The sequence below is a fragment of the Oncorhynchus mykiss genome, chromosome 14 (assembly GCF_057628025.1).
Source record: "Oncorhynchus mykiss isolate SJ-2025 chromosome 14, ASM5762802v1, whole genome shotgun sequence".
Classification (NCBI taxonomy): Eukaryota; Metazoa; Chordata; class Actinopteri; order Salmoniformes; family Salmonidae; genus Oncorhynchus; species Oncorhynchus mykiss.
This window is the reverse complement of record NC_143035.1, coordinates 36940701-37012789: the sequence shown is the minus strand read 5'-3', so window position 1 is coordinate 37012789 and position 72089 is coordinate 36940701.

The following is a 72089-nucleotide window of genomic DNA, read 5'->3' as shown; positions in this document are numbered from 1 at the left end:
CAACACTATATATAAACTAGTTAGTTGTGGTCACATCAACACTATATATTAACTAGTTCCCTGGTCACATCAACACTGTATATAAACTAGTAGTCACATCAACACTACATATTAACTAGTTCACTGGTTACATCAACACTATATATTAACTAGTTCACTGGTCACATCAACACTATATATTAACTAGTTCACTGGTCACATCAACACTATATACTAACTAGTTCACTGGTCACATCAACACTATATATTAACTAGTTAGTTGTAGTCACATCAACAATATATATTAACTAGTTCACTGGTCACATCAACACTATATATTAACTAGTTCACTGGTCACATCAACACTATATATTAACTAGTTCACTGGTCACATCAACACTATATATTAACTAGTTCACTGGTTACATCAACACTATATATTAACTAGTTCCCTGGTTACATCAACACTATATATTAACTAGTTCACTGGTTACATCAACACTATATATTAACTAGTTCCCTGGTTACATAAACACTATATATTAACTAGTTCACTGGTCACATCAACACTATATATTAACTAGTTCCCTGGTTACATCAACACTATATATTAACTAGTTCACTGGTTACATCAACACTATATATTAACTAGTTCCCTGGTTACATCAACACTATATATTAACTAGTTAGTTGTAGTCACATCAACACTATATATTAACTAGTTCACTGGTTACATCAACACTATATATTAACTAGTTAGTTGTAGTCACATCAACACTATATATTAACTAGTTCACTGGTCACATCAACACTATATATTAACTAGTTCACTGGTCACATCAACACTATATATTAACTAGTTCACTGGTTACATCAACACTATATATTAACTAGTTCCCTGGTTACATAAACACTATATATTAACTAGTTCACTGGTCACATCAACACTATATATTAACTAGTTCCCTGGTTACATCAACACTATATATTAACTAGTTCCCTGGTTACATCAACACTATATATTAACTAGTTAGTTGTAGTCACATCAACACTATATATTAACTAGTTCACTCGTCACATCAACACTATATATAAACTAGTTAGTTGTGGTCACATCAACACTATATATTACCTAGTTCCCTGGTCACATCAACACTGTATATAAACTAGTTCACTGGTCACATCGACACTATATATTAACTAGTTCACTGGTTACATCAACACTATATATTAACTAGTTCACTGGTTACATCAACACTATATATTAACTAGTTCACTGGTCACATCAACACTATATACTAACTAGTTCACTGGTCACATCAACACTATATATTAACTAGTTAGTTGTAGTCACATCAACAGTATATATTAACTAGTTCACTGGTCACATCAACACTATATATTAACTAGTTCACTGGTTACATCAACACTATATATTAACTAGTTCACTGGTCACATCAACACTATATATTAACTAGTTCACTGGTTACATCAACACTATATATTAACTAGTTCACTGGTCACATCAACACTATATATTAACTAGTTCACTGGTCACATCAACACTATATATTAACTAGTTCACTGGTTACATCAACACTATATATTAACTAGTTCACTGGTCACATCAACACTATATATTAACTAGTTAGTTGTAGTCACATCAACACTATATATTAACTAGTTCACTGGTTACATCAACACTATATATTAACTAGTTCACTGGTTACATCAACACTATATATTAACTAGTTCACTGGTCACATCAACACTATATACTAACTAGTTCACTGGTCACATCAACACTATATATTAACTAGTTTGCTGGTCATATCAACACTATATATTAACTAGTTAGTTGTAGTCACATCAACACTATATATTAACTAGTTCACTGGTCACATCAACACTATATATTAACTAGTTCACTGGTCTATCAACACTATATATTAACTAGTTCACTGGTTACATCAACACTATATATTAACTAGTTCCCTGGTTACATAAACACTATATATTAACTAGTTCACTGGTCACATCAACACTATATATTAACTAGTTCCCTGGTTACATCAACACTATATATTAACTAGTTCCCTGGTTACATCAACACTATATATTAACTAGTTCACTGGTTACATCAACAATATATATTAACTAGTTAGTTGTAGTCACATCAACACTATATATTAACTAGTTCACTGGTTACATCAACACTATATATCAACTAGTTAGTTGTAGTCACATCAACACTATATATTAACTAGTTCACTGGTTACATCAACACTATATATTAACTAGTTCACTGGTTACATCAACACTATATATTAACTAGTTCAATGGTCACATCAACACTATATATTAACTAGTTCACTGGTCACATCAACACTATATATTAACTAGTTAGTTGTAGTCACATCAACACTATATATTAACTAGTTCACTGGTTACATCAACACTATATATTAACTAGTTCACTGGTTACATCAACACTATATATTAACTAGTTCACTGGTTACATCAACACTATATATTAACTAGTTCACTGGTCACATCAACACTATATATTAACTAGTTCCCTGGTTACATCAACACTATATATTAACTAGTTCACTGGTCACATCAACACTATATTATAACTAGTTAGTTGTAGTCACATCAACACTATATATTAACTAGTTCACTGGTTACATCAACACTATATATTAACTAGTTCACTGGTTACATCAACACTATATATTAACTAGTTCAATGGTCACATCAACACTATATACTAACTAGTTCACTGGTCACATCAACACTATATATTAACTAGTTCACTGGTCACATCAACACTATATATTAACTTGTTAGTTGTAGTCACATCAACACTATATATTAACTAGTTCACTGGTCACATCAACACTATATATTAACTAGTTCACTGGTCACATCAACACTATATATTAACTAGTTCACTGGTTACATCAACACTATATATTAACTAGTTCCCTGGTTACATAAACACTATACATTAACTAGTTCACTGGTCACATCAACACTATATATTAACTAGTTCCCTGGTTACATCAACACTATATATTAACTAGTTAGTTGTAGTCACATCAACACTATATATTAACTAGTTCACTCGTCACATCAACACTATATATAAACTAGTTAGTTGTGGTCACATCAACCCTATATATTAACTAGTTCCCTGGTTACGTAAACACTATATATAAACTAGTAGTCACATCAACACTATATATTAACTAGTTCACTGGTTACATCAACACTATATATTAACTAGTTCACTGGTCACATCAACACTATATATTAACTAGTTCCCTGGTTACATCAACACTATATATTAACTAGTTAGTTGCAGTCACATCAACACTATATATTAACTAGTTCCCTGGTTACATCAACACTATATATTAACTAGTTCACTGGTTACATCAACACTATATATTAACTAGTTCACTGGTTACATCAACAATATATATTAACTAGTTCACTGGTTACATCAACACTATATATTAACTAGTTAGTTATAGTCACATCAACACTATATATAAACTAGTTCACTGGTCACATCAACACTATATATTAACTAGTTCCCTGGTGACATCAACACTATATATTAACTAGTTAGTTGTAGTCACATCAACACTATATATTAACTAGTTCACTCGTCACATCAACACTATATATAAACTAGTTAGTTGTGGTCACATCAACACTATATATTAACTAGTTCCCTGGTCACATCAACACTGTATATAAACTAGTAGTCACATCAACACTACATATTAACTAGTTCACTGGTTACATCAACACTATATATTAACTAGTTCACTGGTCACATCGACACTATATATTAACTAGTTCACTGGTCACATCAACACTATATACTAACTAGTTCACTGGTCACATCAACACTATATATTAACTAGTTAGTTGTAGTCACATCAACAATATATATTAACTAGTTCACTGGTCACATCAACACTATATATTAACTAGTTCACTGGTCACATCAACACTATATATTAACTAGTTCACTGGTCACATCAACACTATATATTAACTAGTTCACTGGTTACATCAACACTATATATTAACTAGTTCCCTGGTTACATCAACACTATATATTAACTAGTTCACTGGTTACATCAACACTATATATTAACTAGTTCCCTGGTTACATAAACACTATATATTAACTAGTTCACTGGTCACATCAACACTATATATTAACTAGTTCCCTGGTTACATCAATACTATATATTAACTAGTTCACTGGTTACATCAACACTATATATTAACTAGTTCCCTGGTTACATCAACACTATATATTAACTAGTTAGTTGTAGTCACATCAACACTATATATTAACTAGTTCACTGGTTACATCAACACTATATATTAACTAGTTCACTGGTTACATCAACACTATATATTAACTAGTTCACTGGTCACATCAACACTATATACTAACTAGTTCACTGGTCACATCAACACTATATATTAACTAGTTAGTTGTAGTCACATCAACACTATATATTAACTAGTTCACTGGTCACATCAACACTATATATTAACTAGTTCACTGGTCACATCAACACTATATATTAACTAGTTCACTGGTTACATCAACACTATATATTAACTAGTTCCCTGGTTACATAAACACTATATATTAACTAGTTCACTGGTCAAATCAACACTATATATTAACTAGTTCCCTGGTTACATCAACACTATATATTAACTAGTTCCCTGGTTACATTAACACTATATATTAATTAGTTAGTTGTAGTCACATCAACACTATATATTAACTAGTTCACTCGTCACATCAACACTATATATAAACTAGTTAGTTGTGGTCACATCAACACTATATATAAACTAGTTCCCTGGTCACATCAACACTGTATATAAACTAGTTCACTGGTCACATCGACACTATATATTAACTAGTTCACTGGTTACATCAACACTATATATTAACTAGTTCACTGGTCACATCAACACTATATACTAACTAGTTCACTGGTCACATCAACACTATATATTAACTAGTTAGTTGTAGTCACATCAACACTATATATTAACTAGTTCACTGGTCACATCAACACTATATATTAACTAGTTCACTGGTCACATCAACACTATATATTAACTAGTTCACTGGTTACATCAACACTATATATTAACTAGTTCCCTGGTTACATAAACACTATATATTAACTAGTTCACTGGTCACATCAACACTATATATTCACTAGTTCCCTGGTTACATCAACACTATATATTAACTAGTTCCCTGGTTACATCAACACTATATATTAACTAGTTAGTTGTAGTCACATCAACACTATATATTAACTAGTTCACTCGTCACATCAACACTATATATAAACTAGTTAGTTGTGGTCACATCAACACTATATATTAACTAGTTCCCTGGTCACATCAACACTGTATATAAACTAGTTCACTGGTCACATCGACACTATATATTAACTAGTTCACTGGTTACATCAACACTATATATTAACTAGTTCACTGGTTACATCAACACTATATATTAACTAGTTCACTGGTCACATCAACACTATATACTAACTAGTTCACTGGTCACATCAACACTATATATTAACTAGTTAGTTGTAGTCACATCAACACTATATATTAACTAGTTCACTGGTCACATCAACACTATATATTAACTAGTTCACTGGTTACATCAACACTATATATTAACTAGTTCACTGGTCACATCAACACTATATATTAACTAGTTCACTGGTTACATCAACACTATATATTAACTAGTTCACTGGTCACATCAACACTATATATTAACTAGTTCACTGGTCACATCAACACTATATATTAACTAGTTAGTTGTAGTCACATCAACACTATATATTAACTAGTTCACTGGTCACATCAACACTATATATTAACTAGTTCACTGGTCACATCAGCACTATATATTAACTAGTTCACTGGTCACATCGACACTATATATTAACTAGTTCACTGGTTACATCAACACTATATATTAACTAGTTCACTGGTTACATCAACACTATATATTAACTAGTTCACTGGTCACATCAACACTATATACTAACTAGTTCACTGGTCACATCAACACTATATATTAACTAGTTAGTTGTAGTCACATCAACACTATGTATTAACTAATTCACTGGTCACATCAACACTATATATTAACTAGTTCACTGGTTACATCAACACTATATATTAACTAGTTCACTGGTCACATCAACACTATATATTAACTAGTTCACTGGTTACATCAACACTATATATGAACTAGTTCACTGGTCACATCAACACTATATATTAACTAGTTAGTTGTAGTCACATCAACACTATATATTAACTAGTTCACTGGTTACATCAACACTATATATCAACTAGTTCCCTGGTTACATCAACACTATATATTAACTAGTTAGTTGTATTCACATCAACACTATATATAAACTAGTTAGTTGTGGTCACATCAACACTATATATTAACTAGTTCCCTGGTTACGTCAACACTATATATAAACTAGTAGTCACATCAACACTATATATTAACTAGTTCACTGGTTACATCAACACTATATATTAACTAGTTCACTGGTTACATCAACACTATATATTAACTAGTTCACTGGTTACATCAACAATATATATTAACTAGTTAGTTGTAGTCACATCAACACTATATATTAACTAGTTCACTGGTCACATCAACACTATATATTAACTAGTTAGTTGTAGTCACATCAACACTATATATTAACTAGTTCACTGGTCACATCAACACTATATATTAACTAGTTCACTGGTCACATAAACACTATATATTAACTAGTTAGTTGTAGTCACATCAACACTATATATTAACTAGTTCACTGGTCACATCAACACTATATACTAACTAGTTCACTGGTCACATCGACACTATATATTAACTAGTTCACTGGTTACATCAACACTATATATTAACTCGTTCACTGGTTACATCAACACTATATATTAACTAGTTCCCTGGTTACATCAACACTATATATTAACTAGTTAGTCGTAGTCACATCAACACTATATATAAACTAGTTAGTTGTGGTCACATCAACACTATATATTAACTAGTTCCCTGGTTACGTCAACACTATATATAAACTAGTAGTCACATCAACACTATATATTAACTAGTTCACTGGTTACATCAACACTATATATTAACTAGTTCACTGGTTACATCAACACTATATATTAACTAGTTCACTGGTTACATCAACAATATATATTAACTAGTTAGTTGTAGTCACATCAACACTATATATTAACTAGTTAGTTGTAGTCACATTAACACTATATATTAACTAGTTCCCTGGTCACATCAACACTATATATTAACTAGTTAGTTGTAGTCACATCAACACTATATATTAACTAGTTCACTGGTTACATCAACACTATATATTAACTAGTTCACTGGTTACATCAACACTATATATTAACTAGTTCACTGGTTACATCAACACTATATATTAACTAGTTCACTGGTTACATCAACAATATATATTAACTAGTTCACTGGTCACATCAACACTATATATTAACTAGTTAGTTGTAGTCACATCAACACTATATATTAACTAGTTCACTGGTCACATCAACACTATATATTAATTAGTTAGTTGTAGTCACATCAACACTATATATTAACTAGTTCACTGGTCACATCAACACTATATATTAACTAGTTAGTTGTAGTCACATCAACACTATATATTAACTAGTTCACTGGTCACATCAACACTATATATTAACTAGTTAGTTGTAGTCACATCAACACTATATATTAACTAGTTCACTGGTCACATCAACACTATATACTAACTAGTTCACTGGTCACATCAACACTATATATTAACTAGTTAGTTGTAGTCACATCAACACTATATATTAACTAGTTCACTGGTCACATCAACACTATATATTAACTAGTTCACTGGTTACATCAACACTATATATCAACTAGTTCCCTGGTTACATCAACACTATATATTAACTAGTTAGTTGTATTCACATCAACACTATATATAAACTAGTTAGTTGTGGTCACATCAACACTATATATTAACTAGTTCCCTGGTTACGTCAACACTATATATAAACTAGTAGTCACATCAGCACTATATATTAACTAGTTCACTGGTTACATCAACACTATATATTAACTAGTTCACTGGTTACATCAACACTATATATTAACTAGTTCACTGGTTACATCAACAATATATATTAACTAGTTAGTTGTAGTCACATCAACACTATATATTAACTAGTTCACTGGTCACATCAACACTATATATTAACTAGTTAGTTGTAGTCACATCAACACTATATATTAACTAGTTCACTGGTCACATCAACACTATATATTAACTAGTTCACTGGTCACATCAACACTATATATTAACTAGTTAGTTGTAGTCACATCAACACTATATATTAACTAGTTCACTGGTCACATCAACACTATATACTAACTAGTTCACTGGTTACATCAACACTATATATTAACTCGTTCACTGGTTACATCAACACTATATATTAACTAGTTCACTGGTCACATCAACACTATATACTAACTAGTTCACTGGTCACATCAACACTATATATCACCTAGTTCCCTGGTTACATCAACACTATATATTAACTAGTTAGTTGTAGTCACATCAACACTATATATTAACTAGTTCACTGGTCACATCAACACTATATATTAACTAGTTAGTTGTAGTCACATCAACACTATATATTAACTAGTTCACTGGTCACATCAACACTATATATTAACTAGTTCACTGGTCACATCAACACTATATATTAACTAGTTCACTGGTTACATCAACACTATATATTAACTAGTTCCCTGGTTACATAAACACTATATATTAACTAGTTCACTGGTCACATCAACACTATATATTCACTAGTTCCCTGGTTACATCAACACTATATATTAACTAGTTCCCTGGTTACATCAACACTATATATTAACTAGTTAGTTGTAGTCACATCAACACTATATATTAACTAGTTCACTCGTCACATCAACACTATATATAAACTAGTTAGTTGTGGTCACATCAACACTATATATTAACTAGTTCCCTGGTCACATCAACACTGTATATAAACTAGTTCACTGGTCACATCGACACTATATATTAACTAGTTCACTGGTTACATCAACACTATATATTAACTAGTTCACTGGTTACATCAACACTATATATTAACTAGTTCACTGGTCACATCAACACTATATACTAACTAGTTCACTGGTCACATCAACACTATATATTAACTAGTTAGTTGTAGTCACATCAACACTATATATTAACTAGTTCACTGGTCACATCAACACTATATATTAACTAGTTCACTGGTTACATCAACACTATATATTAACTAGTTCACTGGTCACATCAACACTATATATTAACTAGTTCACTGGTTACATCAACACTATATATTAACTAGTTCACTGGTCACATCAACACTATATATTAACTAGTTCACTGGTCACATCAACACTATATATTAACTAGTTAGTTGTAGTCACATCAACACTATATATTAACTAGTTCACTGGTTACATCAACACTATATATTAACTCGTTCACTGGTTACATCAACACTATATATTAACTAGTTCCCTGGTTACATCAACACTATATATTAACTAGTTAGTCGTAGTCACATCAACACTATATATAAACTAGTTAGTTGTGGTCACATCAACACTATATATTAACTAGTTCCCTGGTTACGTCAACACTATATATAAACTAGTAGTCACATCAACACTATATATTAACTAGTTCACTGGTTACATCAACACTATATATTAACTAGTTCACTGGTTACATCAACACTATATATTAACTAGTTCACTGGTTACATCAACAATATATATTAACTAGTTAGTTGTAGTCACATCAACACTATATATTAACTAGTTAGTTGTAGTCACATTAACACTATATATTAACTAGTTCCCTGGTCACATCAACACTATATATTAACTAGTTAGTTGTAGTCACATCAACACTATATATTAACTAGTTCACTGGTTACATCAACACTATATATTAACTAGTTCACTGGTTACATCAACACTATATATTAACTAGTTCACTGGTTACATCAACACTATATATTAACTAGTTCACTGGTTACATCAACAATATATATTAACTAGTTCACTGGTCACATCAACACTATATATTAACTAGTTAGTTGTAGTCACATCAACACTATATATTAACTAGTTCACTGGTCACATCAACACTATATATTAATTAGTTAGTTGTAGTCACATCAACACTATATATTAACTAGTTCACTGGTCACATCAACACTATATATTAACTAGTTAGTTGTAGTCACATCAACACTATATATTAACTAGTTCACTGGTCACATCAACACTATATATTAACTAGTTAGTTGTAGTCACATCAACACTATATATTAACTAGTTCACTGGTCACATCAACACTATATACTAACTAGTTCACTGGTCACATCAACACTATATATTAACTAGTTAGTTGTAGTCACATCAACACTATATATTAACTAGTTCACTGGTCACATCAACACTATATATTAACTAGTTCACTGGTTACATCAACACTATATATCAACTAGTTCCCTGGTTACATCAACACTATATATTAACTAGTTAGTTGTATTCACATCAACACTATATATAAACTAGTTAGTTGTGGTCACATCAACACTATATATTAACTAGTTCCCTGGTTACGTCAACACTATATATAAACTAGTAGTCACATCAGCACTATATATTAACTAGTTCACTGGTTACATCAACACTATATATTAACTAGTTCACTGGTTACATCAACACTATATATTAACTAGTTCACTGGTTACATCAACAATATATATTAACTAGTTAGTTGTAGTCACATCAACACTATATATTAACTAGTTCACTGGTCACATCAACACTATATATTAACTAGTTAGTTGTAGTCACATCAACACTATATATTAACTAGTTCACTGGTCACATCAACACTATATATTAACTAGTTCACTGGTCACATCAACACTATATATTAACTAGTTAGTTGTAGTCACATCAACACTATATATTAACTAGTTCACTGGTCACATCAACACTATATACTAACTAGTTCACTGGTTACATCAACACTATATATTAACTCGTTCACTGGTTACATCAACACTATATATTAACTAGTTCACTGGTCACATCAACACTATATACTAACTAGTTCACTGGTCACATCAACACTATATATCACCTAGTTCCCTGGTTACATCAACACTATATATTAACTAGTTAGTTGTAGTCACATCAACACTATATATTAACTAGTTCACTGGTCACATCAACACTATATATTAACTAGTTAGTTGTAGTCACATCAACACTATATATTAACTAGTTCACTGGTCACATCAACACTATATATTAACTAGTTCACTGGTCACATCAACACTATATATTAACTAGTTCACTGGTTACATCAACACTATATATTAACTAGTTCCCTGGTTACATAAACACTATATATTAACTAGTTCACTGGTCACATCAACACTATATATTCACTAGTTCCCTGGTTACATCAACACTATATATTAACTAGTTCCCTGGTTACATCAACACTATATATTAACTAGTTAGTTGTAGTCACATCAACACTATATATTAACTAGTTCACTCGTCACATCAACACTATATATAAACTAGTTAGTTGTGGTCACATCAACACTATATATTAACTAGTTCCCTGGTCACATCAACACTGTATATAAACTAGTTCACTGGTCACATCGACACTATATATTAACTAGTTCACTGGTTACATCAACACTATATATTAACTAGTTCACTGGTTACATCAACACTATATATTAACTAGTTCACTGGTCACATCAACACTATATACTAACTAGTTCACTGGTCACATCAACACTATATATTAACTAGTTAGTTGTAGTCACATCAACACTATATATTAACTAGTTCACTGGTCACATCAACACTATATATTAACTAGTTCACTGGTTACATCAACACTATATATTAACTAGTTCACTGGTCACATCAACACTATATATTAACTAGTTCACTGGTTACATCAACACTATATATTAACTAGTTCACTGGTCACATCAACACTATATATTAACTAGTTCACTGGTCACATCAACACTATATATTAACTAGTTAGTTGTAGTCACATCAACACTATATATTAACTAGTTCACTGGTCACATCAACACTATATATTAACTAGTTCACTGGTCACATCAGCACTATATATTAACTAGTTCACTGGTCACATCGACACTATATATTAACTAGTTCACTGGTCACATCAGCACTATATATTAACTAGTTCACTGGTCACATCAGCACTATATATTAACTAGTTCACTGGTCACATCAGCACTATATATTAACTAGTTCACTGGTTACATCAACACTATATATTAACTAGTTCACTGGTTACATCAACACTATATATTAACTAGTTCACTGGTCACATCAACACTATATACTAACTAGTTCACTGGTCACATCAACACTATATATTAACTAGTTAGTTGTAGTCACATCAACACTATGTATTAACTAATTCACTGGTCACATCAACACTATATATTAACTAGTTCACTGGTTACATCAACACTATATATTAACTAGTTCACTGGTTACATCAACACTATATATTAACTAGTTCACTGGTTACATCAACACTATATATTAACTAGTTCACTGGTTACATCAACAATATATATTAACTAGTTAGTTGTAGTCACATCAACACTATATATTAACTAGTTCACTGGTCACATCAACACTATAAATTAACTAGTTAGTTGTAGTCACATCAACACTATATATTAACTAGTTCACTGGTCACATCAACACTATATATTAACTAGTTCACTGGTCACATCAACACTATATATTAACTAGTTAGTTGTAGTCACATCAACACTATATATTAACTAGTTCACTGGTCACATCAACACTATATACTAACTAGTTCACTGGTTACATCAACACTATATATTAACTCGTTCACTGGTTACATCAACACTATATATTAACTAGTTCACTGGTCACATCAACACTATATACTAACTAGTTCACTGGTCACATCAACACTATATATCACCTAGTTCCCTGGTTACATCAACACTATATATTAACTAGTTAGTTGTAGTCACATCAACACTATATATTAACTAGTTCACTGGTCACATCAACACTATATATTAACTAGTTAGTTGTAGTCACATCAACACTATATATTAACTAGTTCACTGGTCACATCAACACTATATATTAACTAGTTCACTGGTCACATCAACACTATATATTAACTAGTTCACTGGTTACATCAACACTATATATTAACTAGTTCCCTGGTTACATAAACACTATATATTAACTAGTTCACTGGTCACATCAACACTATATATTCACTAGTTCCCTGGTTACATCAACACTATATATTAACTAGTTCCCTGGTTACATCAACACTATATATTAACTAGTTAGTTGTAGTCACATCAACACTATATATTAACTAGTTCACTCGTCACATCAACACTATATATAAACTAGTTAGTTGTGGTCACATCAACACTATATATTAACTAGTTCCCTGGTCACATCAACACTGTATATAAACTAGTTCACTGGTCACATCGACACTATATATTAACTAGTTCACTGGTTACATCAACACTATATATTAACTAGTTCACTGGTTACATCAACACTATATATTAACTAGTTCACTGGTCACATCAACACTATATACTAACTAGTTCACTGGTCACATCAACACTATATATTAACTAGTTAGTTGTAGTCACATCAACACTATATATTAACTAGTTCACTGGTCACATCAACACTATATATTAACTAGTTCACTGGTTACATCAACACTATATATTAACTAGTTCACTGGTCACATCAACACTATATATTAACTAGTTCACTGGTTACATCAACACTATATATTAACTAGTTCACTGGTCACATCAACACTATATATTAACTAGTTCACTGGTCACATCAACACTATATATTAACTAGTTAGTTGTAGTCACATCAACACTATATATTAACTAGTTCACTGGTCACATCAACACTATATATTAACTAGTTCACTGGTCACATCAGCACTATATATTAACTAGTTCACTGGTCACATCGACACTATATATTAACTAGTTCACTGGTTACATCAACACTATATATTAACTAGTTCACTGGTTACATCAACACTATATATTAACTAGTTCACTGGTCACATCAACACTATATACTAACTAGTTCACTGGTCACATCAACACTATATATTAACTAGTTAGTTGTAGTCACATCAACACTATGTATTAACTAATTCACTGGTCACATCAACACTATATATTAACTAGTTCACTGGTTACATCAACACTATATATTAACTAGTTCACTGGTTACATCAACACTATATATTAACTAGTTCACTGGTTACATCAACACTATATATTAACTAGTTCACTGGTTACATCAACAATATATATTAACTAGTTAGTTGTAGTCACATCAACACTATATATTAACTAGTTCACTGGTCACATCAACACTATATATTAACTAGTTAGTTGTAGTCACATCAACACTATATATTAACTAGTTCACTGGTCACATCAACACTATATATTAACTAGTTCACTGGTCACATCAACACTATATATTAACTAGTTAGTTGTAGTCACATCAACACTATATATTAACTAGTTCACTGGTCACATCAACACTATATACTAACTAGTTCACTGGTTACATCAACACTATATATTAACTCGTTCACTGGTTACATCAACACTATATATTAACTAGTTCACTGGTCACATCAACACTATATACTAACTAGTTCACTGGTCACATCAACACTATATATCACCTAGTTCCCTGGTTACATCAACACTATATATTAACTAGTTAGTTGTAGTCACATCAACACTATATATTAACTAGTTCACTGGTCACATCAACACTATATATTAACTAGTTAGTTGTAGTCACATCAACACTATATATTAACTAGTTCACTGGTCACATCAACACTATATATTAACTAGTTCACTGGTCACATCAACACTATATATTAACTAGTTCACTGGTTACATCAACACTATATATTAACTAGTTCCCTGGTTACATAAACACTATATATTAACTAGTTCACTGGTCACATCAACACTATATATTCACTAGTTCCCTGGTTACATCAACACTATATATTAACTAGTTCCCTGGTTACATCAACACTATATATTAACTAGTTAGTTGTAGTCACATCAACACTATATATTAACTAGTTCACTCGTCACATCAACACTATATATAAACTAGTTAGTTGTGGTCACATCAACACTATATATTAACTAGTTCCCTGGTCACATCAACACTGTATATAAACTAGTTCACTGGTCACATCGACACTATATATTAACTAGTTCACTGGTTACATCAACACTATATATTAACTAGTTCACTGGTTACATCAACACTATATATTAACTAGTTCACTGGTCACATCAACACTATATACTAACTAGTTCACTGGTCACATCAACACTATATATTAACTAGTTAGTTGTAGTCACATCAACACTATATATTAACTAGTTCACTGGTCACATCAACACTATATATTAACTAGTTCACTGGTTACATCAACACTATATATTAACTAGTTCACTGGTCACATCAACACTATATATTAACTAGTTCACTGGTTACATCAACACTATATATTAACTAGTTCACTGGTCACATCAACACTATATATTAACTAGTTCACTGGTCACATCAACACTATATATTAACTAGTTAGTTGTAGTCACATCAACACTATATATTAACTAGTTCACTGGTCACATCAACACTATATATTAACTAGTTCACTGGTCACATCAGCACTATATATTAACTAGTTCACTGGTCACATCGACACTATATATTAACTAGTTCACTGGTTACATCAACACTATATATTAACTAGTTCACTGGTTACATCAACACTATATATTAACTAGTTCACTGGTCACATCAACACTATATATTAACTAGTTAGTTGTAGTCACATCAACACTATATATTAACTAGTTAGTTGTAGTCACATCAACACTATATATTAACTAGTTAGTTGTAGTCACATCAACACTATGTATTAACTAATTCACTGGTCACATCAACACTATATATTAACTAGTTCACTGGTTACATCAACACTATATATTAACTAGTTCACTGGTCACATCAACACTATATATTAACTAGTTCACTGGTTACATCAACACTATATATGAACTAGTTCACTGGTCACATCAACACTATATATTAACTAGTTAGTTGTAGTCACATCAACACTATATATTAACTAGTTCACTGGTTACATCAACACTATATATCAACTAGTTCCCTGGTTACATCAACACTATATATTAACTAGTTAGTTGTATTCACATCAACACTATATATAAACTAGTTAGTTGTGGTCACATCAACACTATATATTAACTAGTTCCCTGGTTACGTCAACACTATATATAAACTAGTAGTCACATCAACACTATATATTAACTAGTTCACTGGTTACATCAACACTATATATTAACTAGTTCACTGGTTACATCAACACTATATATTAACTAGTTCACTGGTTACATCAACAATATATATTAACTAGTTAGTTGTAGTCACATCAACACTATATATTAACTAGTTCACTGGTCACATCAACACTATATATTAACTAGTTAGTTGTAGTCACATCAACACTATATATTAACTAGTTCACTGGTCACATCAACACTATATATTAACTAGTTCACTGGTCACATAAACACTATATATTAACTAGTTAGTTGTAGTCACATCAACACTATATATTAACTAGTTCACTGGTCACATCAACACTATATACTAACTAGTTCACTGGTCACATCGACACTATATATTAACTAGTTCACTGGTTACATCAACACTATATATTAACTCGTTCACTGGTTACATCAACACTATATATTAACTAGTTCCCTGGTTACATCAACACTATATATTAACTAGTTAGTCGTAGTCACATCAACACTATATATAAACTAGTTAGTTGTGGTCACATCAACACTATATATTAACTAGTTCCCTGGTTACGTCAACACTATATATAAACTAGTAGTCACATCAACACTATATATTAACTAGTTCACTGGTTACATCAACACTATATATTAACTAGTTCACTGGTTACATCAACACTATATATTAACTAGTTCACTGGTTACATCAACAATATATATTAACTAGTTAGTTGTAGTCACATCAACACTATATATTAACTAGTTAGTTGTAGTCACATTAACACTATATATTAACTAGTTCCCTGGTCACATCAACACTATATATTAACTAGTTAGTTGTAGTCACATCAACACTATATATTAACTAGTTCACTGGTTACATCAACACTATATATTAACTAGTTCACTGGTTACATCAACACTATATATTAACTAGTTCACTGGTTACATCAACACTATATATTAACTAGTTCACTGGTTACATCAACAATATATATTAACTAGTTCACTGGTCACATCAACACTATATATTAACTAGTTAGTTGTAGTCACATCAACACTATATATTAACTAGTTCACTGGTCACATCAACACTATATATTAATTAGTTAGTTGTAGTCACATCAACACTATATATTAACTAGTTCACTGGTCACATCAACACTATATATTAACTAGTTAGTTGTAGTCACATCAACACTATATATTAACTAGTTCACTGGTCACATCAACACTATATATTAACTAGTTAGTTGTAGTCACATCAACACTATATATTAACTAGTTCACTGGTCACATCAACACTATATACTAACTAGTTCACTGGTCACATCAACACTATATATTAACTAGTTAGTTGTAGTCACATCAACACTATATATTAACTAGTTCACTGGTCACATCAACACTATATATTAACTAGTTCACTGGTTACATCAACACTATATATCAACTAGTTCCCTGGTTACATCAACACTATATATTAACTAGTTAGTTGTATTCACATCAACACTATATATAAACTAGTTAGTTGTGGTCACATCAACACTATATATTAACTAGTTCCCTGGTTACGTCAACACTATATATAAACTAGTAGTCACATCAACACTATATATTAACTAGTTCACTGGTTACATCAACACTATATATTAACTAGTTCACTGGTTACATCAACACTATATATTAACTAGTTCACTGGTTACATCAACAATATATATTAACTAGTTAGTTGTAGTCACATCAACACTATATATTAACTAGTTCACTGGTCACATCAACACTATATATTAACTAGTTAGTTGTAGTCACATCAACACTATATATTAACTAGTTAGTTGTAGTCACATCAACACTATATATTAACTAGTTAGTTGTAGTCACATCAACACTATGTATTAAATAATTCACTGGTCACATCAACACTATATATTAACTAGTTCACTGGTTACATCGACACTATATATTAACTAGTTCACTGGTTACATCAACACTATATATTAACTAGTTCACTGGTTACATCAACACTATATATTAACTAGTTCACTGGTCACATCAACACTATATACTAACTAGTTCACTGGTCACATCAACACTATATATTAACTAGTTAGTTGTAGTCACATCAACACTATATATTAACTAGTTCACTGGTCACATCAACACTATATATTAACTAGTTCACTGGTTACATCAACACTATATATTAACTAGTTCACTGGTCACATCAACACTATATACTAACTAGTTCACTGGTTACATCAACACTATATATTAACTCGTTCACTGGTTACATCAACACTATATATTAACTAGTTCACTGGTCACATCAACACTATATACTAACTAGTTCACTGGTCACATCAACACTATATATCACCTAGTTCCCTGGTTACATCAACACTATATATTAACTAGTTAGTTGTAGTCACATCAACACTATATATTAACTAGTTCCCTGGTTACATCAACACTATATATTAACTAGTTCCCTGGTTACATCAACACTATATATTAACTAGTTAGTCGTAGTCACATCAACACTATATATAAACTAGTTAGTTGTGGTCACATCAACACTATATATTAACTAGTTCCCTGGTTACGTCAACACTATATATAAACTAGTAGTCACATCAACACTATATATTAACTAGTTCACTGGTTACATGAACACTATATATTAACTAGTTCACTGGTTACATCAACACTATATATTAACTAGTTCACTGGTTACATCAACAATATAAATTAACTAGTTAGTTGTAGTCACATCAACACTATATATTAACTAGTTAGTTGTAGTCACATTAACACTATATATTAACTAGTTCCCTGGTCACATCAACACTATATATTAACTAGTTAGTTGTAGTCACATCAACACTATATATTAACTAGTTCACTGGTTACATCAACACTATATATTAACTAGTTCACTGGTTACATCAACACTATATATTAACTAGTTCACTGGTTACATCAACACTATATATTAACTAGTTCACTGGTTACATCAACAATATATATTAACTAGTTCACTGGTCACATCAACACTATATATTAATTAGTTAGTTGTAGTCACATCAACACTATATATTAACTAGTTCACTGGTCACATCAACACTATATATTAACTAGTTAGTTGTAGTCACATCAACACTATATATTAACTAGTTTAATGGTCACATCAACACTATATATTAACTAGTTCACTGGTCACATCAACACTATATATTAACTAGTTCACTGGTCACATCAACACTATATATTAATTAGTTAGTTGTAGTCACATCAACACTATATATTAACTAGTTCACTGGTCACATCAACACTATATATTAACTAGTTAGTTGTAGTCACATCAACACTATATATTAACTAGTTTACTGGTCACATCAACACTATATATTAACTAGTTAGTAGTAGTCACATCAACACTATATATTAACTAGTTCACTGGTCACATCAACACTATATATTAACTAGTTCACTGGTCACATCAACACTATATATTAACTAGTTAGTTGTAGTCACATCAACACTATATATGAACTAGTTCCCTGGTCACATCAACACTATATATAAACTAGTAGTCACATCAACACTATATATTAACTAGGTAGTTGTGGTCACATCAACACTATATATTAACTAGTTCACTGGTCACATCAACACTATATATTAACTAGTTCACTGGTCACATCAACACTATATATTAACTAGTTAGTTGTAGTCACATCAACACTATATATTAACTAGTTCACTGGTCACATCAACACTATATATTAACTAGTTCACTGGTCACATCAACACTATATATTAACTAGTTCTCTGGTTACATCAACACTATATATTAACTAGTTCACTGGTCACATCAACACTATATATTAACTAGTTCCCTGGTTACATCAACACTCTATATTAACTAGTTCACTGGTCACATCAACACTATATATTAACTAGTTCCCTGGTTACATCAACACTATATATCACCTAGTTCCCTGGTTACATCAACACTATATATTAACTAGTTAGTTGTAGTCACATCAACACTATATATTAACTAGTTCCCTGGTTACATCAACACTATATATTAACTAGTTCCCTGGTTACATCAACACTATATATTAACTAGTTAGTCGTAGTCACATCAACACTATATATAAACTAGTTAGTTGTGGTCACATCAACACTATATATTAACTAGTTCCCTGGTTACGTCAACACTATATATAAACTAGTAGTCACATCAACACTATATATTAACTAGTTCACTGGTTACATCAACACTATATATTAACTAGTTCACTGGTTACATCAACACTATATATTAACTAGTTCACTGGTTACATCAACAATATAAATTAACTAGTTAGTTGTAGTCACATCAACACTATATATTAACTAGTTAGTTGTAGTCACATTAACACTATATATTAACTAGTTCCCTGGTCACATCAACACTATATATTAACTAGTTAGTTGTAGTCACATCAACACTATATATTAACTAGTTCACTGGTCACATCAACACTATATATTAACTAGTTCACTGGTTACATCAACACTATATATTAACTAGTTCACTGGTTACATCAACACTATATATTAACTAGTTCACTGGTTACATCAACACTATATATTAACTAGTTCACTGGTTACATCAACACTATATATTAACTAGTTCACTGGTCACATCAACACTATATATTAACTAGTTCACTGGTCACATCAACACTATATATTAACTAGTTCACTGGTTACATCAACAATATATATTAACTAGTTCACTGGTCACATCAACACTATATATTAATTAGTTAGTTGTAGTCACATCAACACTATATATTAACTAGTTCACTGGTCACATCAACACTATATATTAACTAGTTAGTTGTAGTCACATCAACACTATATATTAACTAGTTCACTGGTCACATCAACACTATATATTAACTAGTTAGTTGTAGTCACATCAACACTATATATTAACTAGTTCACTGGTCACATCAACACTATATATTAATTAGTTAGTTGTAGTCACATCAACACTATATATTAACTAGTTCACTGGTCACATCAACACTATATATTAACTAGTTAGTTGTAGTCACATCAACACTATATATTAACTAGTTCCCTGGTCACATCAACACTATATATAAACTAGTAGTCACATCAACACTATATATTAACTAGTTCACTGGTCACATCAACACTATATATTAACTAGTTAGTAGTAGTCACATCAACACTATATATTAACTAGTTCACTGGTCACATCAACACTATATATTAACTAGTTCACTGGTCACATCAACACTATATATTAACTAGTTAGTTGTAGTCACATCAACACTATATATTAACTAGTTCACTGGTCACATCAACACTATATATTAACTAGTTCACTGGTCACATCAACACTATATATTAACTAGTTCTCTGGTTACATCAACACTATATATTAACTAGTTCACTGGTTACATCAACACTATATATTAACTAGTTCAATGGTCACATCGACACTATATATTAACTAGTTCACTGGTTACATCAACACTATATATTAACTAGTTCACTGGTCACATCAACACTATATATTAACTAGTTCACTGGTTACATCAACACTATATATTAACTAGTTCACTGGTTACATCAACACTATATATTAACTAGTTCACTGGTCACATCAACACTATATATTAACTAGTTAGTTGTAGTCACATCAACACTATATATTAACTAGTTCACTGGTCACATCAACACTATATATTAACTAGTTAGTTGTAGTCACATCAACACTATATATTAACTAGTTCACTGGTCACATCAACACTATATATTAACTAGTTCACTGGTTACATCAACACTATATATTAACTAGTTCACTGGTTACATCAACACTATATATTAACTAGTTCACTGGTCACATCAACACTATATATTAACTAGTTAGTTGTAGTCACATCAACACTATATATTAACTAGTTCACTGGTTACATCAACACTCTATATTAACTAGTTCACTGGTCACATCAACACTATATATTAACTAGTTCCCTGGTTACATCAACACTATATATTAACTAGTTAGTTGTAGTTACATCAACACTATATATAAACTAGTAGTCACATCAACACTATATATTAACTAGTTCACTGGTCACATCAACACTATATATTAACTAGTTCTCTGGTTACATCAACACTATATATTAACTAGTTCACTGGTCACATCAACACTATATATTAACTAGTTCTCTGGTTACATCAACACTATATATTAACTAGTTCACTGGTCACATCAACACTATATATAAACTAGTTAGTTGTAGTCACATTAACACTATATATAAACTAGTTAGTTGTGGTCACATCAACACTATATATAAACTAGTTAGTTGTAGTCACATTAACACTATGTATAAACTAGTTAGTTGTGGTGTGCTGCATGGCCCTATAATCAGTATTCTAAATGATTGTCTGGACTGATCGAGAGGTGTTCAGTCCTAGGAAGGTAAACTGAAATGTAGACAAAGTTTAATTTAGGATAAATTCTCTTCAACTGTATGTTTTTGCTGATGTTATTAAGAGCAAACTCTTTTGTCACTTTATAAAAACTATGAAAAAAAATGATCTTTGGCTTGTCGAACAGATTTCTCAAGGCTGAACAGAATGTTTGGGAAGTGAATAGAGCATTTGTACCAAGCTCTTGCTGTTGTTTATTTAACTGAAGGGAAGTGAATTGCACTTATTTTTAGATTTCATTGGTGGCCAGAAGATTCAGAATGTGGTAAACTTTTTGCTCAGACCAAAAGTTGCATTGCAATTACTCCTTTAGGTAAGGACAGAAATTATCAGAGATTTCAAACTTTGATTGTAGAGAAAGTATTTCTTATGTCTGTTCCAGATGTAAGAGTTAAAACAATTTGTCCTTTGCTCTCAAGAGGCAGTCAAGAACATGATTTCATAGACGTGCACTATAATGTATTTTCTCCCTGCTGCAATACGATGATGGTATGTCACTGAATTAACACTGAATATTAAATATGAGGTCCTTCACTACATACAGTAATTAGCCACCTGTATTAGTTAACTTAGAAAACCTTGTGTTTTGGCTGTTTCTTAGGAAACCTTGTGTTTTGGCTGTTTATTAGAAATATTTTCTTTTTGCTTTCTTAGAAAACCTTGTTATGTCTTTATCTTAGAACACTTTGGTATTTTGTCTATTTCTTAGAAAACATTGGTGTTTTGGCTGTTTCTAAGAAAACCTTAGTGTTTTGGCTGTATCCTAGAACAGTTTTTGTTTTGGCAATCTTAGAAAACCTTTTCTTTGGGATGTTTCTTAGAAAACCTTGGAGTTTTGGCTGTTTCTTAGAAAAACTATTTTGTCTGATTCTAAGAAATCCTTGTGTTTTGGCTCTTTCATAGAAATATATATGTTTATGCTGTTTGTAAAAAAAAATTAATAAATGTTTTGGCTGTTTCTTAGAAAACGTTTTATTTTTGCTGTTTCTTAGAAAAACTTGTGTTTTGGCTGTTTGTTAGAAAACCTTGGAGTTTTGGCAATTTCTTAGAAAACCATTTCTTTACACTGTTTCTTAGAAAATAATTTGTCTAAGCTGTTTCTGTAAGGGAGTGCGTAACTGGCAGCAGGGAAGTCAGGCGCAGGAGAGCAAAACTGGGTAATCAAAGGAGCAGTTTTATTCATAATAACACCGGAAACCAGAACCACAAACAAATGGGTACAAAACCTGTCGGGCACCAGAGAAAACGTGCACACGTAAACAATCCCACACAAAGACATGGTGGGAACAGAGGGTTAAATATACAACAAGTAATTGAGGGAATTGAAACCAGGTGTGAGGAAAAAACAAGACAAAACTCATGGAAAAGGAAAAGTGGATCGATGATGGCTAGAAGACTGGCGACGCCGGCCGCCGAGCGCCGCCCGAACAAGGAGAAACAGACTTCGGGAGAAGTCGTGACAGTACCCCCCCTTGACGCGCGGCTCCAGCAACGCGCCGACGCTGGCCTCGGGGACGACCTGGAGGGCGATGCGCAGGGCGATCACGACGGAGACGGTGAAACTGCCGCAGCATTGAAAGGTCCAACACGTCCTCCACCGGCACCCAGCACCTCTCTTCCGGACCGTACCCCTCCCACTCCACGAGTTACTGAAGAATCCTCGCCCGACGCCTCAAATCCAGTATGAACGAACGGAGTACGCCGGGACCCCCTCGATGTCCAGAGGGGGCGGAGGAACCTCCCGCAACTCAGACTCCTGGAGCGGGCCAACCACCACCGGTCTGTGGAGAGACACATGGAACGAGGGGTTAATACGGTTGCAACCTATAACTAACCTATAGCTGTAATCTATAATTAACCTCGTTCACTCTCCACAGGACTTTAAATGGCCCCACAAACCGCCGACCCAGCTTCCGGTAGGGCAGGCGGGGGGGGGGGCAGGTTACGGGTTGAGAGCCAGACCCAGTCCCCCAGTGCGAACACCGGGGCCTCACTACGGTGACGGTCTGCGCTGGTTTTCTGGTGCAGCACGGCCCGCTGGAGGTGAACATGGGCAGCGCGTCTGAACCACTCGTTCACGGCCTCGGTCTGACTCTGATGCTAACGTCCCAGAACCGGCTGGTACTCCAGTACGCACTGGAAGGGGGAGAGGTTAGTGTAGGAGTGGCGGAGCTAGTTCTGAGCCATCTTGGCCCAGGGCACGAACGCTGCCCACTCCCTCGGCCGATCCTGGCAATAGGACCGTAGAAACCTGCCCACATCCTGGTTCACTCTCTCCACCTGCCCATTACTCTCGGAAGGAAACCCCGAGTTAAGGCTGATCGAGACCCTCAGACGTTCCATGAACGCCTTCCAGACCCTCGACGTGAACTGGGGACCTCGGTCAGACACTATATCCTCAGGCACCCCGTAGTGCCCGGAAGACGTGCGTAAGCAAGGACTTAGAGAACCGATCCACAACGACCAGGATCGTGATGTTTCCCTGAGGGGAGGGGGGGGGGGGTCGGTAAGAAAATCCACCGACAGGTGAGACAAAGGCCGCTGTGGAATGGATAAGGGGTGTAGTTTCCCTCTGGACAGGTGCCTAGGAGGCTTACACTGGGAGCACACCGAACAGGAGGAAACATAAACCCTCACGTCCTTGGCCAAGGTAGGCCACCAGTACTTCCCAACCAATCCCAGGATTGGTTGTTTCTTAGATATCCTTGGTGTTTTGGCTGTTTCTTAGAAAACCATGTGTTTTGGCTGTTTCTTAGAAAACCATGTGTTTTGGCTGTTTCTTAGAAACCCCTGTGTTTTGGCTATTGCTTAGAAAACAATGTGTTTTGACTGTTTCTTAGAAAACCTTTTGTTTTGGCTTTCTGAGAAAATCTTATGCTTTGGCTTACTTTGAAAAGCTTTTGTTTTGGCTGTTTCATAGAAAACATTGCGTGTTTTAAATCATCAAGGTGGCTGAATATAACGTTTATTCATCTGTAGCCAAAAATTCTCACACCTCAAGTTCAAACACAATACATAGTTCTGATTCATTTCGGAGGAGCTTAGAGCTCTTTTCTTCCCTTCTGTACTGTTCAACAAGTCTTATGAACATGTGAATTGTTTGTTTTCATTCCTGCATTTATTTTCAAATCAAAATCGAATTGTATTTGTCACGTGCATCTTAAAAACAACAGTTGTAAACTAAATGTGGAAAGCTTTCTTACGGGTCCTTTTCCAACAATGCAAAATTCAAGATAAATATTAAAATAAAAAAATATAAATTGTAATGAGAAATAAACACTGGGAATAACCAAAAACAATAACAACGATATCTACGAGTGTTGAGCAATGGAGGCAGAGCAGAGTTTGTATGGGCATGTTTCCCTGGCATAAAGTGTGTGTTTGTGCATGTTTGTGTGTGTGTATGTGCGCGATTGTGCATGCACGTGGGTATGTGTTGCGTGACACGTTAGCGAGAGCGTGTCATCAGGTTCCGCTTTAGAACTTTACAAGAAGTCATTAACTGTCAAGACTATTGTGCCGACGCCATGATTTCAAAGGTGCTACACAACAGCTTGTGTGGCGAGGGATGATTGAACCAGAGCACTTGAAAGGGGAAGAAAGACGTCAGGTTCGCCCCATCCTGTCACACCCCATCTGCCTTCCTCCCTGCTCACCTCAGTCACAAGTCTTTGTAAGGGAGATGGGGTTTGAACATCAAAGCTGAGCCATGCTACCTAAGAGACAGAAACAATTAGGATGGGGAGGGGATGGAAGGATAGGGTATGGATGGTGTTGGAATGGGTTGGGGGGTGTGATGGAAAGATGGTGCATGGAGGGTGTTGGGATTGTGATGCTAAAACTCAAAATGGCCAGGGACAGTTTTGAAGTGAGCTCAGGGGTTTAGGTGAATGCAGCGGATTGAGACCCAACCCATGCTTAATAAACAGAAAATAAACACATCTCTAGCTTAATAAGCAGAAAATAAACACATCTCTAGCTTAATAAGCAGAAAATAAACATATCTCTAGCTTAATAAACAGAAAATAAACACATCTCTAGCTTAATAAGCAGAAAATAAACACATCTCTAGCTTGATAAACAGAAAATAAACATATCTCTAGCTTGATAAACAGAAAATAAACATATCTCTAGCTTAATAAGCAGAAAATAAACATATCTCTAGCTTGATAAACAGAAAATAAACACATCTCTAGCTTAATAAACAGAAAATAAACATATCTCTAGCTTGATAAACAGAAAATAAACACATCTCTAGCTTGATAAACAGAAAATAAACATATATCTAGCTTAATAAACAGAAAATAAACATATCTCTAGCTTGATAAACAGAAAATAAACATATCTCTAGCTTAATAAACAGAAAATAAACACATCTCTAGCTTAATAAACAGAAAATAAACACATCTCTAGCTTGATAAACAGAAAATAAACATATCTCTAGCTTGATAAACAGAAAATAAACACATCTCTAGCTTAATAAACAGAAAATAAACATATCTCTAGCTTGATAAACAGAAAATAAACACATATCTAGCTTAATAAACAGAAAATAAACATATCTCTAGCTTGATAAACAGAAAATAAACATATCTCTAGCTTAATAAACAGAAAATAAACATATCTCTAGCTTGATAAACAGAAAATAAACACATCTCTAGCTTGATAAACAGAAAATAAACATATCTCTAGCTTGATAAACAGAAAATAAACACATCTCTAGCTTGATAAACAGACAGATTTTTCGTGGATATTTTATTATGTTATTTTCCTTTGATTGACGCACAAACTCTTAAGGATAACTAACAACACATCGTGAGTTATTAATTTACTGTCACTCGTCTGCACTACACTTTCTATCTGTGACTACGTTCCAAATGGCCCTGGTCTAAAGTAGTGCACTGTATAGGGAATATGGCTCTGGTCTAAAGTAGTGCACTGTATAGGGAATAGGGCTCTGGTCTAAAGTAGTGCACTATATAGGGAATAGGGCTCTGGTCTAAAATAGTGCACTATATAGGGAATAGCGCTCTGGTCTAAAGTAGTGCACTATATAGGGAATAGGGCTCTGGTCTAAAGTAGTGCACTAAATAGGGAATATGGCTCTGGTCTAAAGTAGTGCACTATATAGGGAATAGGGCTCTGGTCTAAAGTAGTGCACTAAATAGGGAATAGGTCTCTGGTCTAAAGTAGTGCACTATATAGGGAATAGGGCTCTGGTCTAAAGTAGTGCACTATATAGGGAATAGGTCTCTGGTCTAAAGTAGTGCACTATATAGAGAATAGGGCTCTGGTCTAAAGTAGTGCACTATATAGGGAATAGAGCTCTGGTCTAAAGTAGTGCACTATATAGGGAATAGGGCTCTGGTCTAAAGTAGTGCACTATATAGGGAATAGGTCTCTGGTCTAAAGTAGTGCACTATATAGGGAATAGGGCTCTGGTCTAAAGTAGTGCACTAAATAGGGAATAGAGCTCTGGTCTAAAGTAGTGCACTATATAGGGAATAGGGCTCTGGTCAAAAGTAGTGCACTATATAGGGAATAGGGCTCTGGTCTAAAGTAGTGCACTATATAGGGAATAGGGCTCTGGTCTAAAGTAGTGCACTAAATAGGGAATATGGCTCTGGTCTAAAGTAGTGCACTATATAGGGAATAGGGCTCTGGTCTAAAATAGTGCACTATATAGGGAATAGGTCTCTGGTCTAAAGTAGTGCACTATATAGGGAATAGGTCTCTGGTCTAAAGTAGTGCACTATGTAGGGAATAGGATGCCGTTTGAGATGCAGCCACAGTCACTGGCACCAATTCTAGAGAAGCTCAGAGATATGTCGATTAAACAGGAACTGAAATTACGTACACATAATCAATTTGTGAGGAAATTAGGAAAGCGTATTAAAAAGATGTACGCTGAATAATTACATTAAATTGTCTGTTCAAAGAGTACACCGGAGAGAAATAATTGCAGTGTTTCTTCACATTAAATCATGGTGCATTTTCCCATCACGTGATATCATTTGTGATATATTCCTTGAAGCATTTTTATCCCACATTAAATACATTAGGCACATCCCATATTAAATACATGTGTTTAGCTAACAGGTTTACATGTTGAGGACTATCCTTAAGGGCATTAGATGGGATTGAAACCCTCATCACTCAGTCAACAGTCATTTAATCTGAAGATTTTCGGCAAAGCATTCTCGCTGTTCTTGTGCATGTGACAAAAACAACATGTGAAACCTGAACACACCCCCTTCCCTCTCAAATGGCACACTCACATGTGTCACAAACGGCACCCTAATTCTCTATATAGTGCACTACTCTATGGACCCTGGTCAAAAGTAGTGCACTAATTAGGTAATAGCGTGCTGTTTTTGATGCACTTACCTCTGTCAATAATCTCTGGGAAAAAAAAGCCATGTCTTGATTATGCCTATCATCAACATCATAATGGGGTTGGGTTTCACTGGTCCATAACTTGTTGTATAGCTACAGCATTTCATCTGTTGTTTTTGGCTGCTACTCATCAATTTCAAGATGATTAATCTTTAATACAAGTACATTAATACAATTACGCTGGGCTTGTATGTATGAGGGGGTCGGGGCGGAGGGTGTTGCAATACATTTTACGCAAATCAATGTTTGTCTGTTGGTTAGACGAGGACTAGGATGCAGTAATACAGTGTATTTCAAGGTTATCTCTCTCATAATACGTTCTTACCGTTCATTGTCACCGTGCAGCCTCCAACAAACCCCAGATACACACAGAGACACAGAGACCTCCAGGCTACGGGGGCGGCAGCAGCAAGCAGCACCAGTATCAATTCCTGAGACAAGCCCAGTGAGCCAGTCCGATCCGGGGTCACATCAAAGGGTGTAAATGCCCCGGTACTAACAGAGGCTGCCGGGGGTCTGGAGGAGGTCAGGGACACTGATGTAGGGGTCTAGTCTGTTTAGGGATTATGTCTGAAGCACCATGAAGAGAGTCACAAAGACAGAAGGTGACATGCTGACCGACCTCCAGTTGATGGATGTGGGCAATGTTGAATGAACAACTGTTCTATCCGAGGTATGCACAAAATGTATTGTACATACAGTATGTCCGGTACATACACAGTACACCGTTACAAAGAAACACATAGTCGTGTTTGCAGTTTCACATGTGAAATAGCTGTTTTAACATGTTTAGCTTATATTTCACATATGAAACCATGTTTTTTGACATTAAAATTTAGAGTTCACATGTTAACACCACCTGTTTTCACCTCACATGTGATTTTCAGTTTCAGATGTTAAAAAACTTTTTGAGAATTAGATATGCAGTTGCACACTTCTTGTTTGCGATGCTAAGAATTCTGTTCTCAACTTTAACACGTTGTGCTTGATATTAATGGCACAAAAGTAACTCATTCACTCGAGTATTGCACTATATAATAACACGATGACTCTATTAAAAGGTCTTTAAAGCAGCCATCCGTAATTGAAAAAAAAAATGAACACAGATTTCTCTCCGCCACACTTTCAGCTGGAGAAATGCATACACTCTCATATCCATAGATGGATGCAAGAAATGACTATCCATTATATCAAAATGATAGTTTTAACCATACCTTTAGGCTATACAGTGTTTGTTTACATTTACTTTGTTCACAAAGATTCAAATCAAATCCATTTTTTTTTTTGTCACACACGCTGAATACAACAACTTGCAGTGAAATGTTTACTTTTCAAGACCTTAACCAACAATGCTTTTCAAGAAATATATTTTAAAAAAGCATTACTAAATAAACAAAAGTAAAAAAAATATGTTACCCTAGCCTTTGCTTTCACATGTGAAAAACAATTCACAAACTCCACATGTTCTCCAAATGTAATATATTTGGTTACGTTACCCTGGCCTTTGCTTTCACATGTCAAATGTTCACGAGTCAGACGTTGTTTTCGGACAAATGTGTTATGTGTTTTTTCAGTCGTAAAAATTTTTTTTTTTAAAATCAGCCGTGTGACATTTTTTCCCCACATGTTAATTTCACCACCTCCAGCTAGACATGGTTTTCCATTCAGAGACTAACCAGAACCAACTCCAGAAGCACAGCGGCAGGGGGATACGGTGGTCAATGTTGCTGGAATAAACATAGCAAGACTGGCAACTGGAATAAACATAGCAAAATCTGCAACTGGAATAAACATAGCAAGACTGGCAACTGGAATAAACATGGCAAAACCTGCAACTGGAATAAACATAGCAAGACTGGCAACTGGAATAAACATAGCAAGACTGGCAACTGGAATAAACATAGCAAGACTGGCAACTGGAATAAACATAGCAAGACTGGCAACTGGAATAAACATAGCAAGACTGGCAACTGGAATAAACATAGCAAAACTGGCAACTGGAATAAACATAGCAAGACTGGCAACTGGAATAAACATAGCAAAACTGGCAACTGGAATGAACAAAAAATGTCCCTTTTTTTAGGGCACACATGCAGCTTTAACATTAACTCAGTGCTGCAATTTGTAAAGATAATGGTGGTAAAATGACAATGGTAATTTGACAGATAATTCGGCACTGCAGTCCAGTTAAAATTTGTGATGGTTTCCCTAATGTGTAGTTTGAATTGTGGCAGTATATCCTAGGACCAACTGACATTTAGTAGCCTGTATGAGACTCTGAGGACACATTCTGTTCTGTCTCATTCCTATGCAATCCCAAAACATCCATCTGGGAATCGTTTTTTTGCTTTGAGGGGCAATAAAACTCATCACAAGTCATTTTCCATCTCAGAGCAGTCCCAGCCTCAGTCCCAGCCTTGTGTAGCTTCTTTAATCCCACATAGATAATCAGTAAAAGCTTGCATGAATCTAGTTTCTCTCCTGAAAGTTTATGTTTGGTTAGAAATGTCAAGTGAATAGGAAAGAAGTAGATATTGCTCCAGAAAACTCATATAATGAGGAATGATAGATGTAATATAGAAAATAAAACGTCAAGGTTGCTGCCTTTTTCTTCTTCTAGTAACACAACACAAAGGGTAACTGCTGTGTTTCTCCGTGATTTCAAGTTTCATATATTAGACCAATGGGAATGGTCAAGAAGGAAGGATTTGCCTATGTGAAAGGCCTTTTATCTGCCCCCCCCCCCCCCCCCAAAAAATGAAGTTTTTATTTCTGCACATGCCCCCAATATTTATGATTATTAGTTTTTTTTGTTTCTTTATCCAAAAAAACTTGCTGGGATATCTGATTTCCATGTGGTTTTGGGTAGTTATATGAATACAATACTTAACCTGACAATGTAAAAATCTAACACATCGGGGGCTGCACCACCAGCCACCATAGCATTGTGAAATATGGTCTCTGATGTAACGCTAGCAGAAATGGAGAGTGCATAATCCACAGCTGAAAGAATGCACTTTTAACTCCACTAGGCACCTATAATTTTCAAGGATAGATTACATGACTTTAATCCCAGTTTGTGATCTAGTTCAGAAAATATAAACATTTCTATGTCTGATCATCATGCAAATTATCCGTAGCATTTGCTCCAAATCGTGCCACAAAGGTGGAGATTTAACCTCTTAACAAATGTGGATTTCTGTGATCAATTCAGGTTTGATTTACATTCTTTATCCTCAACAAAGGGTCTGTAAATGACAATGGATTCCTGTGGGATGCCATTAAATGGTTCGTTAGAAACTGTACAATAGCATTTGCTTCTGGATTGAACATGTCTCAACTGAAAACAAGTAGCCGGACTGGAGTCCAATTTATCCGTACTAACTCGCCATCAACAGAACAGTTTCTCCGCCAAGAAGGAGAGAGAATTATTACTCATCAAATCTGAGTTCAATTCCTTACTCACATTAAGAGCAGAATGTGTACTTCATAGAGTTAGACAACCTGATAATCTGGACGATAAATAGACCTAGCTTCGTCTTAGCAAGTAAATCAAATTAAATAATGATAGTCTTGCTGATTTGTTTTGATTCAGTTTTGTTGCATGATGCACCATCAATTAATTACATAATACATAATATATATAATACATAATATATATAATACCTAATATATATAATACATAATACATATAATACCTAATATATATAATACCTAATATATATAATACCTAATATATATAATACCTAATATATATAATACCTAATATATATAATACCTAATATATATAATACATAATACATATAATACCTAATATATATAATACCTAATATATATAATACCTAATACATATAATACCTAATATATATAATACCTAATATATATAATACCTAATATATATAATACATAATATACATGATACCTAATATATATAATACATAATATATATAACACCTAATATACATAATACCTAATATATATTATACATATTATATATAATACATAATATATATAATACCGAATATATATAATACATAATATATATAATACCTAATATATATAATACATAATATATATAATACCTAATATATATAATACATAATATATATAATACCTAATATATATAATACCTAATATATATAATACATAATATATATAATACATAATATATATAATACCTAATATATATAATACATAATATATATAATACATAATATATATAATACCTAATATATATTATACATATTATATATAATACATAATATATATAATACCTAATATATATAATACATAATATATATAATACCTAATATATATAATACATAATATCTTTAATACATAATATAATGTAATAAGACATTATGAGACCTTTTTAGAGGGGCTGAATCTATCACAAATCTCTTCCAATGATGCACATATATAACACTCAATGATTTGCACAATGCAGTGAAAAGACATGAACCGAGGTAAATCCCCTGGATGGGACGGCATCCCAAACTGAATTTTAATTAACCTTTTGGTCTGAACTTGGCCCAATATTATTAGAAAAGGTATCCAGTACATCTACGTCACATACACATGGTTAGCAGATGTTAATACGAGTGTAGCGAAATGATTGCGCTTCTAGTTCCGACAGTGCAGTAATATCTAATAGTAATATCTAACAGTAATATCTAACAAGTAGTCTAACAATTACCCAACAATTGCCTAATACACACAAATCTAAAGGGGTGAATGAGAATATGTACATGTAAGTATACGGATGAGCGATGACCGAGTGGCATAGGCAAGGTGCAATAGATATAAAATACAGTATGTGGATGGGGGTGCTCCCTCTGCTGTTTCCTGAAGTCCACAATCATCTCCTCTGTTTTTTTCATGTTGAGGGAGAGGTTTGTAACCTGTCACCACACTCCAAGTTCCCTCACCTCCTCCCTGTAGGCTGTCTCATCGTTGTTGGTAATCAAGCCCACTACTGCTGTGTCGCCTGCAAACTTGATGATTGAGTTGGAGGCGTGCGTGGCCATGCAGTCGTGGATGAACAGGGAGCACAGGAGGGGGCTGAGCATGCACCCTTGTCGGGCCTCAGTGTTGAGGGTCAGCGAAGTGGAGATGTTGTTTCCTACATTCACCACCTGGGGGCGACCCATCAGAAAGTGCAGGACAGAATTGCACAGGGCGGGGTTGAGACCCAGGGCCCTCAGCTGATGATGAGCTTAGAGGGCACTATGGTGTTGAATGTTGAGCTGTAGTCAATAAACAGCATTCTTACATAGGTATTACTTTTGTCCAAATGGGACAGGGCGGTGTGCAGTGTGTTGGCGATTGCGTCGTCTGTGGACTTGTTGGGGCGGTATACAAACTGAACCTGGATCTAGATGAGATAGGGCAGTGTGTTGGCGATTGCGTCGTCTGTGGACTTGTTGGGGCGGTATACAAACTGAACCTGGATCTAGATGAGATAGGCCAGTGTGTTGGCGATCGCATCGTCTGTGGACTTGTTGGGGCGGTATACAAACTGAACCTGGATCTAGATGAGATAGGGCAGTGTGTTGGCGATTGCGTCGTCTGTGGACTTGTTGGGGCGGTATACAAACTGAACCTGGATCTAGATGAGATAGGGCAGTGTGATGGCGATTGCGTCGTCTGTGGACTTGTTGGGGCGGTATACAAACTGAACCTGGATCTAGATGAGATAGGGCAGTGTGTTGGCGATTGCATCGTCTGTGGACTTGTTGGGGCGGTATACAAACTGAACCTGGATCTAGATGAGATAGGGCAGTGTGATGGCGATTGCGTCGTCTGTGGACTTGTTGGGGCGGTATACAAACTGAACCTGGATCTAGGGTGGCCGGTAAAGTGGAAGTGATATGATTAACTAGTTTCTCAAAGTGCTTCATGATGACAGAAGTGAGTGCTACGGGGCAGTAGTCATTTAGTTCAGTTATCTTTGCCTTCTTGGGTACAGGAACAATGGTAGTCATCTTTAAGCATGTGGGGACAACAGACCGGGATTGGGAGAGATAGAATATGTCCATAAACACACCAGCCAGCTGGTCTGCGCATGCTTTGAGGATGCGGCTAGGGATGCTGTCTGGGCCGGCAGCCTTGCGAGGGTTAACACGTTTAAATGTTTTACTCACGTCAGCCATGGAGAAGGATGGGTGGGGCGCAGTCCTTGTTAACAGGCTGCAACGGTGGCACTGTATTATCCTCAAAGCGGGCAAAGATGGTGTTTAGTTTGTCTAGAAACGTCGGTGTCCGTGACGTGGCTGGATTTCTTTTTGCACTCCGTGATTTCCTGTAGACCCTGCCACATATGTCTCGTGTCTGAGCCGTTGAATTGCGACTCCACCTTTTCCCTGTACTGGCATTTCACTTGTTTGATTGCCTTGCAAAGGGAATAACTACACTGTTTATATTCAGACATATTCCCAGACCTCTTCCCATGGTTAAATGCAGTTGATCGCTCTTACAGTTTTGCCCGAATGCTGCCATCCATCCATGGTTTCTGCGAGTGATCAAAACAATCTTGAAGGGTGGCTTCCGATTGGTCAGACCGGCGTTGAATGGTTCTAGTCACTGGTACATCCTGTTTGAGTTTCTGCCTATTAGACGGAAGGAGCAAGATGGCGTCGTGTTCGGATTTGTCGAAAGGAGGGCGGGGGAGGGCTTTGTATGCAACGTGGAAGTTCAAGCAATGTTTAATCTCAACATAGAATCAAAGATACCAATTGTGACCGATTTAAAATACCTGGTTATTGGTGTTTTTCCCACGCTAGATAAAATTGTTTTTGAAGAACTACAAACAGTCACAAAGAACTACAAACGTCTCAACTGCAATTACGGCAGACCTCAACAGATGGTTTAATCTAACATTAAAATTAGACTAAATAGACTAAATGTCTAAGTTAGCATGATTCCTTTGCCCAAGCCATTAGGGTACTGGGAAAAGATTCAAAGTTACATTTTGAATTTTAGATGGAAAGGGAAACGTCCCAGAATTAAAATTACTCAACTCCAGCAACCCAAAGGTTTTGGGGATCTAGATTTACCCAACTTCAAATTCTATGCTTTGTCTCTAGATCTAAACACACTTATGAAATGGCCATGTTAAATGTTACATTTCTTCCTTGGTTGGAAACAGAGGAAAATATGGTGTCACCATTTACCGTTGAATATGTACGATTCTCTACCTTATCTCCTAAGTTTTGCCATACTCGGTTTGGGACAGATCATCGCTCACTTAATACAGACCTGGCAACATACTTGTATTAGAAATCTGGTTAAGTGGAAAGTGCAATGCAATGCCGCATCACTAATATTCAGCGAGGGAAACCTATAATTTTATAAAATTGTCTGAAAAAGGACATAATGAATGATTAAGGTTGATTTTGCTTTCATGACGTAAAAAATATGTCTAATTTACCTGAATCTTCGTTTCTTTCTTTTTTAAAAACATTTAAAACCGCTTTGCACACTTATGGAGTCCCATAGAGCCAACAACTCTCATTCCATTCACTCATTGAGTTTTTAGGTAGCCAGAACACAAGTGGAGGTTTTGTCTCCAATCTATATAAAAAATGTAAAAAAATACTAGAAGCCCTCTGTAAACCAATGGGAATAGTTACGGTATGGAATACAACAACATACAGATTGGAACAAGAGTCTGGAACAATATCCCAAATGTCCTCCTCAATATGAATCGTCAACTAATGCACTACAAATTAATCCACAGATCAATTTAAAATTGTTCCTATTCCAAATTGTCTGTTGTGTTCTCAAATAAATATTTGGAACGTACATGCATACGGTATGATGTGGTAGTGCCCCAGCATGAAGACCTTTTGGTCTCAAGTTTCCACGTTTCTATCGAGCATAGTTGGTGTTCCCATTCCGAATCTCCCCAATATATTCTTGTTGAACGATGACTCTACACTGACTTTCACAGTACCCTAGTGAGGTGAGTATGGTTGTCTGGATGGACTGCGGCAAAAGAAATGATGTTAGTGACCAGATGGAAGCTTCCACATAAGCTCAGCATAATTCATTGGCTACAAAACTTCCTTCAGATGTTCTTTCATTAGAGCTCTCCACAGCAACGTGTGAGCAGCGCCAAGGAAACATCATTAGATGTGTTCAATAGAGCAGTCAAAAAGGTTGAGGTTTATTATGAGTCAATGTAATGTAATCATGTTTGAATTTATCAACTGTATTTGGAATATCTGTATTTAACATTGATGGTAATGGCTGATTATATTCCTTGGTAACACAAGCCATTTTACAAACATAAGATGAGTTAGTTTAGTTTTAGTTTTATGCATATATATATGGGGGGGTAGTAGTAATGGGTCACACCCACTGAGAAGGGGCAGGGAGATGGGAGATGGGACAGACAGGACAAATAATGATTTATTTTATTATTTTTTTACAGGATTTTTCCATTTTATATATTTATTATTTCAATATTATTGCGTTGTCTGTGATCTGAACCTCTCACAAAAAAAAAAAAAAATATATATATATATATACATATATAAATAAAAAAAGTTGCTCACAAAAAAAAAAAGAGCTGTACTGTATTACGATATCTGTGAAATTCCTACTCTTAAGAAAACGCTGCTGTGGTGGTTCAATGCAGAATAATACCATGCTTTGGTAAAAACACCTTTTAAATGAAAAGAGACAACACCGACCGTTGGAATCCTCCAGGGTTCTGGAACCTTTCAGCTTAGAGCGTAGCTACGGAAGCTTATTAGAATATTACATGCATAGTTATTATCCTGCTGCTACCGCTCACTGTCTATCATTAGCTATACAACACAGAGAGACTGTCGTAAATCTGACCATAGTGTATCTGTATTAGATTTAAATAGGCCATACAGCGTCCACATCATATTTCATTAATGAGAGTCCTCCCCGTGTTCCCATCCACTTGCTATGCAGAGATAATAAATAACTTACCAATCTGAGGACAAACCAAGGCAGCTGTAACATAGAAATACCTCTGAGTTCTCAGTAGTCTAGTTCAGCCTCACAATGTCAACTCAACCTGGTTTTCCTGCATCCCCCCCCCCCCCCCCCCCCCCCCCGCATACACACACACACACACACACATCTACAGTACATGTGTAGGCTAATGTGTTGTGACTGATAGATCACTAAATTGTTGAGAGCTCATATTCTACAAAACTAATTTAAATCTATGATCAATGACTACCAACACCTGGCATAGCAATGCTGCCCCCCAGTGTCTGTTCCCCCCAGCCAGACAGCCAGCCTTGCCTTAGTGTAGCGTAAAAAAAAAAAAAAAAAAAAAAAAAAGTTTAAACATATCAGTTTTAGATTGGCTACTCTTCAATCAGTCCCCACAAAAACATATGTGGCATTTTCTCTTCTCTCTCCGATCACCTTTTTGAGGTAGAAATGATGTGTTTGTCAGTATTTTGTGAGCAGAATGCAGTAATTACCCCAGATTATATTGAAAAAGAAAAAGAGCAATCCATTCTCCGTTCAGACTGTGTGATTGTTCAGAGACTGAGTCAGCTTGAAGCTTGTTGCCTGTGATTTTATAGCTCTGGATATATGTCCGGCAACTAAAAAAGAATGGCATCCCTCCCTCCCCAATTCTTCAAAGTGCATTTATTTTACTGCCTCTCTCTCTCTCTCTCTCTCTCTCTCTCTCTCTCTCTCTCTCTCTCTCTCTCTCTCTCTCTCTCTCTCTCTCTCTATCTCTCTCGGCAACCTCTCTGGCTTTCTAGTGGTTCAGTAACAGCGGTTCCAGAACTGACGATGATTGCGATTGGCTATAACAGAGAAAAGCTCTTATTGGCTTGTTTGAATGACAGTTATTAGACCTAGAACGAAGACCTAGTACCATACAGTACTGTACATCTCCTCCACTGTTTCTGTACATCGATGGATGTGGAAGTGTATGCTGCACTAACGAATAGGTGCTTTGCAATGATTCCATCATACCATCATAAATATTAAATGTAGCTTTGCCCTTGGTTACCTTTGTTGCCAGCCAGCTAGAGCCAGAACCTTTCTTGTATATACTGTAGCTGTTTATGTTTTTACTTATTGACAAGGAGACAGTAGGGGGCATTTCAAAGGGAGTTCATGGCTTTGTAGTGAGCCAACAGGCTGGTTCCAAATGGGGCCATATTCCCTACATAATGCACTACTTTTGGCCAACAATTGTGCTCTGTATAGAGAATATGGTGTCATTTGGGAGGCAATCCTAGAGGCTTTGAGGTTTATTTATTTATTTTACCTTTATTTAACTAGGCAAGTCAGTTAAGAACAAATTCTTATTTTCAATGACAGCCTAGGAACAGTGGGTTAACTGCCTGTTCAGGGGCAGAATGACAGATTTGTCAGCTCGGGGGTTTGAACTTCCAGTTACTAGTCCAACACTCTAACCACTAGGCTACCCTGCCGCCCCGGGAAGTGGACTGCCAATGACATCTACTTCCTGGTAGATGATAATGTTAATCTGTGATGATAGGTGGCTTGTCAGCCAATTATCTAAAGCTCTGGTGTAGAGGGCATTTTTAGGAGTGACCGACCCATCCTTAACATTGCATCTTATGTTTGTCTGAGTTATCTCAGGGCTCCCGAGTGGCGCAGCAGTCTAAGGCACTGCATCAAACCAGGGTCACTACAGACCCTGGTTTTATTCCAGGGAGTATCAAATCAGGCTGTGATTGGGAGTCCTATAGGGCGGTGCACAATTGGCCCAGCGTCGTCCAGGTTTGGCCGGGGCAGGCTGTCATTGTAAATAAGAATTTGTTCTTCACTGACTTGCCTAGTTAGATAAATGAATGAAAATGTTTGTCTGAATATAATAATGTAATCCTAAATTAAGAGTACTCATGGTTGTCTGATTCTAATAAAGGAATCCTAAGTTAAGAGGTATCTCATGTTTGTCCATTATGATAAAGCAATCCTAAATTAAGAGTTGTCTCATGTTTGTCTGATTATAATAAAGAAATCCTAAAATAAGAGCTACATCATATTTGTTTGATTATAATAAAGGAGTCCTAAGTTAAGAGCCATCTGTCAAACCTGAGACAACGGCTGAGTTCCAAATGGCACCCTATTCCCTATCTAGTGCACTACTTCTGACCCGAAAAGTGTCACTATGCAGCTCGTAGCCAAAGAGATACATAGGGTGGTAGCATCATTGGCACCACTAGCCAAAGAGATTTACAGGGTGGTAGCATCATTACCACGACTAGCCAAAGAGATACATGGGGTGGTAGCATCATTACCACTACTAGCCAAAGAGATTTATAGGGTGGTAGCATCATTACCACGACTAGCCAAAGAGATACATAGGGTGGTAGCATCATTAGCACTACTAGCCAAAGAGATACATAGGAGGGTAGCATCGTTACCACTACTAGCCAAAGAGATACATAGGAGGGTAGCATCATTACCACTACTAGCCAACGGAGGGTAGCATTATTACCACGACTAGCCAAAGAGATAGATAGGAGGGTATCATCATTACCACTACTAGCCAAAGAGATACATAGGGTGGTAGCGTCATTACCACTACTAGCCAAAGAGAAAAATAGGGTGGTAGCATCATTACCACTACTAGCCAAAGAGATACATAGGGTTGTTGCATCATTACCACTACTAGCCAAATAGATACATAGGAGGGTATCATCATTACCACGACTAGCCAAAGAGATACATAGGGTGGTAGCATCATTAGCACTACTAGCCAAAGAGATACATAGGAGGGTAGCATCGTTACCACTACTAGCCAAAGAGATACATAGGAGGGTAGCATCATTACCACTACTAGCCAACGGAGGGTAGCATTATTACCACGACTAGCCAAAGAGATAGATAGGAGGGTATCATCATTACCACTACTAGCCAAATAGATACATAGGGTGGTAGCATCATTGGCACCACTAGCCAAAGAGATTTACAGGGTGGTAGCATCATTACCACGACTAGCTAAAGAGATACATGGGGTGGTAGCATCATTACCACTACTAGCCAAAGAGATTTATAGGGTGGTAGCATCATTACCACGACTAGCCAAAGAGATACATGGGGTGGTAGCATCATTACCACTACTAGCCAAAGAGATGTATAGGGTGGTAGCATCATTACCACGACTAGCCAAAGAGATACATAGGGTGGTAGCATCATTAGCACTACTAGCCAAAGAGATACATAGGAGGGTAGCATCGTTACCACTACTAGCCAAAGAGATACATAGGAGGGTAGCATCATTACCACTACTAGCCAACGGAGGGTAGCATTATTACCACGACTAGCCAAAGAGATAGATAGGAGGGTATCATCATTACCACTACTAGCCAAAGAGATACATAGGGTGGTATCATCATTACCACTACTAGCTAAAGAGATACATAGGGTGGTTGGATCATTACCACTACTAGCCAAAGAGATACATAGGGTGGTATCATCATTACCACTACTAGCCAAAGAGATACATAGGGTGGTATCATCATTACCACTACTAGCTAAAGAGATACATAGGGTGGTTGGATCATTACCACTACTAGCCAAAGAGATACATAGGGTGGTTGGATCATTACCACTGTTTAATCTTGTGTGGTGTTCACGTTTTTGTCATTCACTCAATGTTTGCAGGTCTGACGGACCAACAACATTAACGTTTATTTTAAACCATACAGCCAAAACAATACTTACTACTTAGATGTTGACTTATATCAATTACAAACAATATTGACAGCCTACATGGTTAATATTTGCCGTTTAGATCACATTTATCAATACAAGCACTCTTTGTTGTTTTTAAATAAAATGTGATTTGTTTAAACAAATCAATTATAATCAAGACATGGCTGGAATAAATCGTGTTTATCTTGCACAAATATAAATGAAACAAGGTGTTCATCACTATTGATGTTTATTGCTTTGGGCTGAACACATTGGAAGGACTTATTTACATACAATATTTTATAGAAATGATAAAGGCAACAACATCACTCACACTTACTTTCGGTATTGGAGTAGTTGGTCCTGTGGGTCGGGCGGATGGGGCACCAGCATCCTCCTCCTGAATCCTCCTCACGATGGCTGCAGAAGCTGGGGGTCCTTGGGTCATGTTGCCTCCTCTGGATTTGAGGTCTTACAAATGCCTTGCCCAGCTCCTCTAGAAAGAGCTGTCTACTCTGGAGCTTCCCTCTGTTCCAATCTGGGTTCAACACCATCCAGATGACAAGTGCATTGTAAGCCAATATGTTGAAGAATATCACAAGTGACCAGCGTAGGGTTCTTCTTTTGCAGCTGTAACCGGCAAGTCTAAATTGTCCAGCCCTCCTTTGTAATCCATTATGATTTCTGGTTTTTGATGTTCCTGACCACAGATTCTCCCATCCCTATCCAGAGTACTCTTGAGAACCACATTTGTGCCTTTCATTGGCACGTAGGACACTCGGGACGTTTCTGCATCCCATATGGATTCTGTGGATTCCCCATTGGATCTGAAAACGCCAGCAAGGATAGGAACCCCCAAAGAAATCATGTAAATGAGTTTGGTCAATCTCCTTCCATCTCTCTCCAAAAACACGCCTTCCCTCCAAATTAGTGCAGTCCAGAATACATTTCTGGATGGTGTCTGGGATGAACTGCTCAATAAAATACCTTATGTCCTGCACATGAGTAACCGCCATCCGCGTCGGCCCTGGTTGCGTCCTTATCACATTGGCAGCCATTCGGGGTGGCTCATTCCTTTGGTAAGAAGACCATTCCATTTTTTTTAAAACGACATCCATATTTCTTCAGACTGTTGATGAGCTGGTTGCTGATGGGCTGGTCCTGAGGCTGGCTGCTGACGGGCTGGTCTTGAGGCTGGCTGCTGATGGGCTGGTCCTGGGGCTGGCTGCTGATGGGCTGATCCTGGGGCTGGCTGCTGATGGGCTGGTTCTGGTCCTGGGGCTGGCTGCTGATTGGCTGGTCCTGGGGCTGGCTGCTGATGGGCTGGTCCTGGTCCTGGGGCTGGCTGCTGATGGGCTGGTCCTGAGGCTGGCTGCTGACGGGCTGGTCTTGAGGCTGGCTGCTGATGGGCTGGTCCTGGGGCTGGCTGCTGATGGGCTGGTCCTGGGACTGGCTGCTGATGGGCTAGTCCTGAGGCTGGCTGCTGATTGGCTGGTCTTGGGGCTGGCTGCTGATGGGCTGGTCCTGGGGCTGGCTGCTGACAGGCTGGTCCTGGGGCTGGCTGCTGATGGGCTGGTCCTGGGGCTGGCTGCTGATGGGCTGGTCCTGGGGCTGGCTGCTGATGGGCTGGTCCTGAGGCTGGCTGCTGATTGGCTGGTCCTGGGGTTGGCTGCTGATGGGCTGGTCCTGGGGCTGGCTGCTGACAGGCTGGTCCTGGGGCTGGCTGCTGATGGGCTGGTCCTGGGGCTGGCTGAGGTTCAATCTCATCTTCTTCCAACTCACTGTCAGACTCCGAATTGACAGATGATCTTCATATTCTGAAAATTCTTCATCTTCCAAAATGGAAGAGGCTCCTTCCACACTAGCTTCTCTCTCTGAAAAAAAAATATTTCTATGGCCCTCTAGGCAGAGATTATTTACTGATTGATTGTGGTAAGGAGCCACACATGCAAAGCTATTGATTTGTTGTCTCCCTCCCCCTAATTTGCATCAGGCTCCGGTATTGTTGGAAAATACTGAATTTTTTACAATGTATCAAAATAATGTGTCAAAATAATGTATTGTAATAACATTGTGCAGGTTCCCGCAAGACATTGTGTAGTTTCACACACTACAAAGGGTAAAGAGTGAGAGAAAAGCGGGAGACAGGCAGACAGGCAGGGAGACAGACAGACAGGCAGGGAGGCAGACAGGCAGGCAGGGAGACAGACAGGCAGACAGGCAGGGAGACAGACAGGCAGACAGGCAGGGAGACAGACATTGAAAATGGATCCCACAGACCAGAACGCCACACAAGGGTTAAAGTCTCTTAGTTTGATGAGGTACATTTTAGCACTTGTATGGTTTAAACTCACTCACTACTCCCAAAGCATATGGAGGTTTTCCTCTGTCTGCATCTCCAATGGTGCCCTATTTTCTTCACCACTTTGTACCAGTGGGCTCTGACCAAAAATATTGCACTACATAGCACTATAAGTGTGCCATTTGAGACTCAGACTCTGACTCAGTGGACAGTAAATGACAGTGTAAATACACCCCCCACATTTCTCACGGCTGGGAAGACCTGGAGCCGTAAAACACTCAGATTGATAGAGCAATATTCAATTCCTCCCCTGAGTTAGAGGGCAAATCCCCCCCCCCCCCCCCGTGAGGAACTGGGCTAGCTGCAGCTTCACAACCCACCCTGCCCTCTCTGTGACTTGGCATTAAAGATCAACTTCTAGACAGCGATGCCTCATCAGCGACGGCGGCAGACCTTTTTATTGCCCGAGCCCTGACCAAGAACAATTAACGACTCTCTATGGTTCCCTAAAACCTGAATCACCCAGATAGAGAGGGAGGCAAGGGAAGCACAGCCAGCCAGCAGCCAAGCAGCCAGCCACAGCACAACACAGCACAACACAGCCCCCCCAGGCTCCAGAGGCATAATGCATCTCCCATTGTACGACACTTCTATAAATTACCAGCAGCGAGGAGTAGGCAGATACAAATAAAGGTGATTTAGCCCAAAGAGATGCTGAGGGATGGATCTCATTAGTCCTGACTGGAACACCAAAGTCGAGATTTAACTGAGAGGAATTCCTGGCCATTAGCGGCGTGGCAGTATGTGTATTGATAGGTTTTTAATAAGACTCCACATTAATGGTTATCATGAGTGAGTGGGTTTATGGTAATTGGAAAGGGCAGAGGAGGGGAAAGGAAGTCTCAAATGTGCTTTTTTTGTCAAATTCAATGCGGATCTCTCCTCTCTCTCTCTCGAGCTCGAGCTCTCGCTCTCTGGCAGCTAACGGTTGTAACTCGTATCTGTTGTTCTTACAGAGGACTAACTAGTCAATACTCAACACAAGGAAGGTTGTAGAGGCTGAACACCAAATGTTTTATACCATTGTAAGTGAATAGAACCTTGATAAACGGATATATATATATATTTTTTTAATTGAGTGGCATGAATATGAGGGTGAGTGTCAGTGACGAACAGAGCCGGAGGGATGATAGTGTCTCCTGTGAGTGGAAGAGAGGAAACAGAAGTAAGTCTTCATTTCCCTGGCTATTACTCAGTGGGACTAATTCTCTCCTGTTCCATTTTTAACCCTACAGTGTCACTGCCTCCAGTCGCTCTAATTGAAATATTAGCAGCAAGTTAAGTAAATGAAGACAATTTAATCAGCCGTTCTCATTCCTTTCTTTTGTGTGTGTGTGTGTGTGTGTGTGTGGGGGGGGGGTAGTTTTCCCACATGGCCTTGAGATCTTTCTATTGGCTAAGTTAGTCAATTTAGATTTTTTTTATTGAATAAGATGACAACTCCATTGTTTCAATGACAAAGGTTTCAAGATGAACATTGTAAGAACGTAAACTCTGCCGATGGAGTGTCAGTGTCTGTCTGTCTGTCTGTCAGTGACCTTCACCTCCCCGTTCATCAGTGAAGATCTTTAATTATCAGTAATGTATTTCTGATGTGTTGTAACCCCACTGCTGGACGTACGACAAAGCTGTGTGGCTGTAAATGAGAGTGACGTTCTGTTCTTGACTTGGTAATATCTTATGTCTGACCAGTGTCATTATTCTGTCATTGTCATTGTTATCATTGTAGGTCTCAACACTGATGTCATAGCCTAGACACGGGCTGCTATGGCAACCAACTGCTGAGTTCAACCGAGTTCAACCAAAACAACTCCTGACTCTACCAGTAGGAAAGTCTAAAGAAGAATTACACAACTTTACTCTTCTACACAGATGTTTCATTTTGTCTATCCTACATAGAACATGTGTGTTTCCAGATCAAATCTATGAAAGGTGAAGAAATGAAAACTGTACCTGTATGCTACACTGTATGTGACACTGCATGTTAGACGTTGAAAATGCTTCTTGAAAATGGTAAGATTCTAAAGCATAATTGTAAGAACTAGGCAGTGTGAAATTACAGTAGTGGTGGGAAATTACAGTAGTGGTGGGAAATTACAGTAGTGGAACTTGGTAAATACACTGTCAGATTAGGTTCATAGAAAACTTCAATGCTTGAAGTTCGATTTCACCTACAATTATATTCATAGGTTTTCTTTAATTTGGACATACTTTTTCGAGAGGAAAAATAACTGGGATAGATTTTATGATTATATTCCGTTATCATGGATTTTTCACCCCGTCACCATGTCTTCCCCAGTAAATAGCACTGCTTTCATCGTTAAGATCGTAATGGGGAAGCCAACTTCTGTCAGTTTAATAACCTGACATATCGACAGAGCGAGGATCTCTGAAAACGTATAACTTTATTATGACAAGTGAGGGCAAAGAAAGCGATGTCCGTCTGACATCATATTGTCTGTCTAACCAATCCGAGGTGATATCCTCACATCCGTTTGACAATTTTAAAAGGAGGATGAGGAAGGAGGATGCAATGAATCGAGGAAAGGACTTTCGACATAGCTTCAAGTTTACCTAATACAAATTGACCAATATCCTATCAATAATTCATAACAAGCCTCTTAGTTTCGAGAACTGAAAGACCATTGTGTCCAATGGAGGTCACACACTCTTTTGGGTCGATTGACTTCAAATTTCATATGCCTTTCCCCCGGTCACAAATGTTTACAATTTGGGAGGATTAACCCTTTGAAACCGCCCCTATTACCCCCAATTAAGTCACTTCCTGTAATCTGAATGCCCTGTGGAGCTGATGCCCTGTGAACTTCAACACAGAGCATCCCTATAAAAGGTAATGATTGGTTGTGTGCAAGGACAATTAGCTAGCTCAATCGCAGTCGTCGGAGGTGTCATGGCTATAGGTAATGATTTCCTATAGAAGAAAAGCCTTGTTCTCTGTGGGACCAAGTTTTCACTGTGATTAGTTCATTTCAGATGGTCAGACGTAGGCTTGCACTCATCAGGAACACCAGTTGAACGGTCCCACACATGCATTTTGTTTCTAGCCTCAACCATTCTGCTAATAATAATTGGATTAAGGTTAGGGTCATCATGTCTAGGGTTAAGAATCTAACCCTAGTTTCATGTCCACTACCCTGGCTTCATATCAACACTCTGCTCAAACTTAACCCTGGCTTCATCTCCACATCTTAGGTCAACCTTAACCCTGGCTTCATCTCCACATCTTAGGTCAACCTTAACCCTGGCTTCATCTCCACATCTTAGGTCAACCTTAACCCTGGCTTCATCTCCACATCTTAGATCAACCTTAACCCTGGCTTCATCTCCACATCTTAGGTCAACCTTAACCCTGGCCATAACCCTAACTTCTTGTCCATTTCTCGGCTCAACCTTTACTTCAAGAGCTGAACCAAGATGTGGAGGGCTAGTGTTAAGGCTATGGCTAGGGTTAGGTTTAGGTTAAGGCTATGGCTAGGGTTAAGGCTATGGCTAAGGTTAGGTCTAAGGCTAGGGTTAAGGTTAAGGTTAAGGCTATGGCTAAGGTTAGGTCTAAGGCTAGGGTTAGGTCTAAGGCTACAGTTAAGGCTATGGCTAGGGTTAGCGTCTGGCTAGGGTTAGGGTTGTGTCAGGATGTGGACATGAAGCTAGGGTTAGTTTTAGATTTTGTGTTGAATTTAGAGTCTGCCTGCCTGTTAGCCTGTCTGTCTGTCTGTCTGTCTGTCTGTCTGTCTGCGTCTGTCTGTCTGTCTGTCTGTCTGTCTGTCTGTCTGTCTGTCTGCGTCTGTCTGTGCGTCTGCGTCTGTCTGTCTGCGTCTGTCTGTCTGTCTGCGTCTGTCTGTCTGTCTGTCTGCGTCTGTCTGTCTGCATCTGTCTGAGTCTGTCTGAGTCTTTCACCAATCTTCCCATTGCAGGTCTATCAACAACTTTTTTCATTGAATGCAATGTATTGACTTATGCGCCAATACCTTTGATGCATATCTATGCATCAATATCCTGTCTGTGGAGATGGGAAAGTGGAGTGAGGGGTGGAGGTGGGAGAGAGAGAGAGGAGGAAGATAGAGGCAGGAGGGGGAAGAGGGAGGGAGAGGAGGGAGTGAAAGAGAGGAGGGAGAGAGAGGAGGGAAAGGGAGGAGAGAGAGGAGGGAGAGAGGAGAGAGCAAGAGGAGGGAGAGAGAAATAGATTAGATACAAGGGGAAAGAGGGAGGGAGGGAGGGAGGGAGGGAGGGAGGGAGGGAGGGAGGGAGGGAGGGAGGGAGGGAGGGGCAGGTGTCATGTCTGTGATGCCTTTCCATATGTGTCCATATTGTGACTCTAATCTTCCCCTATTGAATTTCATGTATTCACTTAGGCATCAACCCTGTGACACTCATATTTTCCCATTGAACCCAATGTACTGACAAAAACATCAGCCACATAACACGTATTTTCCCATTGACCTCAGTGCATTGAGAAATACGTCAGCTACTGTTACATTTTACTTTTTTTTTGCAATAAAATGTGCCAGGGTGACGTTTTCATACTGATGATAGGCTGTGTTGATAATAGGCTATGTTGATTGGTTCTCTCAACCACAAATTAAATTGAGTACATCAACTGTAGGTTATTGTGATGGTTCCACATGATTAATTTACCCAATTACACAGCCAGGATATTGATGAATCATCCATCAATAGCCATTACAGATAAAAACCAACATTCATTCAGCTATCTATTTGGCCGTGAATAATCCTATCAACATCCAAAAAGCTCCACTACTTTTCATCTACTGTAAAAGTACCTTGGCTCTTACTGTAATGCACCAGAAGAAAGTGGAACAAAAATTGAAGTTAACCAATCGGTTAAGGAATCATTTTTTTCCCCTCTCACTGTTTCCTCTATCAGACGCTGAAGCCTGATAACCACCCCCCCCAAACTCGCCCTTCACTTCTGTGTGTCTGCACAGCAGAGATAAGCAAATCAATATTCTGTCACTTTTTATTTTTTACTTCCAGAATTCTACTCTCTGCACCTTGCACAATGTGACAAGCTCAGCTTTGCCTCAGATCTCCGTGGAATGGGCTGGTCAGGTCAGGCAATCTGAGAATCCCATTGTGGAATATTCTGCATCTTCTCCCCCTGTTTGTCACTGCCAGACACTCTTAACAAGATAATAACGTCAACAAGTTGAGCTAAATGTTGCCAATGAGCTGATGGAGTTGTTGGGAGGAGTGTGGGTGGTATGGTGTGTTCATAGTGTCAGAGTAAGTGTCGTGGTAAATGTCAGGGTAAGTGCCAGGTTAAGTGTCAGGGTAAGTGTCAGATTAAGTGTCAGGTTAAGTGTTGGGTTAAGTGTCAGGGTAAGTGTCAGGTTAAGTGTCAGGTTAACTGTCAGGGTAAGTGTCAGGGTAAGTGTCAGGTTAACTGTCAGGGTAAGTGTCGGGTTAACTGTCAGGGTAAGTGTCTGGTTAAGTGCCGGGGTAAGTGTCGGGTTAAGTGTCAGGGTAAGTGTCAGGTTAACTGTCAGGTTAAGTGTCGGGTTAACTGTCAGGGTAAGTGTCTGGTTAAGTGCCGGGGTAAGTGTCGGGTTAACTGTCAGGGTAAGTGTCTGGTTAAGTGCCGGGGTAAGTGTCGGGTTAAGTGTCGGGGTAAGTGTCGGGTTAAGTTTCTGGTTAAGTGTCAGGGTAAGTGTCAGGTTAAATGTCAGGGTAAGTGTCAGGTTAAGTGTCAGGTTAACTGTCAGGGTAAGTGTCAGGGTAAGTATCAGGTTAACTGTCAGGGTAAGTGTCGGGTTAACTGTCAGGGTAAGTGTCTGGTTAAGTGCCGGGGTAAGTGTCGGGTTAAGTGTCAGGGTAAGTGTCAGGGTAAGTGTCAGGTTAACTGTCAGGGTAAGTGTCGGGTTAAGTGTCAGGGTAAGTGTCAGGGTAAGTGTCAGGTTAACTGTCAGGGTAAGTGTCGGGTTAACTGTCAGGGTAAGTGTCTGGTTGAGTGTCGGGGTAAGTGTTGGGTTAAGTTTCTGGTTAAGTGTCAGGGTAAGTGTCAGGTTAAATGTCAGGGTAAGTGTCAGGTTAAGTGTCAGGGTAAGTGTCTGGTTAACTGTCAGGTTAACTGTCAGGGTAAGTGTCAGGTTAAGTGTCAGGTTAACTGTCAGGGTAAGTGTCAGGGTAAGTGTCAGGTTAACTGTCAGGTTAAGTGTCAGGGTAAGTGTCAGGTTAACTGTCAGGGTAAGTGTCGGGTTAAGTGTCGGGGTAAGTGTTGGGTTAAGTTTCTGGTTAAGTGTCAGGGTAAGTGTCAGGTTAAATGTCAGGGTAAGTGTCAGGTTAAGTGTCAGGGTAAGTGTCTGGTTAACTGTCAGGTTAACTGTCAGGGTAAGTGTCAGGTTAAGTGTCAGGTTAACTGTCAGGGTAAGTGTCAGGGTAAGTGTCAGGTTAACTGTCAGGTTAAGTGTCAGGGTAAGTGTCAGGTTAACTGTCAGGGTAAGTGTCTGGTTAAGTGTCAGGTTAACTGTCAGGTTAACTGTCAGGGTAAGTGTCAGGTTTAGTGTCAGGGTAAGTGTCTGGTTAACTGTCAGGGTAAGTGTCAGGGTAAGTGTCAGGGTAACTGTCAGGGTAACTGTCAGGTTAACTGTCAGGGTAAGTGTCGGGTTAAGTGTCAGGGTAAGTGTCGGGTTAACTGTCAGGGTAAGTGTCAGGTTAACTGTCAGGGTAAGTGTCGGGTTAAGTGTCGGGTTAACTGTCAGGTTGTCAGGGTAAGTGTCAGGTTAAGTGTCAGGTTAAGTGTCAGGTTAAGTGTCAGGGTAAGTGTCAGGGTAAGTGTCGGGTTAAGTGTCAGGGTAAGTGTCAGGTTAACTGTCAGGTTAAGTGTCAGGTTAACTGTCAGGGTAAGTGTCTGGTTAAGTGTCAGGTTAACTGTCAGGTTAACTGTCAGGGTAAGTGTCAGGTTAAGTGTCAGGGTAAGTGTCAGGGTAAGTGTCAGGGTAAGTGTCAGGTTAACTGTCAGGTTAAGTGTCAGGTTAACTGTCAGGGTAAGTGTCTGGTTAAGTGTCAGGTTAACTGTCAGGTTAACTGTCAGGGTAAGTGTCAGGTTAAGTGTCAGGGTAAGTGTCTGGTTAAGTGTCGGGGTAAATGTCGGGGTAAGTGTCGGGGTAAGTGTCAGGTTAAGTGTCTGGGTAAGTGTCGGGTTAACTGTCAGGGTAAGTGTCGGGTTAAGTGTTGGGTTAAGTGTCAGGTTAACTGTCAGTGTAAGTGTCAGGTTAAGTGTCAGGTTAACTGTCAGGGTAAGTGTCGGATTACGTGTCGGGTTAACTGTCAGGTTAACTGTCAGGTTAAGTGTCAGGGTAACTGTCAGGGTAACTGTCAGGGTAACTGTCAGGTTAACTGTCAGGGTAAGTGTCAGGTTAACTGTCAGGGTAAGTGTCGGGTTAAGTGTCGGGTTAACTGTCAGGTTAACTGTCAGGATAAGTGTCTGGTTAAGTGTCGGGGTAACTGTCAGGTTAACTGTCAGGGTAAGTGTCAGGGTAAGTGTCAGGTTAACTGTCAGGGTAAGTGTCGGATTACGTGTCGGGTTAACTGTCAGGTTAACTGTCAGGTTAAGTGTCAGGTTAACTGTCAGGGTAAGTGTCTGGTTAAGTGTCAGGTTAACTGTCAGGGTAAGTGTCAGGTTAAGTGCCGGGGTAAATATCGGGGTAAGTGTCGGGGTAGGTGTCAGATTAAGTGTCAGGTTAAGTGTCGGGGTAAGTGTCAGGTTAACTGTCAGGTTAACTGTCAGGTTAAGTGTCAGGTTAACTGTCAGGGTAAGTGTCTGGTTAAGTGTCAGGTTAACTGTCAGGGTAAGTGTCAGGTTAAGTACCGGGGTAAATATCGGGGTAAGTGTCGGGGTAGGTGTCAGATTAAGTGTCAGGTTAAGTGTCGGGGTAAGTGTCAGGTTAACTGTCAGGTTAAGTGTCAGGTTAAGTGTCTGGGTAAGTGTCAGGTTAAGTGTCAGGGTAAGTGTCAGGTTAAGTGTCAGGGTAAGTGTCAGGGTAAGTGTCAGGGTAAGTGTCAGGGTAAGTGTCTGGTTAAGTGTCAGGTTAAGTGTCAGGGTAAGTGTCAGGTTAAGTGTCGGGGTAAGTGTCGGAGTAAGTGTCAGGTTAAGTGTCAGGGTAAGTGTCAGGTTAAGTGTCAGGGTAAGTGTCAGGTTAAGTGTCTGGGTAAATGTCCTATTCATCAGTGCACACCATAACAAAACTTTTGCTACGGAAAACGAAAAAGTTCTTATTGGACAAGGTAAGGCATTTTTTTTTTACATTGACCCAGATGACGTGCCTAGTGAATAAGGCCCAGGGGACGTGCCTAGTGAATAAGGCCCAGGTGACGTGCCTAGTGAATAAGGCCCAGGGGACGTGCCTAGTGAATAAGGCCCAGGGGACGTGCCTAGTGAATATGGCCCAGGGGACGTGCCTAGTGAATAAGGCCCAGGGGACGTGCCTAGTGAATAAGGCCCAGGTGACGTGCCTAGTGAATAAGGCCCAGGGGACGTGGATTCTCTGGTCACGTATGGATGGAGCAGTCAGAATTTAAATCACTGAGGACATTTATAATCTGGCATCCGCTTGGCACTTCTCACAAATGATTGGACTTGTAGAAATGTGTTTAATTGGCATGACGGACTGGTGTCACTGCAAATTGCAAAATTAAAATAAATAACTGGAACCTCAATGTTTTTGTTTGTTTAATCTATATGGTGACAGCTATCATTCAACTCCCAGGTGCTGATAAAATTAATTTAGTTGGAGAAATACAGGCTTTTCTATAATTCACATTGCCTGTCTGAAAAAAAAGACAGTATGATTTGCTTAAATATGCAGTGGCCCAGGGCGATGTGAAATAACATTACTGCCCAGATAAGATTTGCAAGGCCTGCCACTGAAATTAGAGCCTTAAACAATGATTTCTGGGAATATTTTGTGTATGGGGCTTTTCATTGCATTGGGGGGGATAGAAATTGAACTATGTGGAAGTGGAACTAACCAAGGATGATATGTCATTCTTTGGGATTCTTTCAAACCCCCCTAATTGGAAGATGCCACTCATGGAGCGGACATAATGAAATATGAATGTGGCCTTGACCATCTTTGGCGCATTAATGATTTCTAGTAGAATTTAAATTATCAATCCCAAGACACACACTACAATCCTGTACTGGGTAAATAAACATAGTGCATCCACACACACAGACTGTGCATTCCAAATTGGAAACCTATTCCCTATTAAGTGCACTACTTTTCTCCAGGGTCCATAGATCTCTGTTCAGAAGTAGTGCGCTGTAAAGGGAAAAGGGTGCCATTTGGTGCCTGAGTTAGCCAAGCAGTCTCAGTGTTAGCCAGACAGTCTCGAGTGTTAGCCAGACAGTCTCAGTGTTAGCCAGACAGTCTCAGTGTTAGCCAGACAGTCTCAGTGTTAGCGAGGCAGTCACAGTGTTAGCCAGACAGTCTCAGTGTTAGGCAAACAGTCTCTGTGTTAGCCAGACAGTCTCGAGTGTTAGCCAGACAGTCTCAGAGTAAGCCAGGCAGTCTCAGTGTTAGCCAGACAGTCTCAGTGTTAGCCAGACCGTCTCGGTGTTAGCCAGACAGTCTCAGTGTTAGCCAGGAAGTCTCAGTTTTAGCCAGGCAGTCTCAGTGTTAGCCAGGCAGCCTCTGTGTTAGCCAGACAGTCTCAGTGTTAGCCAGGAAGTCTCAGTTTTAGCCAGGCAGTCTCAGTGTTAGCCAGGCAGTCTCAGTGTTAGCCAGGCAGTCTCAGTGTTGGCTGGGCTGTGAGTTGAGAGAGAGAGAGAGAGAGAGAGAGAGAGAGAGAGAGAGAGAGAGGGAGAGAGAGAGAGAGAGAGAGAGAGAGGATACCATCACAGACCTGTGAAGGAGGTCATTGAGGAACCTTGAACAGTCCTACCGTCACAGACCTGTGAAGGTCACAGAGGGACCTTGAACATAGTCATACCGTCACAGACCTGTGAAAGTCACAGAGGAACCTTGAACATAGTCCTACCGTCACAGACCTGTGAAGGTCACAGAGGAACCTTGAACATAGTCCAACTGTCACAGACCTGTGAAGGTCACAGAGGAACTTTGAATATAGTCCTACCGCCACAGACGTGTGAAGGTCAGAGAGGAACCTTGAACAGTCCTACCGTCACACACCTGTGAAGGTCACCGAGGAACCTTGATCATAATCCTACCGTCACAGACCTGTGAAGGTCACAGAGGAACCTTGAACATAGTCCTACCGTCACAGACCTGTGAAGGTCACCGAGGAACCTTGAACAGTCCTACCGTCACAGACCTGTGAAGGTCACAGAGGAACCTTGAACAGAGTCTGAACTGCATTCATAGCTGCATTCAATACAACCTGAATATGGACACATACCAATATGAAATCTTATTGGTTACGCGTCCTACATTGCGCCCTATTCCCTATATAGTGCACTACGTTTAACTAAAATCCTGGTCAAAAGTAGTGCATTAATAGGGAAAAGTAAGGAAGGGAATTTGGGGTACAAGATACAATTTGTGATGCAGACATAGTGTTACATCACAGGTTGCGGCCAACAATTCTCATCTGTCAGTATATTGATTTTGCTCCACATGGCACCGATGCCACATGTAGTAAGTACATCAACACTACAATCTGCAAAACGTACATGATTCCATATGTGTTATTTCATAGTTTTGATGTCTTCACTACTATTCTACAATGTAGAAAATAGTAAAAATAAACAAAAAGATCCTTGAATGAGTAGGTGTTCTAAAAGCCTTATAATTTCCTGAAGTCGCTGCGTTGGTGTCAGAAGTGGGATTTTCTTATCGTCAGGCCATCTCAAGCATTTGCTATGACTATTCATCAACACCCACTCAGGGACCATTCATTCAGTTAATGAAGATTTTCAGTGAAAGAGATGCTCATTTTGTGACATATTGTTAATCAATAAAGCTGAATATGACTAAGCAGAGTGAATACAATAGAGAGCTTTGTGTTTGAGGACAGAGAACACATATGAGTTTAAGATCGATTAGAAACATTTAGCACAAAGACAAGCTGTTAAAGACCTCTCCTATGGAGTAAGAACTCTTGAACACGTAACAAATAAATAATGTTTGCATCCCTATTTTTGACCAGGGCCCTACAACAGTCCAATACATCAGACCAGGGCCCTACAACAGTCCAATAAATCTGACCAGGGCCCTACAACAGTCCAATAAATCTGACCAGGGCCCTACAACAGTCCAACAAATCTGACCAGGGCCCTACAACAGTCCAACAAATCTGACCAGGGCCCTACAACAGTCCAATAAATCTGACCAGGGCCCTACAACAGTCCAATACATCAGACCAGGGCCCTACAACAGTCCAATAAATCTGACCAGGGCCCTACAACAGTCCAATAAATCTGACCAGGGCCCTACAACAGTCCAACAAATCTGACCAGGGCCCTACAACAGTCCAACAAATCTGACCAGGGCCCAACAACAGTCCAATAAATCTGACCAGAGCCCTACAACAGTGCAATAAATCTGACCAGAGCACTGCATCTATGTGTTAATTAGCCGATTACTTTGAAAGGAACAACTTCAGTTTTACAAATATTGATGAACAGTATGTTGTGGCCGTGGTTGTCCATAAACACAATTAGAAGGCAGGAAAAAGTTACCTTGTAGCCCTTCAGGCAAACACTCCTCTAAAAAAACACACACAGGGCCAGTCTTTGCCGTTCTGCCACTTTAGGTGAGACCAAAAAAATGATGTTACCCCTCAAAGCTATAACAGTCCCAGTAAGCAAAAGGACGTTACATAGAAAATACATATTGTACACACGTTGAAGTTAGGTTCAATTTAGGTTCTGAATGAAAGGTGGAAATAATTATTTTCCACACGTTTAAAATACATATTTTCCAGGGCGTTGAAAAGGAGTCTTTTCCCGGATGTTGAAAAATACGTATTTTCCAGATGTTGAAATCAGGTTGATTTTTGGTTCTGAATGAAAGTTGAAAATACGTAATTTATAGACGTCTCTGTTTTGGGTCAAATCAAGCCTGGTCTAGACCGAACAAAATCTGAATCAAACACAGACGTCTATGTCCATGGATGTGAAAATCAAGGCCGGTCCGGGATGTGTCACAAAAAAAGAAGTCCAAAAGGCGCCGGCCCGAGCTGACTGAGCTGCCTACAGTGATGCCTGAAATTACATTTTATGAATGCCCATCTGTATGGTAAGTCTACCATTTGTAAAATACCCCCCCCCCCCCCCCAAAAAAAAAAAATAGCAGGACAAAAAAAAAAAGATACGACCAAAAACAGATGTCCGAAAGACGTAGGCTCGTGCTTACTGTGTTGTAGCCTGCCATGTCAAATTTGAAGAATGCCCATCCATGTGGTAGGCCCACCGTTTGTAAAACAGGCCGTTGCATTGGCTTTATTAGTCCTGATTCCTGTGACTTATCAATTTGGCTTTTTTTAAGCTCTGAATATCAGCTACCCAACTTCATCAAGAGTTATCGTGAGCCTATTTGCATGAGCCTATGTGCATGAGACTATGTGCATGAGCCTATTTGCATGAGCCTATTTGCATGAGCCTATTTGCATGAGCCTATTTGCATGAGCCTATTTGCATGAGCCTATGTGTTTACACAGCCGGAAATGCAGCCCTTTTTAAAAATAATTTCACTATTGATCAGCTTGTCAAAAAAAAATGTATGGATACAAACTTAAAATCACTGAGCATGACAATGGGGTGAAACTCCTGGAGAACAGTTGTGATTATCCATTCCATAGCATCCATTTTACATTGAGCTGTCCTGTTTTCTGGGGGGGGATATGTTGTTTGTTAACATGGCAGCACATTTTTTTTTTCATTTGATTGGAATGCCATTTAGGTTAGGCTCTTTAATCGGAGAAATCAGCATGATGTGAAAAAAAGTGTCCATCTCATTACATTGTCTCACATTTTTACCTCCAGCCTGTAGGCTACAGAAAAGGCCACAGACTCTTTCTGCCGCAGCGATGCCTCTCTCCAACAGCACACTGGAGAGGAGCGCTGGGTATGGAAAAGAGAAATATGTTGCGTCACTGCCTTTGACAAAGTGGACAATGCTTATCACAGGGCGGCATCAGCGCTCACCTAAAAAAGCCCATGTGTCACTGGTTGAGAGAAATTGTCATTGTTTTTGGGCAGAATTATGTGAGGTTTTATGTGTTGTTGTTGGAGGTGTGTCTTGGGTCTTGGTCAGTTTAGCTCAGAAAATGCCCTCGTAAATCTTCCGCTATGGACGGCCGTCTAATCCTGCCTAATGAGCAGGTCGGCCGTACCCACACACACACACACACACACACACACACACACACACACACACACACACACACACACACACACACACACACACACACACACACACACGACTCTCACTTCATTTTATAAAGCAGTTTGCTGAACATCTATAAATAGGCTGTAGGGCACAGCACAACCTCAATTTGCCACCCCCATACACTTCTATAGCAATTATCCCAAGGTTTATTTCGGTGAAGCAGTCAAGCACAGGGAATACATGCCTCAGTTCATTCAGCAGTGGTTAATAGCAATGAGAATACCTAATAACAGCCAGCAATCAATTCCGTCAGAAGGGGAATGAGAAGATCAGCCAGTTCTAAAAGTACAACATGTTTCTGCTATAATTGCATCATTATGGGTAGTCAAAGCTACGATGTACAGTCTATGGCACCCTGCTCTGTCAAGTACCAATACAATCATTTTGATGCTGTGAATTAGTTTGAATGTTTCTCTTTTTTCGGGTGTGTTTTATCGTCTCTCTTCCTGTAGCCCCACGCTTCTACTGTAAGACAATTTAAAGAGCTGATTATGGACATCGAGCAATGCCATTTCCCTTTGATGATTGTCGATGCTGAAGTACCATTTTCTCCCTAGGAGTGGAACTGTGGTGTGAAAGCATTGTCTCCTGTATTCCAAGGCCATTGTCCCTATTATCCCTATCATCAACATGAGATGTCCCAAGATGGCATAGCAGTCAGACGTCCTTTGTCATCGTCTTGTCGTGTCCCTTGTATATATATTTACATCTTTTCTTCTCATATCTTTTTATATATTTTTTTTCTAAAAATCTCAACTTCAAAACACTCTCCTGCAACCCGCCTCACCAATTTAAAAAAAAAGCATCATTCACCTCAAATCTGAAATCCACAATAGAAGATAGCCAGAAGATAGCAAGAAGTTAGCCAGAAGCTAGCAAGAAGATAGCAAGAAGTTAGCCAGAAGATAGCAAGAAGTTAGCCAGAAGATAGCCAGAAGATCGCAAGAAGTTAGCCAGAAGCTAGCCAGAAGATAGCAAGAAGTTAGCCAGAAGCTAGCCAGAAGATAGCAAGAAGTTAGCCAGAAGCTAGCCAGAAGAGAGCTAGAAGTTAGCCAGAAGCTAGCCAGAAGCAATTGACTGGCTAACATTAGTATTCAGCTAACCACGGTTGGTGGTCATCAGCTATCCTTTAGCTCAAAAAGCTATCGCCAGTTTTGTACAACGCAACTCAGTCCATACCGGAACTATTTTCTCTCCATATCCACAGATTTATACCGCAAGCTCTGGACATTTACACCTGGATCTTGCAGCAAGCTAGCTGCTATCCGAGTAACTATTGGCTTACGTCGGTCCCGGAGCAAACATCAATTATTCCGGAGCTAGCCAGCAGAAGAGTTCCATCAGCCACTCCTGGGCTACAATCACCTATCCGGACCCGTTTTACTGCCGATGAGGAGCCCCACCGGGACTTCACGACTGGAATACCAACGTTATCTGCCCGAGGGTATTATCCAACTAAACCCTCCGTCGCGACGTTACCTGAATGTCCATCTGCGGGCCGCTAATCGTTAGCTGTCTTATCGGCTGCTATCTGAATAGGTCTATCGAACAATTTTCTTGGGTCACTATAACTATATCTATTTCGCCAATTGGATTGGTCCCCTCTACGACACGGAACCCCACTAATCTATCGACGGAAATGCATATGGTGGCTAAAAACAGACCTCCATCCTCTGCCAGCTTGCTACCGATGGCCCAGCCTGCTGTCTAAATCGCCGTGACCCCAACCAACCTCACTACTCACTGCACCCTTATGATCACTCGACTAAGCATGCCTCTCCTTAATGTCAGCATGCCTTGTCCATTGCTGTTCTGGTTAGTGTTTATTGGCTTATTTCACTGTAGAGCCTCTAGCCCTGCTCATTATTCCTTATCCAACTTTTCTGTTCCACCACCCACACATGCGATGACATCACCTGGTTTCAATGATGTTTCTAGAGACAATATCTCTCTCATCATCACTCAATGCCTAGGTTTACCTCCACTGTATTCACATCCTACCATACCTTTGTCTGTACATTATACCTTGAAGCTATTTTATCGCCCCCAGAAACCTCCTTTTACTCTCTGTTCCGGACGTCCTAGACGACCAATTCTCATAGCTTTTACCCATACCCTTATCCTACTCCTGCTCTGTTCCTCTGGTGATGTAGAGGTGAATCCAGGCCCTGAAGTGCTTAGCTCCATTCCTATTCCCCAGGCGCTCTCTTTTGATGACTTCTGTAAGTGTAATAGCCTTGGTTTCATGCATGTTAACATTACAAGAATCCTCCATTAGTTTGTTTTATTCAATGCTTTAGCACACTCTGCCAACCCGGATGTCCTAGCCGTGTCTGAATCCTGGCTTAGGAAGATCACCAAAAACTCTGAAATCTCCATCCCTAACTACAACATTTTCAGACAAGATTGAACGGCCAAAGGGGGCGGTGTTGCAATCTACTGCAGAGATAGCCTGCAGAGTTCTGTCCTACTATCCAGGTCAGTACCCAAACAATTTGAACTTCTCCTTTTAAAAATCCACCTCTCTAAAAACAAGTCTCTCACCATTGCTACCTGCTATAGACCACCCTCTGCCCCAGCTGTGCTCTGGACACCATATGTGAACTGATTGCCCCCCATCTATCTTCAGAGCTCGTGCTGCTAGGCGACCTAAACTGGAACATGCTTAACACCCCAGCCATCCTACAATCTAAGCTTGATGCCCTCAATCTCACACAAATTATCAATGAACCTACCAGGTACCTCCCCAAAGCCGTAAACACGGGCACCCTCATAGATATCATCCTAACCAACTTGCCCTCTAAATACTCCTCTGCTGTTTTCAACCAAGATCTCAGCGATCACTGCCTCATTGCCTGCATCCGTAATGGGTCAGAGGTCAAGCGACCTCCACTCATCACTGTCAAACGCTCCCTGAAACACTTCAGCGAGCAGGCCTTTCAAAACGACCTGGACGGGTATCCTGGAAGGATATTGACCTCATCCCGTCAGTAGAGGATGCCTGGCTATTTTTTTAAAATGCCTTCCTCACCATCTTAAATAAGAATGCCCCATTCAAGAAATGTAGAACCTGGAACAGATATAGCCCTTGGTTCTCTCCAGACCTGACTGCCCTTAAAACCAACACACAAGCATCATATGGCGTTCTGCAGTAGCATCAAACAGCCCCCGTGATATGCAACTTTTCAGGGAAGTTAGAAACCGATATTCACAGGCAGTTAGAAAAGCCATGCTAGCTTTTTCTAGCAGAAATTTGCTTCCTGCAACCCAAACTCAAAAAAGTTTGGGGACACCGTAAATTCCATGGAGAATAAGAACACCTCCTCCCAGCTGCCCACTGCACTGAGGATAGGAAACTCTGTCACCACCGATAAATCCACTATAATTGAGAATTTCAATATGCATTTTTCTACGGCTGGCCATGCGTTCCACCTGGCTACGCCTACCCCAGTCAACAGCACTGCACCCCCCACAGCAACTCGCCCAAGCCTTCCCCATTTCTCCTTCTCCCAAATCCTGTCAGCTGATGTTCTGAAAGAGCTGCAAAATCAGGACCCCTACAAATCAGACGGGCTAGACAATCTGGACCCCTTCTTTCTAAAATTATCTGCCAAAATTGTTGCAACCCCTATTACTAGCCTGTTCAACCTCTCTTTTGTGTCGTCTGAGATTCCCAAAGATTGGAAAGCAGCTGCAGTCATCCCCCTCTTCAAAGGGGGGGGGGGGACAACACTCTTGACGCAAACTGCTACAGACCTATATCTATCCTACCCTGCCTTTCTAAGGTCTTCGAAAGCCAAGACAACAAACAGATTACCGACCATTTTGAATCCCACCGCATCTTCTCCGCTATGCAATCTGGCTTCAGAGCTGGTCATGGGTTGTTGGGGAATAATCAGAATAGTTGGGTAACATAGATAAGATGTTTTATTTTCATTATATGCTTATGTAAGATATGTCATTAGAATGTCTGTTTTTGGATAATACTGTTGGCCGGTTGCAGTTATCTGTTCTCTGTCAGGTTTTGGGTAGGAGGACAGAGGATTTCTGCTCGGCGAGAGACATTGGGCAGGAGGACAGAGGATTTCTGTTCGGTGAGAGACATTGGGCAGGAGGACAGAGGATTTCTGTTCGGCGAGAGACATTGGGCAGGAGGACAGAGGATTTCTGTTCGGTGAGAGACATTGGGCAGGAGGTCAGAGGATTTCTGTTCAGTGAGAGACATTGGTCAGGAGGACAACAGGCTTCTGTTCAGTGAGAGACAATGGGCAGGAGGACAGAGGACACATGGTTCCTGTTCAGTGAGAGACATTGGGCAGGAGGGCAAATGGTTTCTGTTCAGTGAGAGACAATGGGCAGGAGGACAGAGGACACAGGGTTCCTGTTCAGTGAGAGACATTGGACAGGACAAATGGTTCCTGTTCAGTGAGAGACAATGGGCAGGAGGACAGAGGACACAGGGTTCCATTTCAGAGAGAGACATTGGGCAGGAGGACACATGGTTTCTGTTCAGTGAGAGACATTGGGCAGGACACCGGGTTCCTATTCAGAGAGAGACAATGGGCAGGAGGACACATGGTTTCTGTTCATTGAGAGACATTGGGCAGGACACAAAGTTCCTGTTCAGAGAGAGACATTGGGCAGGAGAACACAGAGGACACAGGGGAGGGAGATCGAGGGCTTTGATGTCCCTTTAGCACAGTGACACACACACAAAACACACACACACACACACACACACACAGAAAATGCTTGGTTTGTTTATATTTGTAAAAATAAAAAAATGTACAAGAGTCCTGTTTGAAAGAGTTGGAGGATAGTGTAAAAGTGTCTACCTTTATACTACCTGTGCAAGAAGATCTCAGAAAGAAAATCGCTAAGGACGTTTTTTTTTTTTTTTTACCGTTGTCAAGATAAGCTAGCTAAGTCTCCTTAGACCCAGTGCTGTAGCTTCTCCGCTTGCACTACACATTACATAACACCATAGCCAATGATTTCTCTTGAAATATTTAATGTTCAGGCAGGACTGTTAGGAGTTAGGAGTCTGCCTGCTGGGGAGATCAGATCAAACGGAAGGAAATGTTCTCTGAGGCAACAATATCCAGGATGTATAGCTCCTCTATCTAGATGGCATCTCAAGTATAATGTTACACAAGTTACCCGCTGTCTGGTCTAGTAGTGTAACATACAGTATCACCACTGTCTGGTCTAGTAGTGTAACATACAGTATCACCACTGTCTGGTCTAGTAGTGTAACATACAGTATCACCACTGTCTGGTCTAGTAGTCTAACACACAGTATCACCACTGTCTGGTCTAGTAGTGTAACATACAGTATCACCACTGTCTGGTCTAGTAGTGTAACATACAGTACCACCTCTGTGTGGTCTAGTAGTGTAACATACAGTATCACCACTGTCTGGTCTAGTAGTCTAACATACAGTATCACCACTGTCTGGTCTAGTAGTCTAACATACAGTACCACCTCTGTGTGGTCTAGTAGTGTAACATACAGTATCACCGCTGTCTGGTCTAGTAGTCTAACATACAGTATCACCACTGTCTGGTCTAGTAGTGTAATAAACAGTATCACCACTGTCTGGTCTAGTAGTGTAACATACAGTATCACCACTGTCTGGTCTAGTAGTGTAACATACAGTATCACCACTGTCTGGTCTAGTAGTGTAACATACAGTATAACCACTGTCTGGTCTAGTAGTCTAACATACAGTATCACCACTGTCTGGTCTAGTAGTATAACATACAGTATCACCACTGTCTGGTCTAGTAGTCTAACATACAGTATCACCACTGTCTGGTCTAGTAGTGTAACATACAGTATCACCACTGTCTGGTCTAGTAGTCTAACATACAGTATCAACACCTTCTGGTCTAGTAGTCTAACATACAGTATCACCACTGTCTGGTCTAGTAGTCTAACATACAGTATCACCACTGTCTGGTCTAGTAGTGTAACAAACAGTATCACCACTGTCTGGTCTAGTAGTGTAACATACAGTATCACCACTGTCTGGTCTAGTAGTGTAACATACAGTATCACCACTGTCTGGTCTAGTAGTGTAACAAACAGTATCACCACTGTCTGGTCTAGTAGTGTAACATACAGTATCACCACTGTCTGGTCTAGTAGTGTAACATACAGTATCACCACTGTCTGGTCTAGTAGTGTAACATACAGTATCACCACTGTCTGGTCTAGTAGTGTAACATACAGTATCACCACTGTCTGGTCTAGTAGTGTAACATACAGTGTCACCGCTGTCTGGTCTAGTAGTCTAACATACAGTATAACCACTGTCTGGTCTAGTAGTCTAACATACAGTATCACCACTGTCTGGTCTAGTAGTCTAACATACAGTATCACCACTGTCTGGTCTAGTAGTCTAACATACAGTATCACCACTGTCTGGTCTAGTAGTGTAACATACAGTATCACCACTGTCTGGTCTAGTAGTCTAACATACAGTATCACCACTGTCTGGTCTAGTAGTCTAACATACAGTATCACCACTGTCTGGTCTAGTAGTCTAACATACAGTATCACCACTGTCTGGTCTAGTAGTGTAACATACAGTATCACCACTGTCTGGTCTAGTAGTGTAACATACAGTATCACCACTGTCTGGTCTAGTAGTCTAGCATACAGTATCACCACTGTCTGGTCTAGTAGTCTAACATACAGTATCACCACTGTCTGGTCTAGTAGTGTAACATACAGTATCACCACTGTCTGGTCTAGTAGTCTAACATACAGTATCACCACTGTCTGGTCTATTAGACTAACATACAATATCACCACTGTCTGGTCTAGTAGTGTAACATACAGTGTCACCGCTGTCTGGTCTAGTAGTCTAACATACAGTATCACCACTGTCTGGTCTAGTAGTCTAACATACAGAATCACCACTGTCTGGTCTAGTAGTCTAACATACAGTATCACCACTGTCTGGTCTAGTAGTCTAACATACAGTATCACCACTGTCTGGTCTAGTAGTGTAACATACAGTATCACCACTGTCTGGTCTAGTAGTCTAACATACAGTATCACCACTGTCTGGTCTAGTAGTCTAACATACAGTATCACCACTGTCTGGTCTAGTAGTGTAACATACAGTATCACCACTGTCTGGTCTAGTAGTGTAACATACAGTATCACCACTGTCTGGTCTAGTAGTCTAACATACAGTATCACCACTGTCTGGTCTAGTAGTCTAACATACAGTACCACCTCTGTGTGGTCTAGTAGTGTAACATACAGTATCACCACTGTCTGGTCTAGTAGTCTAACATACAGTATCACCACTGTCTGGTCTAGTAGTCTAACATACAGTATCACCACTGTCTGGTCTATTAGACTAACATACAGTATCACCACTGTCTGGTCTAGTAGTGTAACATACAGTATCACCACTGTCTGGTCTAGTAGTGTAACATACAGTATCACCACTGTCTGATCTAGTAGTCTAACATACAGTATCACCACTGTCTGGTCTAGTAGTGTAACATACAGTATCACCACTGTCTGGTCTAGTAGTGTAACATACAGTATCACCACTGTCTGGTCTAGTAGTCTAACATACAGTATCACCACTGTCTGGTCTAGTAGTCTAACATACAGTATCACCACTGTCTGGTCTATTAGTCTAACATACAGTATCACCACTGTCTGGTCTAGTAGTGTAACATACAGTATCACCACTGTCTGGTCTAGTAGTGTAACATACAGTATCACCACTGTCGGGTCTAGTAGTGTAACATACAGTATCACCACTGTCTGGTCTAGTAGTGTAACAAACAGTATCACCACTGTCTGGTCTAGTAGTGTAACATACAGTATCACCACTGTCTGGTCTAGTAGTGTAACATACAGTATCACCACTGTCTGGTCTAGTAGTGTAACAAACAGTATCACCACTGTCTGGTCTAGTAGTGTAACATACAGTATCACCACTGTCTGGTCTAGTAGTGTAACATACAGTATCACCACTGTCTGGTCTAGTAGTGTAACATACAGTATCACCACTGTCTGGTCTAGTAGTGTAACATACAGTATCACCACTGTCTGGTCTAGTAGTGTAACAAACAGTATCACCACTGTCTGGTCTAGTAGTGTAACATACAGTATCACCACTGTCTGGTCTAGTAGTGTAACATACAGTATCACCACTGTCTGGTCTAGTAGTCTAACATACAGTATCACCACTGTCTGGTCTAGTAGTCTAACATACAGTATCACCACTGTCTGGTCTAGTAGTGTAACATACAGTATCACCACTGTCTGGTCTAGTAGTGTAACATACAGTATCACCACTGTCTGATCTAGTAGTCTAACATACAGTATCACCACTGTCTGGTCTAGTAGTGTAACATACAGTATCACCACTGTCTGGTCTAGTAGTGTAACATACAGTATCACCACTGTCTGGTCTAGTAGTCTAACATACAGTATCACCACTGTCTGGTCTAGTAGTCTAACATACAGTATCACCACTGTCTGGTCTATTAGTCTAACATACAGTATCACCACTGTCTGGTCTAGTAGTGTAACATACAGTATCACCACTGTCTGGTCTAGTAGTGTAACATACAGTATCACCACTGTCTGGTCTAGTAGTGTAACATACAGTATCACCACTGTCTGGTCTAGTAGTGTAACAAACAGTATCACCACTGTCTGGTCTAGTAGTGTAACATACAGTATCACCACTGTCTGGTCTAGTAGTGTAACATACAGTATCACCACTGTCTGGTCTAGTAGTGTAACAAACAGTATCACCACTGTCTGGTCTAGTAGTGTAACATACAGTATCACCACTGTCTGGTCTAGTAGTGTAACATACAGTATCACCACTGTCTGGTCTAGTAGTGTAACATACAGTATCACCACTGTCTGGTCTAGTAGTGTAACATACAGTATCACCACTGTCTGGTCTAGTAGTGTAACAAACAGTATCACCACTGTCTGGTCTAGTAGTGTAACATACAGTATCACCACTGTCTGGTCTAGTAGTGTAACATACAGTATCACCACTGTCTGGTCTAGTAGTCTAACATACAGTATCACCACTGTCTGGTCTAGTAGTCTAACATACAGTATCACCACTGTCTGGTCTAGTAGTGTAACATACAGTATCACCACTGTCTGGTCTAGTAGTCTAACATACAGTATCACCACTGTCTGGTCTATTAGTCTAACATACAGTATCACCACTGTCTGGTCTAGTAGTCTAACATACAGTATCACCACTGTCTGGTCTAGTAGTCTAACATACAGTATCACCACTGTCTGGTCTATTAGACTAACATACAGTATCACCACTGTCTGGTCTAGTAGTCTAACATACAGTATCACCACTGTCTGGTCTAGTAGTCTAACATACAGTATCACCACTGTCTGGTCTAGTAGTGTAACATACAGTATCACCACTGTCTGGTCTAGTAGTGTAACATACAGTATCACCACTGTCTGGTCTAGTAGTGTAACATACAGTATCACCACTGTCTGGTCTAGTAGTCTAACATACAGTATCACCACTGTCTGGTCTAGTAGTCTAACATACAGTATCACCACTGTCTGGTCTATTAGACTAACATACAGTATCACCACTGTCTGGTCTAGTAGTCTAACATACAGTGTCACCGCTGTCTGGTCTAGTAGTCTAACATACAGTATCACCACTGTCTGGTCTAGTAGTCTAACATACAGTATCACCACTGTCTGGTCTAGTAGTGTAACATACAGTATCACCACTGTCTGGTCTAGTAGTCTAACATACAGTATCACCACTGTCTGGTCTAGTAGTCTAACATACAGTATCACCACTGTCTGGTCTAGTAGTCTAACATACAGTATCACCACTGTCTGGTCTAGTAGTCTAACATACAGTATCACCACTGTCTGGTCTAGTAGTGTAACATACAGTATCACCACTGTCTGGTCTGGTAGTCTAACATACAGTATCACCACTGTCTGGTCTAGTAGTGTAACAAACAGTATCACCACTGTCTGGTCTATTAGTGTAACATACAGTATCACCACTGTCTGGTCTAGTAGTGTAACATACAGTATCACCACTGTCTGGTCTAGTAGTCTAACATACAGTATCACCACTGTCTGGTCTATTAGTCTAACATACAGTATCACCACTGTCTGGTCTAGTAGTGTAACATACAGTATCACCACTGTCTGGTCTAGTAGTCTAACATACAGTATCACCACTGTCTGGTCTAGTAGTGTAACATACAGTATCACCACTGTCTGGTCTAGTAGTGTAACATACAGTATCACCACTGTCTGGTCTAGTAGTGTAACATACAGTATCACCACTGTCTGGTCTAGTAGTGTAACATACAGTATCACCACTGTCTGGTCTAGTAGTCTAACATACAGTATCACCACTGTCTGGTCTAGTAGTGTAACATACAGTATCACCACTGTCTGGTCTAGTAGTGTAACATACAGTGTCACCACTGTCTGGTCTAGTAGTCTAACATACAGTATCACCACTGTCTGGTCTAGTAGTGAAACATACAGTATCACCACTGTCTGGTCTAGTAGTCTAACATACAGTATCACCACTGTCTGGTCTAGTAGTGTAACATACAGTATCACCACTGTCTGGTCTATTAGTCTAACATACAGTATCACCACTTTCTGGTCTAGTAGTCTAACATACAGTATCACCACTGTCTGGTCTAGTAGTCTAACATACAGTATCACCTCTGTCTGGTCTAGTAGTCTAACATTCAGTATCACCACTGTCTGGTCTAGTAGTGTAACATACAGTATCACCACTGTCTGGTCTAGTAGTGTAACATACAGTATCACCACTGTCTGGTCTAGTAGTGTAACAAACAGTATCACCACTGTCTGGTCTAGTAGTCTAACATACAGTATCACCACTGTCTGGTCTAGTAGTGTAACATACAGTATCACCACTGTCTGGTCTAGTAGTCTAACATACAGTATCACCACTGTCTGGTCTATTAGACTAACATACAGTATCACCACTGTCTGGTCTAGTAGTCTAACATACAGTATCACCACTGTCTGGTCTAGTAGTCTAACATACAGTATCACCACTGTCTGGTCTAGTAGTGTAACATACAGTATCACCACTGTCTGGTCTAGTAGTCTAACATACAGTATCACCACTGTCTGGTCTAGTAGTCTAACATACAGTATCACCACTGTCTGGTCTATTAGTCTAACATACAGTATCACCACTGTCTGGTCTAGTAGTCTAACATACAGTGTCACCGCTGTCTGGTCTAGTAGTCTAACATACAGTATGACCACTGTCTGGTCTAGTAGTCTAACATACAGTATCACCACTGTCTGGTCTAGTAGTCTAACATACAGTACCAGCAGTTCATTACAAAGTTCTCTGACCCTGTGGATATCTTATGGGAGAAGGAGAGGGGTCAAGCAACACATATTCTTCGAACCTAAAGAAAATGCTATATAGTGGGCCAGCTAGAAGACATTTTTTTTGAAGGAATCGTTCCTTTTGTGATAAAATCACCAACTACTAAAGTTGAAGGGTCTTAGAAGAAACGCTACAGGTTAGAGGGTTTGGAAAACAGTTTTTAACAGAAGGTCACAGGTCACTGACTCACCAATTATCTGATATCTGCAACTGATTTAATCCGTATCTATTTTTTCCGAGCCTGCAACTTTCTCTTTAATGCAACAACACAGCAGAACCGTGTTGCTCTCAGCAGCATTCCTCCACCTTGACATTCCTATTCACCGGGCGGAAATATGCCCCTTCACAGCCCAGCGTACTAGACAGACTCTCAGTGAGGAAATATGTTAGTGTTGGATGAGAGCGAAACGGAAGACTCTTTCTCATGTGCCAGTGACAAGGACTGTGCTGTTTTATCAGGGAATAAGGTTTTAATGAGCGTAGATCCGTGAGGTTCAGGGTTAGCGACCGGCTAGACAGAGGGATGTGGTATAGGACAGTGGTTGGGTATGAACATGTCATAGAGAAAGCGAGGACAGATAACTGGAGAGGAGAAGAGCTGGTTTTATTTTCTGCTCCTTCCTGTTGTTGTGATATGATGTCTTTTGATGCTTCCGTCCTTCTAAAGTAGATGCATTCAAAGGGGTGGTAAATAAAGTGGTGTTTACCTCCGCTTCGGCTAATTAAGACTTCTTACAAGAGCGAGGGAAGTCTCTTTTCATTCTGTATTTCTATATATGAAAAGAGATTACAGTTGACTCCTACTCTGGTGGGAAGGCTACAGAATAGATGTGGCTAGAGAAACAACAAAGCTTTGTATGCCTGGCATAGATCTCTCTCTCTCTCTCTTTCTTTACGGGCATGTATTTTACACTCTGCGTTTGTTTGAGACATCAGACCTTTGTGCTTCTCATTTTGTAGCTTTGTATATTAGACAAATGGCATGTTACACCTGACAGCTATTACTGGGACCCCATGTATGAGGTTAGAGCTAGTCCTCATAATAAACAAGTGTAGAGTTGACTTCGGGTAAAGCTTTCACTGCGACTTAACGTTCTGTCTATGGCACAATATTTCAATCAACACTTTATTTTATACGGTCTGTCATAAAACTTTTATCAGGCATTTACAAAAACATATTGCACACCATTTAGGGTTAGGTAGGTTAGGTTAGCTAAGTGTTAGGATAGGAAGGGTTGAGTTAGGTTAGAAAGGGTTAAGTTAGGTTAGAATAGGTTAGCTAAGGGTTAGGTTAGGAAGGGTTAAGTTAGGTTAGGTAAGGTAATGGTTAAGGCTAGGTTAGTAATAACGGACTGTTAACATGGTTTATAACATGGTTTATAATGGACTGTTAACATGGTTTATAACTGACCGTTAACATGGTTTATAACTGACCGTTAACATGGTTTATAACAGACTGTTAACATGGTTTATAATGGACCGTTAACATGGTTTATAACAGACTGTTAACATGGTTTATAATGGACCGTTAACATGGTTTATAACAGACTGTTAACATGGTTTATAACAGACTGTTAACATGGTTTATAATGGACCGTTAACATGGTTTATAACAGACTGTTAACATGGTTTATAACAGACTGTTAACATGGTTTATAATGGACCGTTAACATGGTTTATAACAGACTGTTAACATGGTTTATAATGGACCGTTAACATGGTTTATAACAGACTGTTAATATGGTTTATAACAGACTGTTAACATGGTTTATAATGGACCGTTAACATGGTTTATAACAGACTGTTAACATGGTTTATAACAGACTGTTAACATGGTTTATAATGGACCGTTAATATGGTTTATAACAGACTGTTAACATGGTTTATAACAGACTGTTAACATGGTTTATAATGGACCGTTAACATGGTTTATAACAGACTGTTAACATGGTTTATAATGGACCGTTAACATGGTTTATAACAGACTGTTAATATGGTTCATAACAGACTGTTAGCATGGTTTATAACAGATCATTAACATGGTTTATAACAGACTGTTAACATGGTTTATAACAGATCGTTAACATGGTTTATAATGGACCGTTAACATGGTTTATAATGGACCGTTAACATGGTTTACAACAGACTGTTAACATGGTTTATAACAGACTGTTAACATGGTTTATAACAGACTGTTAACATGGTTTATAACATGGTTTATAACGGATCGTTCTAGAAGAAAAAGAAACGCACACGACGAGGTGCTGGCTAGCGGAGTAGAAACTTGAAAATAAAAGAGAGCCGCACACTCTAGGAGCTCAGATGCAAACATTTAATTACCAACGTTTCGACAGCCAAGCTGTCTTCATCAGGGGATAATCACAAACACTGCAGGATGACTTGTTTATATAGTGTCAAAAGACACAGGTGTCTGTTATCATGGCCAAGAGTGGCCTAATATCATTGGTTAATAATCAAATATTAAAATGTCATACAAGGAACAGCATACAAACAACAAATGGATTGCATACGATCATAATTAATTTGACT